Raw genomic sequence first — 72089 nt, 5'->3', positions numbered from 1 at the left:
CAGTATGTTGCACTATGACAGTTGTCAACTTAACCATCAAAAAAGGGGCATTGTAAAAGGGCAGTATGTGAGATTAGTGAGGAAGATATCAGAGGATGAGACATACCACAATGATGCCCTTAAGTTGGCAAGCATGTTTAAAAGTCAAGTTTATCCTGAAACTTTAATTGGAGAAATCAAACTAGAAGTTGGTGCCAAAAGAAAGACAGGTGATCTTAAACCATTGTTAAGGGACTCTGAGAATACAAGTATAGACACCAGTGACAAAAATTAATGAAAAGAATATATGAGTGCTTTTATCACTAATTTCAGCAGTGATGTGAAAGAAATTGGGGAGATTCTCAACAGGAATTGGAGACTTTTCTCATGTTTGAAGACACTAAGGCCCTTGCCCAGAAAAAGCCCCAACTAATTTACGGGAAAGGGATGATCTTTAAGGAATACTTTAAACATGTAAGGTCCAAAGTGACACTTTCCACTGCAAAAAAGTGAGGAAATGTGGGATTTGTTCCCAATGTTGTTTCATCTATGAGGGTGATACTGCATTAGTCAATAAAAAGAAAATTAGGTCTACCTTTCACTGCACATGTAACACAGTTGCTAGATGTTTACAATGTGAAGGATTTTATGTGGGGAAGACCCAAAGACATTTGATGGAAATGATCTATGAGCATGGGCTCTATATAAAAAACAAAAAGAAGAACAATGCTATCTTTAGACATTGTTCAGAATTTCCGAATCATGAGTGCTCTTTCTTTGGTTTGGATACTGTACAAAAGAAGCCGGGGGGACCATGGGAAGATCTTTTACATCTGAGAGAGTTGTGTTGGCAGATTAGATTGAATTCTTTACTCCCACCTGGTTTAAATGACAGACTCTCTATTCAGAGTGTATTACAACTACAATTGTACTATGCTTAAAAATTTTAATGCCTGATTATTATGTTTTGGTGTTCTTGTTTGGTTTTAGAGTCATAACATGTACATAATTTTACTGGCACTTTCTTTACTTTGATAAGGTGCACCTCCTTTAAATATGTAAAAAGGGTTAATATATTGAGGAGGTGTATAGTTGTTTATTGATTTTTATTGGCTGAGGGAACCAACATGTGACTATTGAGTGGGTTTAAAACAGTGCATTATTGTTAGTGTTAACAGATTCCGAAAAAGTCTCTTGTTATAGTCTGACAAAAGCACTTAATCTGTGTTTGTAATAAAAAAAATTTGGAATTACACCAAGTGGCTCTGGCCTGCATCTTTCCATGTCTTAAGCTTTATTGTAGGTTTTTCTGGGGTTCCTGGTTTGTATGATGTCTCCAACATGTCCTATTTATATCACAAGCGCGGTTTATGTCACTTGATCTGATAGTTCTGATGCTATTTGTTTTGCAGATATGCAAGACATCCATTAGAGTAGGATCCTGGGATGCCTTGTATGTCCGATATAGATCATACCTTAACAGCCTGTAGGAGATGATGTGCAGGGATAAGTGCTTGAGGTGATCTGCATATGGCATGTTTTTAATGCCTTGTATTCTTTTAGTGAGTAACATCTGTGGAAATTCCAGTTGTTGCATGTGCCTACTCATGTGCATACTGAAGGGGGGGAGGGTTGCACTCTACAGTGGAAGAAATAACCCTGGACCTGTATTCCATATCCTTGCTTATAAGTTGCGCACCATAGAATGATTTCTTTACTACCATAGACACATAATGGTTAAAGGTCAGTTTACTCCCTGACCACTGAGTCTACTCTTAGGTGGTGTATTATCGGGTCTATATTAGAACATCGAAGTTTCAAAACTTCAAATGTTCTAATATTGAACCCTATTCAGCGAAAGCTGAAAATATCGAAGCAACAGAAAACCGATTTTTTTCCTAGGGAAAGAATTCAGTTGCCCGTTTTTGTTGCTTCAGTATTTTCAGCTATGTGGTGGAAAGTTATGGGTCAGGTTCAGGTAAGTGTGCGATTGTGTGGACATGAGGGTTAGGGTGGGTTAGGTGAGTTAGGGTTAGGGCGTGGGTTAGGTATGTGTGCGACTGTGTGGACGTGAGGGTTAGGGTGGGTTAGGTGAGTTACGGTAGAGAGCGGGTGAGGTGAGTGTGCGATAGTGACGGACCTTAGGGTTAGGGTTTGGGTTAAGGTAAGTGGATAGTTAGTGATGTGTGTATAGTTTAGTGTAGGGTTAGGCATAAGATTTTAGGTGTATGTGTGTGGATTGCTGTTTGTTTGGTGTGCTTGTGTTGTGTGTATGTGTTTTGGAACAGCGAATGTTTTCCCTAGGAAAAAATTCGCTGTTCGGTATGTTCGATGTTTTCAGCTTTCGCTGAATAGGGTTCGATATTAGAACATTCAAAGTTATGAAACTTCGATGTTCTAATATAGACCTGTATTATCAGTGTGGTAGTTTCTAGGAGTAGCTGTCTTCCCATAGGATACTATTATGCATTCCATGGCAACAAGTTTTAAACTGTGGCTCTGGCATCAGTTATTAGTCTGTGTCAGGGGTTCTCAGAGGATATTTGTGTCTTTGGCAAATTCAATGACTATGCCTAACTTGCAATCACCTGCCAACTTGGTTAGCCAGAGGCCACTAATGATGGACTTGACTCCAGAGAAATATATGCCAAAAAGGAGTTGTCTCAACACTGAGCCTTGAGGGATTCTGCCAGAGACTAGCCTCTTTGTGAAAGTAAATTCCCATATCCTAACTTCATGGATCTTATCTGTGAGCCAAATGGCTATCCAGTGGGTGACATAGGGGTTAATACCTAATTTCATAAGTTTGTCAACAATGCCTGAGTGAGATATTGTGTCAAATGCTTTGGCCAGGTCAAAGTAGGCAGTTTGTACCATTTTGCCCTCATCAATTGCTTTGGTGACCTTCTCAAAGAAGTCCAGCAAGTTTTGTAGGCATAACCTGATATTGATGAAACAAACTGAGTTGGATCCAGTGTCTGAAGTTTTCCTGTACCACTGTTTATTATTTCCATGATAATTCTTTCCACAGCTTTGCAAATGAGACTAGTCAGACTTATGGTTCTGGGGTAATGCAGGTCCATAAATGACCTCCTCTTATGTAGAGGGATGACAACTGTACTCCTCAATTCCCTTGGTATAAAGCTGGTCTGAAGGCTATAGTTAAATAGTGATTCTAGTGATACTCAGAGGTCATGTTTCTTGCTATTAAGGAAGCATTCTTTGATCTTGGATATTATTTGGGTCCATTGATACAGTGTTCTTGGCCTTGGAGACTGCATTGAGGACCTGCTGCCTAGTGATAGTTGGGGGAGTAATGGTTGAGGATATTTCTTGAGGGGTTTTAATGGGAGAGAGGGAGTAAAATATCCAGAGGCCACTAATGATGGACTTGACTCTAGAGAAATAGATGCCAAAAAAGAGTTGTCCCAACACTGAGCCTTGAGGGATTCTGCCAGAGACTAGCCTCTTTGTGAAAGTAAATTCCCGTATCCTAACTTCATGGATCTTATCTGTGAGCCAGATGGCTATCCAGTGGGTGACCTAATTTCATAAGTTTGCCAACAATGCCTGAGTGAGATATTGTGTCAAATACTTTAGCCAGGTCAAAGTAGGCAGTTTGTACAATTTTGCCCTCATCAATTGCTTTGGTGACCTTCTCAAAGAAGTCCAGCAAGTTTTGTAGGCATAACCTGATATTGATGAAACAAACTGAGTTGGATCCAGTGTCTGAAGTTTTCCTGTACCACTGTTTATTATTTCCATGATAATTATTTCCACAGCTTTGCAAATGAGACTAGTCAGACTTATGGTTCCGGGGTAATGCAGGCCCATAAATGACCTTCTCTTGTGTAGAGGGATGACAACTGTACTCCTCAATTCCCTTGGTATAAAGCTGGTCTGAAGGCTATAGTTAAATAGTGATTCCATTGTAACTCAGAGGTCATGTTTCTTGCTATTAAGGAAGCATTCTTGGATATTATTTGGGTCCATTGATACAGTGTTCTTGGCCTTGGGGACTGCATTGAGGACCTGTTGCCTAGTGATAGTTGGGAGAGTAATGGTTGAGGATATTTCTTGAGGGGTGTCTGTGGGAGAGAGCGAGTAAAATTGAAGTTAAATTTGCTGGCCAGTAGATTTACTAAATGTTCTGATTCAATACAGGTGACTCTTCCTACAGTTACTTTGGCACACTGTTGTGTATTGCCTTTGAGGTTGCTGACATAGCTAAAGAATGTTTTGTGATTGTCATTGGCCACCTGGGAGGGTATTTTGAGCTCAAATTTGAATTTAATAGACTTGATTAGCCCCCGAGTTGCTTATTTAGATTGATCAGAGAGCTTTTTTCCTTTCTGGATACTGAACTTGCTAATTTTGATGCTTATTAATGTTGGGATTCTACAAGAGTGAATTGTTTTTTGAGTTTGCCCTGTGCCTATTCTGGGTAGGAATAGCTGTCTCTATGGCACCATTAACATGACTGTACATAGTTTCCGTGAACTATTCAACATAGGCAGTGATATTCTCAGGGTTTAGAGGGGCATGACATTTTGCCAGGATGTTACTTAAAAGTAAGACGTTTGCCCTAGAAAAAAAAATTCCAGGATTAGCAAGGGTCCTATAATTTAATTTTACTTCAAAGGAGACAGCTTTATGATCCAAACTGACCAGTGAGGACATTACACTGGGGAGGGGACAACAATCTCCCATATTTGTGAGTACCTGGTCAATGATGATAGTGCCAGTTCTGGTCATACAGACTAGCTGCTCCACTGTGTTTGTCTTTACAAAGTCCAGGAACCTCAGGGCCTGCATGTTTGGGGTTGTGTATGATTCCCATTTAATAGTGAGGCAGTTAAAGTCGCACATGAATATGGTGTTGGATTGACTGAGGACTGTCTTCAGTACATTTAAGTATGTGTTATAGGTTTCCTGGAGAACAGAGGGGGACCTATAGCTTGCAAAGACTTGGTATGGAAATTTGCCTATAGTAATTTGAAGGTGGAGAAGCTGAAGTGTGTCATACTGCTTGACCAGCCTTGAGGTGTTTTTGTTTTTGGTATGAAATGAGACATCCACTTTTGCTAGTTGTTGTGCCATTGCACAACACATCACAAAACACCTGGAATCTTAACTTACAGATTTACTTTCTTTCATTCCATTCATAATTGCTAAGTTCACAGATTAATCCACCCTGCAAAACTATTCTCAAATAATATTTCTCTCCTCCTCTTCCTTGAACAGAGCATAGCAAGTGAGTTTGGCTCCCCAGGCAACACAGCCATTTAGGTTACTTGTGATGTCTATAAGTGGTGACAGCTGTGATCACTATAAGAGCTTGTAAACCCTGACATTGTAAATACTTAGGTCAGTACAGTATTAACTATTTTTTATACATTTTCTGTGCTGTCTTTAAGCACAGCAACTGTATAGAAAGAATGTTTAAGTAAGACTATTTAACAATGTAATGACCTAATAACTTCTTTCTACCTTTGAGAAGAAGATGTTTGACAGTTTACAAGTTGAATAAAGTGATCATGGTCATGACTTCTTTCAGACAGCATAGTGGACAGTCTATGGTTACCTTACAAAAACAGAAGTTGGAAAGGTTACAGGCTGTCTATAACTGATTGCTTAACAACAGCATGCAATTGTCATATATTTTTTTCTAATCAGAGTGCCATACAATTTATTGCTTTTTTTGATTAACTAATGTTAGCTGTGTGTTTTTGGTGTTGATTTAAGTAGGAGTAGTGGATTTGGTGGTGGGTTACTTACTTACTTTATTGATTGATTGACTAAGTGATTATTTTTAGAAGACACAGTTTTTTTTTTTCTTAGCATAACTAAAGAAGAAGTGATGTTTTATACCAGCGTTTCTGCTAATGTGCATAGGTGTAAATAAATCTGCTGATGCTGTCCATATAATGCAATTAAATAAAAATATACACATGCAGAAACTGGCTACATGGATGGATTTATTACAGATTCATAGAAGGTTACTAGGCTAATGGCCTAGAGCCCTTACAAACCTAGCCATATTTATCCCAAGTTGCCACATTGTAAGTGGTTAGGTGAGTGAATTTTGCAGAGTTAAGGGTCTATGGTAGTTAATACTGACTTCTATCCAGGAGCGACATGGGTGCCACCCCAGAAGTGAATTTGTGGTCACCCATCCATTGATCTAGGTTGCATTTGAAGAGGGCCAGGGAGGGGCTCTGTTTCATGTGAAATGGAAGTTTGTTCCAGAGAAGTGGCAGTCTCTGGGAGATGTATCTATCTCTCCAGCATGACCTGTTCATATCAGAGGCTAGGATAAGATCCCTGGAGTGAGTGACCCTCGTGCAGTTTGATTTATAAATGAGTAGCATTTCCATCAGGGCCAGGTCAAAGACTGCCCTGTAACCCAGGCACAGGTCACCCCTTAGCAATCTGTAGGAGAGAGAGAGAGAATACAGTGACGGGACTTTCAGTCTTTCAGCGTAAGGCTTGTTTTGTGTACCCTGTAATTTTTTGGTGAGAAACCTCCATGGTTTCTCCAACTGTTTTATGAGTCTGGTGAGGTACATGCAAAAGGGAGCATTGTACTCAATTATTGGTCTGATGAGGGCCGAGTATAATGGAATTATAACATCCTTTGATGTAGATGCGATGCCTTTACTTATGAGATGTGGCACATAGAAGGATGTCCTTACTACTATGGATATGTGATGGTCAAATTTCAGATTGCTATCAACCTGAGTACCCAGATCATGTACTACTGGGTGCTGTTTATAATGTAACTAGAAGAGATGTCAGCTTTCCCAAAGGGAATAATAATGCATTTTTTTTTCATTTAGCTTTAACACATGGCTTTGGCACCAATCATCTGTCTGTGCTAACCCTGTCTGCAGTATATTAACAAAGTTGGGGGGGGGGCTCAGTGATTGCTTCCCATTTGCAACCATCAGGGAACTTGGTTAGCCACAGGCCATCCAAGTTTGCCTGGCCTTCTGAGAAATAAATTCTGAACAGTAATGGGTTCAGCACAGAACCCTGTGGCACACCACTGGTGACTGATCTTTTGTTAAGGTGAAGTCATTCACTTTGACAGTATATGTTCAGTTGGTGAGCAAGTTGTCTTCCCAGCTGGCAATGTAGGGGTTAATTCCCAATTGGGAGTGTTTCTCAATAATGCCTGTGAGCAAGATTGTGTTAAATCCATTGGCTTGCTCAAGATAGGCAGCATGCACTGTCTTTCTGTAGTCCAGGCCTTGATGACTTTGTCAAAGAGGTAAACCATGTTTAACAGTCATGATCTATCTTTAATGAATCTGAATTGGGTTGGGTCCAGAGTCTGGAGATTACCTATGTCCTTGTTAATAAAGTCCATAATGATTCTTTCCATGGCTTGCAGATGAGGCTAGTTAAGCTTATTGGCCTATAATTCCCAGGGTCGGATGATGGTCCCCCTTTGTGCAGAGGGATTACTGTTGCTGTCCTCCATTCCACTGGAACATAGCTAGTCCGCAGGCTGTGGTTAAAGAGGGGTGCAAGTGGGTCTGCTAGGTCATGTTTTAAGTTGTTTAAAAGGTAACCTGTGATGTTGTCTTGTCACATTCATGCCCATGTTTTTGGCCTTGGAGAGTGACAAGATGATCTGCTCTCTTGAGATAACAGGCTGAGGAATGCTGACAGGTATACTTTGAGGGATGACTGGATGGGACAGGGTGATGAAGTTTGCTCCAAATCTGTCAGCTAGCAGGTTGGCTATTACCTCTGATTGAGTATAGGTGGTGCCATCCACAACCGATTTAACACATAGCTGGGTATTCCATTTTAGATTTTGCATGTAGTTAAAGAATGCCTTGTGATTATCCTTTGCTAGAGAGGATATTTTTACTTTGTAATTAGCTTTGACGGACGAGATGAGACTGGAAATTTGTTTGTTTAAACTAGAGATGGACTTCTTCATCTGCTAAGCCACTTCCCTCTTGTTCTTGGACATTAGTTTCTTTCTGTTGTTGTTTTTGCAGCAAGACCTGATTTTAATCCAGTCAGGTACAGCCAATTCTATACAACTGCTTAAGTGGGTATACAGGGCATTGGTGTATACCTCTGCATAGGTGTCTGTGATATCTGCATTTGAGGGGGCTTTGAAAGTTCTTATACAATCACTTAGAAGGAAGTAATTTGACTTTGAAAAATTCTTAAGTGTTTTTGAGCTTGATGGGGTATCTAGTCTTATAATTACATCAAACGTGACTGATTTTGGGTCCAATCTTACCAGGGAGGACATAACATTGGGGGGGGGGGTGCTCTACCATGTTAACAAGCATTATGCCCAGTCCATCTGAACCTCTTGTGGGTGTGCTGACTAGCTGTTCCAAAGCATTTGCACTGACAATGTCCTAGAACCTCTAAGCCAGTATGTTTGTGGTCATGTATGTTTCCCATTCAATGGTAGGATAATTAAAATCACCCATGAGTAAGGTGTTGGGCTGTATGGCAACTGATTCCAGTAAGTCCAGGTATGCAGTATGCTTTTCCTGTTTCATGATGAGGAACCTATAGCTTGCTATGATGTGGTAGGGGGCTTTGTCTATAGTTAGTTGGACATGGAGTAGCTTAACAGAATCATACTGAATGACCAGTCTAGAGGTGTACTTATCCTTAATAAAGATGGCGACACCTCCTCCTTTGGTACTTTCATGTTGATTTTGTGGTCTCAATGCATGGAAGGCATTGTAGCCCTGCACAGCTGGGGTGCTTTCCGCATCTTTGAATCATGTCTCGGTGACTGCTCAAATGTCAGCATCTTCCAAAGTAAGGAATGCTTCCAGGGAGTGCAGTTTCTTGTTTGGACTCCTAGATGAGAAGGTAGTGATTCCAATGACTTGGGTCTGAAGTACATAAAAATATGATTAATGCAGTTGTAGTTTGCTCTGGGTGTGAAATGTTGGAGGGAGTGGGTTGATTGTCCTTGGTATCTAAGATCGTAGGAGGATGTTTTTGGAATGAGCATACCTCTTAACTGTCTGAATTTTTGCAGAATGTCCATATTTTTCCCTCACATTTTTGGTTTGTTCATTATAAAATTTGTGGTTTTCTGGCAAATCACTGAGGATTGAAGTCACTAAATATTGATATACATTTAAGATTCAGACTTCATATCTTTCAGAAAAATGCATGTTAACACAAATCCTGTTATGTGTGTCTGCAAACTGCTATCAGGAGGACCTGCCATTCCAGTATGCTAAAGTTAAGTTTATCTCACCATTTACTATTCTATAACTAGAGCTCTCCAAACTTCAAAAGATTTGTGAACAATCTGGAAAATGTTTCATCCGAATATATTACATACATATGTTTATATTTATTAGGAAAACTTAGCCAAGCTAGAGTTTTCACTGTGTAATACCTTAGACCTCCTACAATAGAGGCCCGTTGGATATATGCAAATGACCCCTAAAGGATATCAAGTGTTTCAGCTATATGGCTTCTGAATGTCTGCAACTTTTTACATTTTCTTTTTAACTCTAGTTTGGCTGGGTTTTTCTTGCAATTTTTACTAATTGCTTTGTCTGCGTGACTTTTTACTTTTTGAGTTAAATGTTTATATTTATGAGTCTATGTCCAAAGTTCAAACTAAGAAAAGTTTATAATCTTGAGACATAGAAGAAAATAGTCTGAATCACAAAGATATGAACACACAAGTCTTTGAATCAAAAAGATTTGAAGCAAAAAAAAAAAAAATAAGAGTTGGTGCCATAGAAAGGAACCCACAGTTATACAGTTATGTATTGCATTTTCTGTTATTAATTCACATAACTTCAGTTCCTTATCTGACCCTAATTTCCTTATACAACTGCGTCAGGAGAGAATGCATAAACATTCAGATACAAACACATGTGTGCATGTGTGTGTGTGGGGGGGTATGGGTGTGTTTCCTATCTGTGTATGAGTATGTGCTCTTACTGTATATATATATATATATATATATATATATATACACACACAAAAAACTAACTGTATATCCAAACACAATTTACCTCAATAGTGCTACTGTTAGGAACTTGTTGTTACATTAGGAAAAGAGTTTTTGAAAAGGTTAGTGGCAGAGGCAGGTTTAGGTTATTATTAGCATACTTGGTGAATCACCACTGTACATCCTTACTTATATGTGCTAACTCAAACCTTGCTACTGTTCTTAACTCCAACCATATTAATTCCTTTACAAAAATACTTTCCCTAACACTACCGCTATACAAGACAATCAGACACACACACCTTGCACATACACTAACAATATCACCTTATTTAACCCTAATGTAGAAATACTCGCAGACACACTTGAAAACTTTCAAATCTATGCTTCCTCCCTGCTTTTATTCTTACCAACAAATGATTGCATAAACACACCCCCATACCTAATGCCAAAACATGCAGTATATTCAAAAGGATAATAACAAAACCCCACTTATTTTCACACTAGCACAGATCAAACATCAGAGAAACAGGTGAAGAGTCGATGTTCAAAATGTCCTGCAATTGACAAGCTGGGTGTTTGACAAAATGAGAATGCAATAAACTGCTGAGAAAGCTGTATCGTGGGGAAAGGGCAAACTGCTGGATCCCTAATGTTCATGATCTTCCATCAAAACAAATACCACAATGCATGATCAGCTGTAAGTACCATAAATATTGAGAAATTATAATCAAAATCAAAGCCTACTATTACAAGGAAGAAGTAGTCATTTATTCTCAATACACAGACAATAATGCAGCTAGACACCAGTATTTCACCACAATATGCAAACGCAGTGTAGAACCACTCTTGTTTTACAAATGGTACAAATATGCCCATTCTGTTCATCAGACTAAAATGTTCTTACGCTAAAGCCTGCATAACTAAGAACAATTAAATAATGTCACACTCTTTGCTATATGGCAAATGCAGCTTTACTACCTCAGCATTTTGGTGCTACGATGAACACTAATCTAAATCTAAATATACATCATATAATCTAAATACACATCACACAGGAAGACGTGCCACTTACAAACCCAACAACTCTGACAAAGATATGATTCCCATCATGAACAGTCATAAGTAAATACAATTACAGACAACAGAGCAACTACTGGGTTGAGGGCTTTACTTCTCTGTCCATGTAGAAACTGTTGCATATTTATGTCCTGTATAATTTTAACCACTGCAATTCTCAACAAAACGGAGTTTTTGTATTGGTATATACATAGCAGCTTGCTGACAATGCAAGCAGTTGATAAAAAATGGAAATGTATGCACATTTCTGTATTGCTTTTCTGCTCTTTATAATGCGTTGATAAATGGATGCCGGTAAATATCTTCATACATTTCCTTACTAAAGCCATTTTCCCTGATCTATGTTACTCTTGTGCCCCATTGGGTCATCCTTTTCTCCCATGTTCTTTGCAAGAAATATAGGAACTCTCTTTCTCGCCCACCCTCAGTCTCTCCTAACCTTGCAGTACCAGCAATTTGCTCATTGAGTATAAATTTGCAATGGACAGTCTATGTCCACCCAGCTGTTTGAACTCATCAGTATCACAATGTATACCTAAGCTGTGACAAAAAGGCTATATTCTTAAAAAGAACTTTATGACAGCATAAGGTAGATTAGTATTGTGAATTCTATATTTTTGTTTTGCAGAAGTCATCATGACAACAGCTGTAGAATGGCAGTAAATTATCAGTGGTAGGAACATGCTGCTTACAACAGGACAGAGTCATCTGACATTACTCACATCACCTTCACCAGATTACATTAAGGGCCATAGTGATATTCATGTACCTTTAATGAGTACTTAATTTAACAATGGTCCAGCAGATTAAGTAGCATCTCCTTTTGATAAAAAAAACTAGCTCTGTAGAACAAGAAATAGAAACATCTGACTAAAATTAAAATATAGAAATGAATGCAGATTACATTTTGTGCTTGTCTCATGTAAGTGTATTACAATTTTATTTCCCACTTAAGTAGTAACACAAAAATGGACAGCTCCATGGAACTAGTAAGCCTCCTGCACCCCACAGGGAGAACAAGTCTCCATATCCCCAGACAATATATATATATATATATATATATATATATATATATATTATAATATTAGATATTTATATATATATATATATATATATATATATATATATATATATATATATATATATATAATATATATCCATGTAATCTATATATATCTATATATCTATAGATAGATATAGATGTATAGATATAGATATTGAGATGCATAATATATATATATATATATATATATATATATATATATATATATATATAAAACATATATTTACACACACACACACACACACACACACACACACACACACACACACACACGTGTGTGTGTGTGTGTGTGTGTGTGTATTATACAAATACAAACATGCAAACATAAATATAAATATAAATATATATATATATATATATATATATATATATATATATATATATATACATAAGTCTTAGTGACAGAGTTATAAATATATGAAAATAAAAGCTCACTCTTGTAGAATTTCATTTCTGTCTGTTCTTTCCTAAAATATTATCTTTTTCAGATACAGGCTAATTATTTTTAGCAAATATTTGAGCAAACTTTTAAAATTTTATTTATTTATTTTATTTTAATTTTGTTTACCAGGATGGTCCGACTGGACGAGGTCCGTTTACAGCGGAGGCCCGGGGAGAAAAGCTCCAGTTACATTAGAACAACACATTACAGAAAATAAACATATAATGCAATGCGTAGGAAGTAGTATCTATTGAACTAGAAATTTCTAGAAAGAAGTCAAAAAGAGATAAAAAAAATACAGTAGACATTTGCAATAAAAAAATTTACATATATAGGTTTAGTTTGCAAAGAGCAACAGTCAGATTTTAACAGGTACATGTTTTCCATGTAAAATATTTTGAGGAAACATATTTATTGGGGCATGAAAAGAGAGAAAGAAGATGGTTGTAGAGGTAACAGATTGTGGTCTATGTAATACATGGACAGAGCCAAGAACTTGTAAGATGGGCGTTAAGGGAGTTTTTGAATAGAGTGGTGTTAGCTGCAGAAGTCACAGATGGGGGGAGATTATTCCAAGTTTTTGGCTATAGTGTGTGAAAAGAGAGATTTTCCGGCTGTATTATTTGCTGAGGTAATAGTGAGTAGTGATTTGTTGGCTGAGCGGAGTGGACGATTTGGAGTGTGGCAGGTCAGTAGATGCCTTAGAGCAGGAATTGTGTCAGGTTGTTTTAGGATGTTGTATGATAGAACAAGTTGGTGATATAGTAGCAACTGTGGCAGTTCGAGCCATTGAAGTTGTCTGAGAGGTATGCAGTGATGGGTTCTAAATGGGGAGTTTTTGGCAAGCTTGGCAATTCTGTTATAACAGGACCCAAGTTTGTCTAGGTCAGATTTCCTAATGTAAGTGAGAATTGGGGCTGCATATAGTAGTGTAGATAGGAGATGGGTTTGAGCTAGGGTGACTTTAGCTCGATTAGTTAGAAAGTTCTTTTGCCTGTATGAGGAACCCATTTTTTTGTGCACCTTATTTATAGTTTGAGAGATATGGATGTTAAAGTGGAGGTTGTTGTCTATTTCGATGCCAAGGAGCTTGGTGTGGAGAGAGGGAGAGATAATATTATCATTACTGGAGTAGATGGAGAAGAAGACTGGAGTTGTTTTTGATTTGTTTGGGGTAAAAAGTAGTAGTTTGGTTTTGTTAGGATTTAGGATAAGTTGAATGTTAGTTATCCATCTTTCTACTGAGGTGAAGGACTCTTGGGTGAGGTGCTGTAGGGAGGTCAGGGATGGAGCTGAGCATATAAGGGTGGAATCATCTGCATACTGGATTAGTGAGGCATGCAGGGTACATTTTTTTGTCCTAAAATCTCAGGATATTTGACATTTTTCTTACTTTTTTTCACAGGACACAACTGCCCAAACAGGGACTGTTTTACATAAAGAGGGGCAGGTAGTAACTTCTAGCATGAAATAGCCCTGGGAAGTCAATACAGCATGATGTACGTCATAACATAAGAAACTGGAGGGAGCTTAACTACCTCCTAGTATGTTAAGCTGTTGGGACATTTATGATAGTATGGGATCTGCAAAACTTTTATTTCCTTGTATCTTAACTCACTCCCTCCAATGGAACTCAAGAAATTGGCACTGTAATTTTCAATGAGTGAAGCCTAAGCTTTTTGACAGAATCAAATTATGCCCTCACATTTCAAATCAAACAAACATTTGTATCTGTGAAACTATAGGGGTTACTAAGGAAGTTTAAATGGCAAACTCTTCAGCACAAACTATTTTTATAGTGGTAGTACTCTTTAGGTTCTAGGACTTAAACTGAAATATATAAGTTACAGTAGACACAGTGACTATTATACTTGTAAGATTTTGTAAATAACTTGAAATATCTTAGCAATCATTGAAGTTACACACATACCATCAGCAGCATTTTCTTCTTCCAGCTAAAAGCTTTCATACAAGGCTAAGCAGTACTATCTTGTGTTACTTAGTTGTTAAATATATATTTATATAGAGTTAAATTTCATGTTTTTTTAACTCTATATAAATAGATGTTACATGAACAATTATGATTTCTTTACCTGCACCAGACAGATTTAAACTATCCATGCAATTGAGATTTTCATTATGCAGGCTTTAAGATGACATCTTTTAATACCTAGTATGTAGCATGGTTTTAGAATTATTGATGCAAATATCAACAAGGAGTAGTTGATGCCTAGAGACATCAATGGCATGTAACTGCAGATTTACCTGGAGACATCACTCAGCTGTAATGAGTCAGATACTCCTTGATAATCTGTTTTTGTATCACATGAAAAAACTGATAAAAGTGAACTGTCCTATTCCATTTCATTACCAGAAAAACAAAATAGTAAAGCGTTTATTTATTCAAATCCTCTAAATGATCATGCATTAACAATGACACATAAAAATGAACAGAAACTGAAAAGTGAAACTATACAATTCAAAGCAGTCTTTATTATGATATAAAGGCTGCTTTGGATTTTATAGTTTCCATTTTGAACTTTGTTTATTTTCAGTGTGACGTTGTTAAAACTGAGAATGTGGACACTCCCTGCACTGTATTTACTGTATTTATTGGCATGATCTGCTGTGCTGAGGCACCAGTGACTTCATTCACACATTCGTAGTATTAGTGATAGGACACTGCTGCAAGTTCAAACACCATGAGGTATGAAATATTTCTGTAAATATTTATCTTTTTTTAACAGACATACATTTATGAATGTATTGCTTATCAATCTAATGATGAGTTTAGAAGCCACATTATATATATTTAAAAGATAAAATTGTTTCACAAAGCATTTAACTTTTTCATTTCTAATATTCCACTATGTCATTAGAAAGTGGCTAGAAGCAATGTTTACAAGTGGTGCTGGGCCTAGAGTAGCATTTTAGAGATATTTGTACTAATAAGTCAACACCTGGCTTATTGTTTTAATGATAAACATGCTCACTATTTTTTGCTTAGTAATAAATGACACAATGCTATAGCGCTATGTTGGAATCATGTTACCTCACCAAATGTAGTTTCAGAGATGGTAAAACGTTCAAAAACTTCTTGTCAATATTATATTTAGCAAACATAAGATAACATATCATTTTGCAGGTGCAATGAGCCCCCCCCCCAAAAAAAAAAAAATTATAGATATATCAAATTCATGGTCATATAACTGAAGAAAGAAGCAAACTCCATTGTTGGTGAAGTTAGTTTCAATGAACAGCACCAGACATTTTACATTTGCCAAAACTAACTTTGCTAATATGACTCATTCACATTATGTTATAAAACAAAGGCACTGCTACATCAATAAGTAGATAAATCAATATCATGTAGATAGACTGATCCACTGCACCCTCCATGGATAGGAATTTGCCTTGTATACCTCCCTTACTTAGACATACTAAATCCCCAGACACACATGTGTGCACAAAAGTGTTATCACAAAAACAAAAGAAAAATAAAGAAAGAAAATCACAAATCAAGGACCTACAAACAGCTTTAGCAATCATTTCTATGAGAAATATGAGATGGATAAAGTGCAGCTCCCCAGTTGTGATTGATCAGCTACATTCTTATCTGCTTTACACTTAACACTAGCAGGACAGCTGAATGTCAAATACCCATTTATATTAACATCTATACATGTGCACATTCAGTACACTGATATACTTTTTTAAGATTCAAGGCAGTGAGGTGGTGGTAGTATTTATGTGCTGTCACATATCAGTATCATACACGTTTTCTTAGTTGAATATAACTTTTCATTCGGTTTGTCCCTATGTAGGAAACCATATGTGTCTGTATGTGTGTATGCTGATGTGGCCATGCCCATTTGTTTTTCTATGGATTGTGGATCAAGGTTTATTAAAATGAGACAATAAGACTTGCCTAGTACTAGTAAAAGTAACAGTAGGAGGCTTTTATACTGTAGTCAGTGCTTTTTTATTTTACTTCGAAGCATCACTAGTTTGTGTGTGTGTGTGTGTGTGTGTGTGTGTGTGTGTGTGTGTGTGTGTGTGTGTGTGTGTGTGTGTGTGTGTGTGTGTGTGTGTGTGTGTGTGTGTGTGTGCGTGTGCGTGTGCGTGTGCGTGTGTGTGTGTGTCTGTGTGTGTGTGTGTGTGTGTCTGTGTGTGTGTCTGTGTACTTTATATGCATATGAAGTGTTTTTTTTTTAATCTATAATATAAGGTTTGCCAGAAAATAATGAAGGAGATGAGGTATGGTTCTGGCAAGGTGCACTTTGCCACTTGTGAAACTTGTGAATGTCCTATGATCCTGTTACATTTGCCATGGGGTAATATAGCTACATGTATGAAAATATACACACACAAAACTATGCTTCTCTTCATGGTGTTTAAGCCCGATTCCAAAAGACTTGTTCTCAGTGTAAGTGACCACTTAACTTTGAGCAGGTTTGGAATCTGGCTGCATGTGTAAGCCTGTTTATAGATAGGCTTTACACTGAAGTAAGTCCGTTAAACTGAGAGCAGGCCTTTCAGAATCAGGCAGACTTACACTGAGAGTAACATTTTTGGAATCTGGCCCCGATTCTCCTTTTCTAATGGCTTATTTTGTATTGCAGTGAAATGCTTGTTATAAACATACAGTAACTCAGTTACACCTACTTTGTAGGTATTTCAGATTTGCCAAAGAGATAATCAACACTTTGCCTATCAATAGCATAGCCGACAATAACATTCGATATGTTCATTAATTCTGAATGTAGTATCATTCGGTTTTATTACAAATAACAGTTTAGGTTAAGCATCCTTTCCCAATGTAGAAAATGAACAGTAAATGGATTTCATATGTTCACAGGTTTGTTGTGTATTATGATGTAATCAATAACTTATTCAACATACTCCAGTTAAGTATTTCAGTTAAGCAAAAACTATGTTTATTCTATAAAGTATGTTTGTTAGTATGCAAAGGAAGTTAACAGAAGCAACTTATTCAGGCTGTACAGTTTGGGGTGGTATTAGAGATTAATAAGTTGTACTAACTGGTAAATGTTTGATTTCCCTTCTTTCTACATATTCAGTTCCTCAAATTAATGCTTCAGAGTGCATTTTGGAAGTACTCATTCTTCCACAGGGTTTGACATACTGCACTCTTTAAGAGTCGTTATGCATAGTAATGACATGTAGTACATGATTTAAGGGTTCACAGCATTTGTTATTAAAAGGCATTCCCAATAAAGCACTTATCATGTAAAAAAACAAACCTTAAGATTTTCTGTAGTGCAACACCCTAAACAAAGATTTGGAATGAAGTACTCCTTATAATGAAAACTATGGTGTCTTAAAACAAATCTGCCTGGAATGAACAGAGGTCTGCAACAGCTATCTGGAATCATATTTATTTGACACAAGTGATAAGTCATAAGTAATCCATGCTGATAACATTTCTCTGTTTACAGAGCCAGCATGTGAGTAATAAATATACCGCTATACCCAAGCCAGTGTGCCAAACAAGTGAATAAAGCTAAATGTGGCTAAAATATCATCTTATTTGTGGCATATAATGCTTTGGACATTGTAGCAAATTGGCATTTCTTCTTCACAATTAGATATTTGCATTTGATATTGACCTTCATTTGCAATCTCTCTGGAGCAGCATATATTTTCTTCACTTGTCAGTGTGGGTTTAAACTAGGCACCATTTTTTTGTCACTTCCTAAAGATACTATTTCTCTGAAATAGTCATACTTATAATCTTTATTTTTCCCTAGAATTTTTAAACTGTAGTGTGGTTTAAAAGAGTCTGTAAAGGTAAGTCCACATAGCACCTTAACAAATGAATAAAATAAGGATTTAGAGGGGAGAGGTGTTTACTGATGTCAGAATGAGCACTGTACACATGCACCTTATTGCTCAACACATTTTTCTGCAGCTTATTCACAACTCCTGACCGGAAAAGAAGAGAAACAGTTTGCAAAATGGAAAACTGCAACATGTTCTGTATAAAATATAAATTATATAACCTGAACAACCATGGTGTAGGTCTTACCTGCTATACAGCGAATATTATTTCATGCAGACACATCCAATAAGATTACTTTCTTTATGCCACATGGTTTGACTTCATGCCCTGATATTGCATAGTCTATTAAAAGATCAATAACAAACTTAATCTACATGTCCTGGCCTTTTTTGATGTGTTACATGAGGTAAAATGCAGTGGTATGAAAAATGTTCTAAAACAAATAATAATCATTCTTCAACCAGGTTCAATTAGCAAGGGGCACCACCAACAAAGGCAGGACTATGGCTCAGTGTTAATGAAGATAAAGGATCAACTTCATAAAGAATTGCAAAGTTGCATGACTAGCGGGGATGAGCAGGGTGTATGTGATTCAGGAAAACCATTAGCATGATGAAGCTAGCTGGAAAATAAGGCTCAGCCGAGATATATGCCAATGACCTTATAATGAGCTGTGCTGTATGCTAATGAAGCAAAAAAAGATGGCAGAGTGATATGTATAAATGTTGCACATCCATGCAGTGCATGCATTATGAATGCACATAATCATATGCTTGCGTTCAAGCAGAGAAGAAATTAAAAATATGTTAAGGATTGCCACAGCAATAGTAAACTTATATCTAGAATTAGCTCTAATAGCAGCTGCTTTTGCAGAGGGGAGCATGATGTTGTCCATTGTCCATTTCCCATAATGGTACTGGGTCTTCTGACTATGCTTAACATTTCATGTCCTCCATAACACTAATACGTGGGCTGAGACACCATGCAACAAATAGTAGACATGTGTCAGCCTCATCTGCAGCCCTGTGGGAGTCATGGAGCACCCATTCCAAGAGCTACCAAGGTATGTTGTCTTTACATATATTAGCTACAGGGTCCTTTCAGTGACCAACTGGGGACACTGTGGGTGGGGTATCTCAGGCATCTGTCTTGAGAATACTCTATCAATTCCTTGATGCTGTGCTTCAGCATGTGGGGAAGTATATGTGGTTCACATGTACTCCAGAAGATAGAGCCAACACCATATGGGATTTCTAAGCTAACCTATTTCCCTTATGTACTGGGGGCCATAGACAGTTTCGACATTGAAATAAAAGCCAAACATGCTGAACTGGGAAGGAGGTATATGAACCACAAAGTGTATCTGTCCATAAACTGCCAGGATGTCTGTAATGTACAGAATATCATTTAAAATGTGTGGGCAGGACAGCCAGGCAGCTCCCATGACTCACACATTTAGCACATATGAAACCCTTTCCAACAGTTTATGAGAAGTGACTTCCCATGTGAAAGTCTAGTGGGTGATACTGGATACACCCTAGAATCTTGACTTATGACTCCAATGAGAAATCCATGTATCACAACAGAACAAGGTCACTTCCATACCCTGTCATGAACGAGAAACATCATAAAACATGTGTTTCAGCTGCTGAAGTTACAGTTCTGCTTCCTGGATACATACTGTCAGTGTGAAGAGGCTGTTGGAGGGCTGCTGTGTTGATGAGCATAGCTCACTTTGTGTGTGGGGGATGTGTTACGGGCTGTGGTGGTGTGTGTGTCTGTCTGCCCATGGGTCAGCATTGTGCTGTGATCTACTGAAGAGGTCCAAGGTATGCATGGCAGAAGGTTCGGTATCCTGTGCATGCCTTCGCCAATGAGAGCTGTCTCTTTCAGAAGTTGCACAGGCTGTCTTTTGACCCTGGCTAAATGTTGGTGTGCTACCTGATCATGACCAGTGTCTGTAGAAGAACTGTCAGCATGACCAGAATGGTGGCCTAGGTATTGATACATTCACAACTAAAGTAGCTCTGGAAGTGGTACACTACTGGAGCAGGAACTTGTGTGGCTATGGTCAAGTTGGCTAACATCCAAGGATGTACCAGATGACAGGACTTGAAAATAGCCCCTCACCCGTCACAGACAATCCAGAATGGACACTGCATGGTCCTCTGCATCATTCATCCTGTCTAATGATTCACATGTACAGTTCATGCAGTCCTATACGTCAGCATGGGCTGCCTGGATGACCCTCAAACTCTTGGTTGAGGACCTGTGGGCGTGCTGCTCAACTGTCGATATCTTTGCAGAATGCACAGATTTTTGCCTCAATTTTTGATCTACTCCTCACAACATTTGTGTTTTTCTAGCAACTCACTAAGGATTAAAGTCACTAAATAATAACATACGCTTGAGTTTCAGACTTCATATCCTTCAGAAAATGCATACTACACCAAATCCTGTTTCTCTAAAACTTTTTCTGTCCCTATTTTTGGGCCTTTGCCCCCCCCCCCATTATATTTGGCTATACCCAGATTTCTTATGCTAAAAGGTTGAGTGGTATGCTGGTGGAACTCACCTGTTCTTGCCCGATAGCTCTGCACATTTGTTGGGTGGCAGTTGTGACATAGCCTTGGCGGAAGGCAGTAACTATACCTCTTGTAAGCATGGATACCAACCCCCCTATACTGTTTCTCCAGCTCACAGTGGATAGGTAAAGATCATCATATGTGTGTACTTGGGGCTACCACACTTCCCTGATATACAGTATCCCTATGAACTTGTCCATACTCAGATAGTAGTGTATCACAGGTATGCTTAAGTATATAGACTATGTCCACAGTCTGAGTAGGGGATGTGTGTGTCACATTTCCTTTATCTGACACATGCTTTGAGGCCCAAGACTGTGCCTGTTGTTTCCTGCCATCATCATCAAAGGAAAAAACAGGAACCCAATGTCCAATAAATTTATTTTAAAACAGCAGCAAAAGCAGTAAACAGAAAAGGCAAAGGTTTAGAATTAGACTCTTTTTAGTCCTTCATAAATAATAGCTGCAAGCTAAGTCTATAAATACACATACGATTTAATTATCTAGCCTGCCAGAACCTAAATGTAAGTCAGATGATCATAAGCAATTAAGACTTAAAGGATCATCCTATAAGATGTAAATAAATACTCAAATACTAACATACAAATACAAATATAACACACATCCTGAATATATAACAAAATATCTATAAAAATAATTACTCTGGTACACATCATCTACCATTTAATAATATGTTGTTAAATAGCATCTTTAAAAAAGCATCTTAAAAATGCATTCTACATTGTATCTACAAACATTCATGTCTAACTTTTAATACTGGTTTAATACTACATTGGTTGTTCAAACCTGGTGATGCATCAGCTCTAAAGTAGTTTAAATAAAGAACACCTAATTGTATTAATTACCCTGGCTAAAGTGCATAAGTGCATGCTATAGCTGTACAACACTGTTTCCACTGTTTCACTTATGCCCTATAACCTGTGGACTGTCAGCGTAACCTAGTTTCAGTTTGTATTTTTGTTATGCATATTTCTTCATTTAATTATAACTGTATTACTGCAAGTTAGAGCTAATATTCCAAACTTAGTAACTGTATATAGCTTCATTGACTTTACAGAATGATAACTGATAACTTTTTGTGATGACTTGATATTCTGCCTTCAGCTTTTTCCTATCCATTCAATTAAACTTTGCTTTTGTTTCATATAACTCTCTCAAGTCTTACTAATTGTCTTCTTTTCTCCATTATCTACTGTCTTCCTAACACTAACCTTCTCTCACCCCTCCTAATAACCCATTACATTTCTAATTTCTCCTTCCCTTAATACTCCAAGGTGGTTCTTTCTCTCTCTATGTATAACAAACAATTCATTTTCGCTATTCCCTACTCTCTCACTGCTCCTCATCAATATTTTTCTCTCTGACTCTCACTGATATCCTAAAGATTTCCCTTTCATAGTTGGTCACCCTTAACAAATTCCCTTCTTTCTTCTTTCTCCTAGGCTATACACCTGACTCAGTGATCGGAGCAGTTCTCCCCTATAGCCAGTCTAAAGAAAAACAGCTCCAGCCCTAACCAGTTTAGTGCACAATATTACTCCATTATAAATGTATGTTTAAAATTTGTATCAATTTCCTGCAGGTAAACTCTTTTGTGAATGGCCACTAGCACACCACTGAACCGAATCTTCCTGCTACACTCCTGCTCAAGTTTAATCTCATAAATACAATGTTTTAGTCAGCCATATCTCCTTTTTTCATATACTCACATCTCCAGTGATTGACAGTTTTTTCTTTCTGCATGTTCCAGTGATCTGGTCTGGCCCAGTCTGTTCGTCCTTGCTGTGCTCGGGCTCTCTCTGCTCCCCTACCCTGCCCCCAAATTCCATCCACCCCCAGTACTCCTAAACTTATACCATTAAACCACACCCATAATTAGCAACTCACATTTCACCTTTTTCTTACATACCCTCTTCCTCTCCCCTTTATCCAAAACTTAACTCCTCCCTCTCTACCTCTCCCATTAACTGCTCTCTCTTTCTTTACCTATTTAATTTTCTACATTACCACTCTTTCCCAACCTAACTGCATCCCTATACCATATCTTATATCCCTTTTTTACAATGTCTTCATCTCTAATCTATGTTTCACTCCTCCTCCATAACTGCCTATTTCTTACTCAGCTAACTACATTCAATCCTACCACCATAACCCCTAAACTTACAACAGTCCCATCCATTCCTTTAACACGCTCAAACTGCTACTGTAATATATCATCCAATCTGTATCCATTGCACCCCCTACTTTTCCCCAAACTAAAACTTCTACCCATAACAATACCCACACCCATCTCATACATGCACATCAGTAGACCTAGAAAAGAACTACAGAGCTCAGTCCACACAAATAAATTCTCTACAATTCTTCTCAGTGGAGACATTCAACCCAATCCAGGCCCCACCTTACCTACAATCCCAACTCAACCCACCTACATCATAACCCTAAAGCTCATCACACTTAATTTGTAAAGCATTTGTAATAAAGTTGCTGACTTTCATGTCTGAACTTCCCTCTGCCATCCTGACATTATTGCTGCCACCAAAACTCAAAACAACTATAAAAGACTCAGAATTCCTCCCCCAGGTTCCAATACCATTAAACTTGATAGACACCACAAAAAAGGAGGAGGAGTTGCCCTCTTCTACCATAGTATATATTACATAACCCCCTTCACCAACTCCATCCCAAAATGTGTCACTGCAGAAATTCTAATGTCCTTTCTAAAAATAAAAAACTCCAAAATATGCATCATAGATATTTACATTCGCCCAGGCAATAATATACCTATCCTTGAGGACATCCTTGCCTGGATCTCTAGCACTATCAAAAATGAAACCATTATTCTATGAGACATAAATATAAACTTGGCCAACATCTGCTCAAAACATCCCTCCACTAATTTAAACTTATTTCATTTTACCCAACTAATTACATCACCTATTAGATTTAACAAAACCCACTCTGAAGGTTCCATCCTAGATTGGATACTGGTCACTGATTCTAACAAAATGTCCTCAGCAGGCATTATTCCAAATACTCTAAGTGATCATCTCCCTGATTTCATCCTCAGAATTTCCCCACCCATCCAAATAGAACACCACGACAATCAATCCAGAAACCTAATCAACTTTGACCCCCAACTATTCATCAACCTACTAAACAAATAAATTGGAATATCCTAAAGAAAATCTCCCAGACAAAGCTGTTAACTGCTTCAATAACTTATTCCTTGATACCCTAAATAAATTTGCACCTCTCTACATAAAAAAGGTAACATTTAATTTAGCCCCCTGGCTAACAAGGTCAACAAAACAACTAGCACAAAACAGAGCTAAAGTATGGAAGCTCTGGCAAAAACACAAAAATCCTTCCAACTTACAACATTATAGGCAACTCCATAACTATGTAAAAAAACAAATAAAGACAAAAAGAGTACTACCTAAAATTCCAGTCCAACACAAGAACAATCCCAAAAAATTCTAGACAAGCATTTCTTCACTCCTAAATCCAGGTACTAGGGCCAATCCCACACTAATTTCCTAAGACAAATAATTCAGATATAGCCACTGTCTTCAACAACCATTTTACTAACACTATATCCAGCAATGCATCCAGCTTTACCCAGCTGTATACTAATTCAAACTTCTCTGCCACTAGTTTTTCAGATTCTTCTCTCCCCCTCCCACACACCTCCCTCTCCATCCTACCAAGAGTCTACTGATATCTACAAATCCTCCAAAACTTTCTTCTCCTTAAAACCTATTCCCACTGCAACCATAAAACATTTACTACTCAGACTTAAACCGTGCTCTAATGCAGCAGACTATCTCCCTACAACCTAAGACTTGCCACAGAGACAATTTCCTACCCAATTACATTCTTATAAATCCATACTTGAATCCTACGTTCCAAAGACCTGGAAACTGGCATTTATTCCACCCCTCCATAAAGGAGGTGACCCCACAAATCTCTCCAACTACTGTACAACTGCTATTCTCTCTCCAATTTCCAGGATTTTTAAAAATTTTGTACGGTCTCAACTTATTGACTTTCTCATCACAAATCAAAGTCTGTCTCCTACTCAGCATGGTTCAGGCCAGGTAACAGTACAATGACTGCTAACATTTCCTTCATGGGCACAATTAATAAATCTAAGGACTCTGGTAAATTTGCCTCATCCCTCTTCCTAGACCTTTCCAAAGCCTTTACTTGTCTCACTCCCTTCTTCTGTGGCAACTCTCTCTAACTGGACTGTACTCTCCGTCACTTAATTGGTTTTCAAGCTATTTAACAAATAGGCAACAAGCTGTTAAATGGAACTCCTCCCTTTCTTCCTATTACCCTAACCCCACAGGGGTGCCCCAATGTTCCATATCAGGGCCCCTACTTTTCAGTATCTTCATTAATAGGCTCCACTTATCTCTTACTCATGATTCTGTTATTCAATATACTGATGATTCTACAATAATTTGCTCTGCTAATTCCATTCCCAAGTTCCAAAACATTACTCAACTAGCATTTTATTCCATTGAAAACTAGCTTACCAAAAAAAAAAACACTTGCTTCTCAAACCTAACAAAACCAAATTTCTATTTTTTAACCCTAAGTTGTATACCACACTAAACAAAGACCAATTTACTATACTCTCTCACAATAAAACAACTATTGAAATTGTCTCCCATACTAGGTGTTATAAAAGATGAACACCGCAAATGTGTTCTTCCATGTCCAATACATCAAAAAATCTCATCAAAAACTGGGCTTACTATACAGACACAAATAATTTCTCACCTCCACTACAAAAAAGACCCTAGCCATCACGTATCTTCTAGCTTCTCTGACCTATGGTGCTACACTACTCACAAACCTATCCTCTAACTTAAAATCCAAACTAGAAACCTGCTACAATGAATGTGCCTGATTTGCAACAAACATCTCCTATCCCCCACCACTGTGCAGCTTTACATTCTTTAAACTGGCTAGAACTACAGTACCACACTCTCTCCTACTTTCAAATAATGACAGCACATACAATTATATACAAACCTTCACTATGTCCTGCCCTTTCCTCTCTTTTTGCCAGCTACCTACCCAAAAGATTTCTAAGGTCTTAAAATCTACATCTACTACAGATTAATAAACCAGAACCTCCAGATGTTCAACTCCTATGCTATTGCCGAAAAGTGAAACTCTCTCCCTATAACTCTCAGATCTAACCCAAACATTGCTGCTTTCAAACTCTATTTACACAACTACCTATCTTCCATTTGGAGATGTAACACTGCTCCACATTCCTTTCCTTCAAGGCCTGACCTCTTCCAATTTCTTCATTTCCTTTCTACAACCTCTACTCCTTCCTCCATTCTGTCACTTAGACTCTTTGTCAAAAGTGAACATGCTAACTGCTTATATTCATATTTTCTTATGAATGATTTTGTCAGTATTGTAAACTTCTTTATATATGTGCATTTGTGATATTTTTATCTGTTATAAGTATGGGAATTGTGATGCTTACCTATCCCTTTACTTATATTTCAATTGTTTAAATTGTTTAAGCTTGTATTATATGTTTGGAGCTTTTCTCCTCAGGCCTCCACTGAAAATGGACTCTTCATCTCAGTGTACTTTCCCAGTAATCAAATGCCAATAAATAAATAAATAAAAATTATTTACCAGATTTTGGGTTCCTAGTTTTTACTTTGTACTCAGCACTTTCTACCCTGGAATGCTTTGGCATCCAGGAAAATTTGTTTTATTTATCATCATCAAAGGCTAAGGACCCTCCAACATCAGAAATGGGTAGTTAAGGCTAAGGACCCTCCAACATTAAACAAGGGTAGTTCCATAGTTCAGGTGCCAGGCAATCATTCACCTGTGAATATATAAAAACAAATCAAATCCACAGTAAGTATTCCAAAGCAACCAAACTGTACATGTAAGTGATATTGTTACAACTATTAACAACATGCGACCATGGGCATACCCTGTGCAGATAGCTGCCACACCTTAATGCTAGATATGCTTATATGCAGCAGGTGAGATAGGTATGATAAATGCTAATTGACTAACAGTGACAAATAGGGCACATTGTAAGGGTAGGCTACTTACATGGGGCATCACCCACAGAAATCCTCTGGGGCCTATCCATATCTACCTTGACATCCAGCACTACTCTGTGGATCTCTGAGGAAATGTTAATACCTTCAAGTGAGGCCAGGAACCCTGTGTCTCTGGGTACAGTAGAAAGCCCACCACCTTAGTCCTCTGCTTCCATGCAAAGTCTCTAGTCTGAGGGAGGCATTATGAGTCATATCACTGACTCTTCATCAGACAATTTCATGGTTCCAGTCTTGGCCACCCACAGCACTAACATTATTCACAACCTCTCACCAGACATAATCACAGAAGGGCTTGGTGGCAATGTGTAATGCAATGAGCCATCTACTCAGGAGGTGGATGGTCTATAATACCATCTCATTCTCAGCATCAGTAAACTGAGGTTTTTAGCTGCTGCACCTTTAGTTGCCAGTGCCGTAGGCATATCTCTGTTAGTATGGGAAATACTGAAGCAAAAGGATCCGAAAATACAGAAAACAAGCGTAAAGACCTGAACGCAATTTATTTAATATAACAGTAGAACAGCGTTTTCGCCACACACACTAGGTGGCTTCTTCAGAGGTAACAAGCAAACAATAAAGCACTCCTTAAATACACAGTTAATTGGAAGCAATAACTGGTGAACAGTAATTAAAGAGGAAGCATCCTCTTGCAGAGTTCAACCGGTGAATCTAGTGCCAGATCCAAAGGATCATTTTCTTGTGGAGCTTGCAATTTTTGCACTTATATTAAAACTGGTAGCTCTTTTTCTATAGCAGGTAGGAAGTACATGCTGCGCCACCGGATTAAGTGTGATACCAAATCCGTGATTTACATTGCCTTTTGCACTTGTTGTCCAGTTTTCTATGTCGGCAAGACCGATAGGAAATTTAAGGACAGAATTTACCAGCATTTATATGCAGTCAGAAACAAGAAGTGTGAAAATGCATTGGCTAAGCACACTTGTTCGTGTTCAGGGCATTCTTTTACCTTTATGGGTATCGATCACCTTCCACCACCACCCAGGGGTGGTCCTACTTCTTTAATGCTCGAAACTTGTGAACTTCTTTGGCAACTTAGGCTTGATGCATTTAACCCATCTGGGTTAAACGAGAGTTGTAATATCGCCCCTTTCCTTAAGTTGAAATCATATATGAGATAAATGATTAGATTGTTATTCTACATTTGTTGATTTTGATTATGTTGTTTTTGTATCTAACATTTAATATCTCTACAGTCATGGTGTATATGTTAGGATTGGCAACTGGGCATCTATTTCCCTGTAAAACCTTTAATACATTTTATATTTATTTTTAATGAATGGTGGTTGTTACTCTAGTATGTAAACCCCCTTTTTTATAGAGTTATGCTCTCTACATTGTACAGGTTGTTGTGAAAACAACAACAATAATGTATACTGAACAAAATATATTTATACATTCTATATATTTTGTAGTTGCAAGTTAGTTCCCTAATAGATGACTTCTATCATGAGTCTTTGTTTTTTTACTTTATGTACAGGGCTTGTTTATGTGTAACCATCGCCCTATATTGTTTTTAGATCCTCTATTTAGTGGAACACAAAGAGCTTGCTTAAAAACGTCATATGGGCATATCTTAATTGTGTTTGTCAAAGTCCTTTTAAAGAGTTTTACTGCATTTTTATTCAATGAAAATTAGAGGATGCTTCCCCTTTAATTACTGTTCACCAGTTATTGCTTCCAATTAACTGTGTATTTAAGGAGTGCTTTATTGTTTGCTTGTTACCTCTGAAGAAGCCACCTAGTGTGTGTGGCGAAAACGCTGTTCTACTGTTATATTAAATAAATTGCGTTCAGGTCTTTACGCTTGTTTTCTGCATTTTCGGATCCTTTTGCTTCAGTTTGTCTGTGGATTTTACCTAGTATGGGAAATACTGAAATTAACAGCCATGGTCCTACATGGGTATTACACATTGGAAAACTGAGAATTATAATAATAGGCCATCTACCATGGTTTACTATGGTCTGAAAGCAATGTACATGTATTCACATAAAACAGCATCACAATCTTAGCCATTTTTCCTGAAATCACTGAAGGAGAGATACCTATGTCTGGCAAAGGTGAAGGTAGTTCACCTTTCAGATCACAGAAGTGGTGTGAGGAGGAAGCAAAGATATTAGTGAATATCCTTGCAAAACAATACAGTCACAAGTTCCTGTAGGAGGAGCTAAACTGGGTTTCAGTACCAGATTGAGGCTTGTAGTAGTTTAGCCAAGGCTGTTAATCATTCTATTGGCATCCCACACAGTTCTGTCACATCTACAGTGACAAAAGTTACAGAAAGCCTGAGCTCCTTGGCTGATGGTAAGCTGAAGCTTGAGCACACTCTCCAGCTCCATACCGTAAATACAATGTAAATTACTTTTTTATTATGCTCTTTTTTTCTTTCCAGCTCCTTAAGAGATTGCAAGGAATTGGGAAACATATAGAGAGTGACTGTAGAGCCTAAGCGAGCTCCAGGGTAAGTACTGGTTATGTTGTGAAAGATGTGCATGTTTCAGTAGTAAAGGGTAACAATTAAAATACTGAAAATATATATGTATACAGCAAGACAACATCTGTGATTGCTAGTATCCCATACTAGTACTGTTATTATGAATTTGCAAAGGTTGAATGTTGATTTTACATTCCACCATCTGCATAGTTGAAGAAGTGGCTGAACATCTATAATTACTTGCAAAGTGTATCATATTGATCACTGCTGCAGTAGCCTTAGCTATACGGGGTTATATACTAAAAAGAATATAACAGCCACCCAGCTCCCAAATCTTCAGGGCACCTTTCACACTCCCAAACTTTCAGGCAGCTCAAGCTGAGCTGACTAAAAGACAAGTTTGGGTGCAAAGCCCTTCAGAGCTTTACTGCCCAAACAATGTGCTCTTCGAAGGATTTCAAAGACTGACAGTCACATGTTCTATTCCTTTGCTGGGCAGATAAGTATCCTTTGAAGAGAAAAACTTCCATTTTTTTATTTGTGTTATTGTTTTATCCCTTTCTTCTTCAGGAAAGTTATTTGAAAGCTAGAAATGCTGTGTCTTAATGGACTGCCACAAGACTGCAATATTCTTATAAATGGAGTGGTCTTTTTTTCCAGTCTGTTTAAAAGTGGTATAAACTAATTGAATTTTTTTTCTGTGGAGAAATTTATTTTACTTTTGTGATGCCAGCATAAACTGCCTTTTACTGTGTTTTCATGTAAAAAAAAAAAAAAGTAACTTTTACAGACCGGCAATGTTTACTGGCATTTGTTGCTTGTCTTCCCTGAGCAGACTATAGCTACCATGGTCAGTCCTTCTTACAGCCAAAAAAAAATTCAAACATTCTTTGCCATCACAGCAGGCTATCAATGTGCCTCAGCCCCAGGTGGGTTATTCTGCTGTGGCTATTTTTTTAACAAGAAACATCTTTATTAAATTATCACTTAGGACGTAAGCAATCTTACATTTATAAAAATGCTAATAAAACCATACTGACGTAATTTTAGTTGCAAACATTATATATCACTTATAATAGGTTCATAGGTAGGTACTAGGCTATCAGCCTTAGGGTCTACACAAGCCTAGCCAAAAAGGTACCCTGGCTTTCGTGACCCAAGAAAATTATTTTCCTGTGCCCCTGTTGAGCAGAGCCACAGAAGTGATCCCCAGGGTGAATTTCCTATTTCCCATCCAATCATCAAGATTTTTCTTGAAGAGTGCTAATGAGGAGCTTTGTTTGATATAGATAAGTAATTTGTTCCAGAGTATGGGAAGTCTCTGGGACAGGAATCTATCCCTCCAGCACGTTCTGTTTATTGTGGTGATAAGGTTTAGGTCCCTAAAGCATGTAGCTCGGAGGGATAGGGATTTCTTTAAGTGGAGCATATCCAACAGCTCTGGGTTTGACATAGCTTTGTATGTTAGGCAGATATCGCCACTGAGTAGGCGATATGCAACGGAGTAAAGCTGGAGTTTTTTGAGACAGTCTGCATAGGGCATCTGTTTGAGGCCAGTAATCCTCTTTGTGAGGTATTTCTGTGGCCTTTCCAGTTGTTGCAGATGTCTTGTGAGGTACATACCAAAAGGGGCATTGTACTCCATAATGGGTCTAATGAATGACGAGTAGAGGAGAACAATGAACTCTTTTTTCCTGGACGAGAAACCTTTTGTGATGAGGTGTGCCATGTAGAAGGATTTCCTGACTACTGTGGCAATGTGATTATCAAAGGAGAGACTACTGTCTACCTGTGTCCCACTGTCTCTTATCACACTTTCAGTGGTAAGTAGACTACCACCTATGTGGTAGCTCATAGGTACAGAGTTTTTACCAAAGGAGATGACAATGCACTTTTTGGCATTGAACTTGAGGCCATGGCTTTGACACCACGCATCTGTCTCAGTGAGGCCCTTTTGTAGGACGTCTACATCATTAGGAGCTTCAATTATGGCTCCTAGTTTGCAGTCATCTGTGAACTTCGTTAGCCTGTACTTCAGAAAAGTAGATACCAAACAGGAGAGGACCCAGGACTGAACCCTGTGGTACTCCACTTGTCACTGGTCTGAAGTCAGATTTGGAGTCTGCTACTTTCACAGTGTGGGTTCTGTCAGTGAGCCAGTTGGCAATCTATCTTGTGACATAGGGATTTATACCTAGTTTATTGAGTTTATCTATAATTCCAGAGTGGGGGATGGTGTCAAAAGCCTTAGTGAGATCTAGATAGCCTGTGTGAACCACCTTACCCTCGTTTACGGCTTTGGTGACTGCTTCATAGAAGTTAATCAGGTTTAGGAGACATGATCTGCCTTTTAAAAACCTGAACTGGGTGGGGTCTAGAGTTTGAAGATTACCAGTGTCTTTGTTTATAAGTTCCATGATGATATATTCCATGGCCTTGCAGACCAGGCTTGTTAGGCTAATGGGGCAGTAGTTCCCGAGGTCCATGGTGGCTCCCCCTTTGTGGAGTGTGATAACCATTACTGTGCACCATTCAGTGGGCACAGAGCCTGAGGTGGGGCTATGATTGAACATGGTGCTTAGTTGGGGTGCCAGTTCATTCTGTAGTTCATGTAGAATGCAGCCTGGGATGTTGTCAGGTCCCATGGGTGCTGTGTTCTTGCTTTGGAGAGTGTGGTTTTTACCTGTGCAGCCATGATTACAGGAACTTTGCATTCTTCCGGTATAGAGATGAGCCCTTTAGTTTTAGTTTAATATTGTATTAGCGCAATGGGAGGACTTGTATGTATTTAATTCTGAATACAGGACTTCATGGGTACTGTATGGGCGGTACCTGGATGATATTGTCCTGTTCTGGAAAGGGAGTGAAAACGACCTGAACAGGTTTTTCACTTTTATTAATGAAACAACTACTTTCTTGAGATAAACTATTAATAAAGAATTGGATTTTGTGAACTATTTGGATGTCACCATTGTGAAAGATTATGAAAGGAAACGCTTTACCTCCCGATTGTTTAGGAAACCGACATATTCAAATTCTTTATTGCATTTCACGAGCTGGCACCCATTGCACCAAAAGAAGGCACTGGTAAAAGGTCAATATGTAAGATTGGCCAGGATGGTGTCTGACCCTGATGAATTTAAAAGGGAATGTGACACTATGAAAGACATGTTAGTAAAGAGAGGGTACCCTGAGGTGTTTCTTAATGATATTGTTGTTGAGGTCAAAAATAAAAGGACAAGTGAGCATTTTTTCCCTCTTTACCTAAAAAAAATATGGATGGAAGGGTTGATGGGGAAATTAGGCCTCATAGTTTTGGACGTGCATTAACACTGACTTTTACTTCTAATTTTTATGACATTAAGAATATTATTAATAAATATTGGAAAACATTCCACACTGATCTTGATGCGGAAGAAAAAACAGGGAATAAACCTATTGTGGTTTATAAAAAAGACACCTCATTAGAAGGAATATTAGAAAGGAAAAACAATAATTTTGAGCAGCAAGCTGGTAGTTTTAGGTGTGGAAGATGCCCCCAATGCCCTTATATGATGGAAGCTGTGAGCATCAGGATCAAAAAGTTTGGGAGTATAAAAACTGCAAAAAAACATTATTGTTATAGTAAAGGGGTCGTATATGTGGCAACATGTGACTCATGTGAGTGTTACTACGTGGGAAAAACAAAAAATGCACTTAGATTAAGAATCTATCAACACCTTTATGATATTAAAGATAAAAATGAAAAAAAAATGCTCTGTATAAACATATTAGTAGTCACCCTCAACATGGATTTAGGTTTTTTGTTGTGGAACAGGTTGATTTGGGGCCACGTGGGGGGGACCTGTAGATTATTTTTTTCTGGAGCTGAAGTGGCAAATAAAACTAAATGCTTACCAAGCCCCAGGGCTGAATGACAAGATTTCCTTGTCCCCTTTGTTGAGACTTAAGTCTATGTTCATGATATGAACTATGTATACATTTTACAGATGGTGTATTAATAATTATAATAATGTTTTAACAATTTTAGATTTCTTGTTTTTACTTTATACATTTTCATGCTGTTTGATATGAATATATGCATATATAAATGTAATTTTAACATGTATTATTACTAATGGCACTAAATGCTGAGGAAATGATGTAATGTCTGTTGCAGTCATTGGTCAGGGGGTACTATTTAAACTGGGATGTTTTAATATGCTGTATTCTGAAGAAGTCATATACCTGACAAATGCGCTAAATTAAAGATCAATTGGATTATCTTGGTGTCATTGCTGCCTGGTGAAGTGTTTGCCTTGGTTTTATCAATTTTTATAACTTTAATAGAGCTTTTCTACCAGGCCCCTGCTGAAAATGAGCGTAGGTGCCCAGTTGGACCATCCTGATAAACAAAAAACAATAAATAAATATATCCATGCATTGCCAGGGGCAGTGGTATAGTAGGCATCATTAGAGGGAGTTCATGAGCAAGGGCATGAGGGCTAACTTTGTCAGGACTGGCTACAATGTTCAGATAGATGTAATACATTATTATTTTCTGTTTATCATAATCATATGCTCATAAATCATTCTTTATTGTCCACAACCATAATGTATTATCCCATCCTACATTAGCAGCACTTTATTTATTTATAGATTTATGACTTGTTGCATTTTTTTACTAATGCCACTTAACAGACTGATTGATAGATATCCAATGCCACTGAGTCTCATGAACATTCATGTCTTGCCAGTAGTCTCCCCCAGGCCACACATCTTTTCTCCAGGAGGGACACACCAGTCAGTTGTGTAGTAAATGCTTGATTACCCATTCAGTCGTATAGACTGTTTATTTATTTATTGCTGTTTGTTTACCGGGTTCATAGGTGCTTACTAGGCTAATGACCACAAGGGCCTTTTTAAGCCTAGCCATGCATCCCAAATCTCTGGAGAGTTCTGATACTCTTGATAAGCACGGGCCTGGGAGATTAACCATTTACAAGTTACCTGCTTGCATCAGAGACATAAATGCCAAAGTAGAGATGAATTTCTGGTTTTTCATCCAATTGTCTAAGTTGCACTTGAATTGGATTAGGGATGGGGAGCCTGTTCCATAGACGGGGTAGTCTCTGGAACACATACCTATCTTTCCAGCAGGTCCTATTTATATCACAGGCAAGGTTTAAGTCTTTAGAATGGGTAATTCTGGTACTGTTTGTTTTGTGGCTATGCAGGAGGTCCATCAGAGTGGGCTCTGACAATGCCCTGTATGCCAGGCATAGATCTCCCCTTAAAAGCCTGTAGTAGACAGTGTACAGAGATAGGGCCTTGAGGTGGTCTGCATAGGACATATTACTTATGCCCTGTATTCGTTTAGTAAGGAACCTCTGTGGATGGTCCAGTTATTGGATATGCCTGGTTAGGTACATACCAAAGGGGGCATTGTACTCAAAGATAGGTCTGATGAATGCCAAATACAGTGGAACAATGACTTCCTTGGCCTTAGATGCCATACCTTTGTTTATAAGTTGTGCAACATAGAATGATTTCCTCACCACTGTAGACAGGTGATGATCAAAGGCTACATTACTATCTATGTGTGTTCCTAAGTTCCTGACTACTAGGTCAACTCTAAGGGGTGTGTTGTCAATATGCTAGTTACCAGGGATGGATGACTTGCCAAAGGATACTATAATGCATTTCTTGATATTTAGTTTTAGTCCATGACTCTGACACCAGTTGTTTGTCTGTGTCAGCCCCTCCTGGAGAACATTTGTGTCAGTGTGAGATTCAGTGACAGCTCTTAATTTGCAATCATCTGCAAATTTAGTCAGCCAAAGACCACTGACATTGGCCTTGACTTCAGAGAAGTAAATGCCAAAAATGAGCGGTCCATGGACTGATCCCTGAGGGACTCCACATGTGGCTGGCCTCTTTGTAGAGGTGGACTCCCCAATTCTAATTTCCTGAGTTCTGTCTGTGAGCCAGTTGGCTATCCACTGGGTGACATACAGGTTTGCACCTAACCTCGAGTTTGTCAACAATTCCCGAGTGGGGTATTGTGTCAAGTGCCTGGGCCAGGTCAAGGTAGACAGTGTGAATGATTTTCCCCTCATCCATTGCTTTGGTGACCTTCTGAAAGAAGTCCACCAGGTTGAGTAGGCATGATCTGCCCTTTATGTAACCAAACTTGGCTGGGTCCAGTGTCTGGATGTTTACTATATCTCTATTGATCATCTCCATGATAATTCTTTCCTTGGCTTTACATGTAAGACTAGTGAGACTTATGAGTCTGTAGTTTCCAGGGCCTATAGATGACCCTCCTTTGTGCAGAGGGATGACTGTTGCCTTTCTCCATTCATGAGGCATGAAGCCTGTTTGGAGGCTACAGTTAAATAGTAATTCCAGAGGCCCTGCTAGGTCATGTTTCATGCTATTTAGGGTAAATTAACTGGTCTGTTGACTCTTTTTAGCCATGGCCTGTGCTCATAGAGCAGTAAAAGACATCAATTTTCAATAAAATATTTAGGGTGGTCAAGTAACAGAGATGTTATAAAAGCAGATAAACAAATACTAAGACCTGATGATAAACTATTGGAAACAGTATAGAGAACAACTGCTTTTGAGTACATACATACATACATATATTGAGTGCATGCGTATAACATTTGCAAATGCTTTATACAGAAATGTAAATATATAAAAATGCAGCATGCAAAACGGAACAGCAATGAATAGATAAATATTAATACAGACCAGCAGTGTATAACATTTGAACATGATAAGAACAGTAGTGTCAGCCACTGTTCTGACAGCAATTGCAAGTAGATTCTTTTATGAGGTTATCTTTAAGTTGGTCTTTAAAGTTTTTGACTATTTTTTGTCTTTTTTTTTATTTCAGTAGGTAGATGACTCCAGGTTGCAGGTCACAATCTTGAGAAGGATCTTTCTCCTCTTGCTGTTTTGATTTTTATCGGGGCACAAGGAAGAAGCAGTTATAGTCTAAACTACAAAGTTCATAAGAGTTAGGTTGAAATGTAAGGTTGACTTTTTGAGGGAGCAGTATTTTTGTTTAAAGATCTTGAAAATCAAGGTGTTTAGGAAAATGGCTACCCTATTAATCACAGTAAGCCAGTTTGTATTTCAAGTTTTTATTGTGTCTTAAGGAAGATACAGAGAGTTGGTATGTTTAACACACAGGAGAAGTTTAAATCAGAGTTTTATAAGGCACTGGGTTAGAAACCTGTTCATCTACCATGTTTTATGTATTTTTTGGTTTAGATATAGGTTCTTTGTACTAATAATTGTGGAGATCTTGGACTTGCAGAAACACAGAAGGTCATGGACAACTGAGTTTTTAATGATGCATTACATGTGAAAGAGGTTCCTCCCAAAAGTGTATAAAACACTGAATAAAGGGATAGAGCATCCAGCTTCTATTGGCAGCTCATGGACTTTAGGTGTGCTTTCTTTTTGCTTGGATAACTTTGGGGTATTTCTAATTGCATGATGTGTTTAGTGAGATACACCTGAAAAGAACATTGTACTTGATAACTAGCCTGACCAATGAGGAGTTTAAGAGAATGATTGCTTCTTCAGACTTTGAAGATATTCCTTTTATAATTAGCTATGCTACGTAAAATTATTTCCTGACAATCAACTGACAAGTGAAGGTCAAAACTGAAGGAATTATCAACTCAAGTTCTCAGGTCCCTGACTACATTTTCCTGTTGGGTGGTGTGTGTTATCTACACAGTATGAATAGGAAAGGGATTGTTTGTCAACAATTATAATACTACAGTTCTTAATATTTAATCTGGACCAATTTTGTCCACCAAGAATTTATGAGAGAGTTCACGTTGGAGCATTTGGGTTTCTTAACAACAGCCACCAGTCTACAGTCATCTGTGTACTTTTGTAGCTAGAAGTCCTGCCTCTTTGCTTAGTGATCTCAGAAGGAAAGGCTAAAAATGAAAGGTTCCAACACTGAGTTTCAAGGGATGCGGCTGGATACTTTTATACATCCTGATAAGGCTCCTGCTACTTACACCATGTGGGTTCTGTCTTTCAGTCAGTTTGTTACCCATTTTACCTCAAATGGGCTGACTATTACTTCATTTAGCTTTTGTATGACACCATCATGGGGAATAGTAATCATTTTTAGGGTTGTTCTTATTATTCTCATTCAGTGTAATAATACTGCTCAACATTATTCTGTGTATTAATATTTCTTTGTATGTAAATATTGTGGAGCTTTTCTCCCCGGGCCTCCACTGAAAATGGACTCATTCTACGCCCAGTGGACTTTCCTAGTTGTTAACAAATGCAACAACTAAATAAATAAATAATAGTTTTGAAGGCCATGACCAAGTCAAAATGTATCATGTGAACCATGTGGTCACCCTCTACATACTTCCTAACCTTTGTAAAGAAGTTTACTAGATTCTGTAGACAGGAATCACCTTTCAGAAAGCCAAATTTTTGGTAGTCAAATCAAATAAGATACCTGATATTGTAGTTTAAGAGGTCAGCTATAATACAGTCAATGGTTTTCCAGATGAGGCTTATATGACTGTTATATCTGTAATTACTTGGGTCAGTTGAAAGGCCACATTTATGGAGGGGCAATACGATACTCATCAGGGATGAAACCAGTAGCTAAAGGTAGGTTAAACAGTGCAGCGGTTAACATTGGTGCCTCACAGCAAGAGGTTCTCTGATTTAATTCTCAGCTGAGGTGCCTTCTGTGCAGAGTCTGCATGTCCTCCTTGTGTCCGCATGGGTTTTCTCTGGGTACTCCAGTTTCCTCCCACATTTGAAAGCCATACGTCTGGAGCATTTTGCCCTGGGCCTCTGCTGAAAATAGGCTCTGTCCTAGTCAGACTTTCCTAGTCAACAAATGTTAAATAAATAAATAAACAAACAAACAATCAGATATATTGTTAAGTCCCATGTAGGAACTATTTCTGGTCTTAGCATTTTCAGTAAATGATTTTCAGAGACGATTAATGGAGTAAGAGATAAATACATTTCAGCACTTTAGAAAGAGAGATGACTCAGGGTGAAGTTGGCTCAGTATCTGCTTGCAAGGATATTGGCAATGTCTATTGGGTTAGAATAGGAGGTGTCATTTTGGATAAGTTCACAGCAATATAGGATATTATTTTCTAGTTTTCTAATATAACTTAAGAAGGCTTTACAATTATCTTTGTTTTCAGTAACCAGCATACGTTCATTGGCTCCTTTAGTGAACCTAATGGTGTTTTTCAGTTGTTTTTGCAATGCTTTTGACATTTTCCTAAAGAAGTGTAGTTTTATATTTGCTATAAAATTTAAGGAGTTTCTTTCTTTTGTTGTAGAATTTATTTATGGTAACCAACCAGAGTTGTTGATTTCTAAATCTTCATTGATACTTCTTTCTAGAAAGGACTGCTAGCTCTTTACATTTTTCTTTTTGTAAATGGGTTTAGAATTCATTAGTGAAGGTTACAGCTATATCAGGGTCAAGAGTGGTGCAGTTAAAAGCAAATTTTAATCTTTCATCAGAGTACATTTCAGTAGACACATTATTGTTTGTAACTTCAGTGGGGATTGTTGTAGTGGCTTTTGGTATTTTAAAAAATGAGGTCACTAATCTGTGGTCAGATATCACTTGGGAAGGAGATATCTCAGGAGGGGGAGGCGTGCAAGTGGCAGACATATTTGTAACAGTAAGGTATAGAATGCTGTGTCCTCTAGTAAGTTTGCTTACCAGTTTCTGAAGCAATGTTTTTTGTTTTGTAAGTGTAGGAATCTTTGGACATATCCTACATTGGAAGTATAGGTGTCCCAGTTTACTGAAAGGTAGTTAAAGTTGCACACAATATTGGAGTTTCTGCTAATAGGGAGATCATATAGAACACTGAGAAATATTGTTTAGTCATCAGGGGGCAAGGTGTTAACATAGCAAGCTTTTAATTATTAATTATTTCTAGTAAGAGTGATCTGTAATTCAGCTAGTTCATTGTGTAGGTCACTAGGGATCTACCTGGTGGTAGTATGTTCCTTGACAAATATGGTGACTATACCGCAGTTGCCATTGGGTCTGAAGAAATGAAAAGCACAAAACCCAGGTACAGATGTAGTGCTCTCAATAACTGTTTGAAGGTCTCGGGGACCCACTTTACCAAGTACCAAAATGTGGAAACTTAATGGCCAAAAATGCAGGCTTATACAAAACAAGTCTGGGACTTCCATTTCTCAAAATATTCCCTTTACTCTGAGGTATGATGATATTGGAATTGGTATATAAACGTTTGGAGGTATGGGACCAAGACCCCATCAATGAGGGTGCATGGGGGCTTGCTCTCTGCAAAAAAGAAGTTTAAAGGAGAAAAGCGATATTGATATTTGTTCTTCTCTTGCATTTTCAGTCTTTTTTTTTTTTTTGTTTTTGACACGTCAAGACTTGGCATTTTGAATCCCAATATTTAATAGACAACCAGTGCTCCCTTTAAATTCAAACCGGGTCTCAGCAAATATGCAAATATAAATGCTTTCCAAATGCAGGAATGCCTCAAGATCTGGAAATTTATTATTTAGATTTCTTGCAGTGAAGAGAGACACCTTAATGTGATTCAACTTTAAGTCTGAAATGCTAGACTGGATGGCCCATCAACTGGACTTTACCTATGAAAACTACTAAGGAACGCAACAAAGGGTTTAGTCATCACATGGAAGCCTTGGAATGACAGGTACAGGTCAGCTTTAGTGAAGCAAGTTGGACAGTCAGTACCTCATCCCATACTGGCACATAATAGACACCCCAAAATGACTCTAGCTACTTAACCAATTTTTGAAACAAAGTATACTTTTACTGATCTTGACATCACTCAAGGTTAAGGAAGAATTATTTTCAGACCTAATGTCTTATCTGCACTTGTAACATGCATGGAAAGTTCTGACATGTCTCAATGCATGTCTCTCAGGGTTGTATTTCTCAAGTTATTCACTCATATATGGACAACTACTATGCCATAGTCATATTTGTTGGGGATAGGATCCGTATAGCCCTTATAATGTCAGAAATTTTGATACATAGAAAACAGCTCTTCCTCTTAGTCATTCTTTCATTCATTGATTTATTCATGATGTGGACGTAGAACAATGATCCAGCTGGATGCTTTCAGCATCAGCCCAGGGAAAGACAGCAAAATGCATTCAATAACACTGAACAATCAGAGATACACACACACACACACACACACACACACACACACATATATATATATATATATATATATATATATAAAATGCAATATATCAATTTATCATGTCTAACAGCTATATCAGACGAACTGATTTAGTTAATTCACAAATGCTTTGGAAGTCAAGTTTAGATGGCACTTAAGCAAAAGCAGGCAGATTTCTTCTGCAGCCTGAATATGTGAACTGTACCTCTGTTTGTGTGATAGACATTTCTGACTGAGCCTGTAATTTGCTGCAAGGCTGACATATCACTGTTCTTCACTTCTAATAAACAATTAACAATGTTCCTGTATATCCAGTTATGTAAGGCATTCAACACACTCTGAATTTGAATAATATACTGAGATTGCATGTCTGTAGCATGGCAAGCAGAACAAAAGGGAGGACAACAGTTAGCTCCGAAAATATTACATTATGAGCTAATACACTGTCCAGCAATATATAAAGGCCATAATCTTCTATATACAACAAAGTACCTATTTCCATTTCTTTGTATGTAAAATATATTCTACACATTAGTGTACTGAACATTTTAGTCATGTCCGCTTGTTTATTGAACAACAACTTTCTTTGTAAGTACAGTCATCTGAAAAACACTATCCTAAAACTAAAATAGTCACTGTCGTTGTTACTGGTGAGCAGCATTTGCATGTATTATTGTTTCATATATGCCAACATAGTTACTAGTGAGTAATATTTTCTATATTACTGTCTTATCTATGTCAAAAGAAGAATTTGTGAATATTACTCTCATATATGCCAATATAGTTACTGGTCAGCAGGATTGATCTTTAGTACTGTCTCATATATCCCAATGTAGTTACTGGTGAGTAACATTTGTCTATATTACCATCTTGTACACGCCAATATAGTTACTAGTGAGTAGCATTTGTTTATATTACCATCTTGTACATGCCAGCATAGTTATCCACTTTTTAGGAGTAACAAATAGCATTTGTCTATATTATTGTCTTGTATGTGCCAAGAGTCACATTTGTCAATATTACCCTCTTGTAAATTCCAGCATAATTACTAGTGAGTAGCCTTTATCTATGCTACTGTGTCATGTATGCCAACACAGTTATTGGTGAGTACCATCTGCCTATATCACTGTCTCATACATGCAAGCATAGCTACTGGTGAGAAGCATTTGTATATAGTTCTGCCTCATTTATGCCAACATAGTTAGTGGGGAGTAGCATTTGTCTATATTACCATCTTGTACATGCCAGCATAGTTACTAGTGAGAAACAATTGCATACATTTTTATCTTGTATATGCCTAAAGTATCATTTGTCAATATTACTCTCTCATAAATGCCTTCATAACTACTGGTGAGTAGCATTTGTCTATGTTACCGTGTCATGTATGCCAACACAGTTACTGGTGAGTAGCCTTTGCCTATATTACTATATTGTGTATGGCAATGTAATCAAATGCAACTAGTTTAACTGATCACTTGAGCATCTTTCGTCTCTGTGTAACTATGTATTCTGCATTATGTGGTATACTTTTTTTGGAATTTTCATCTTCATGTCCACTGCAGTTTTGTGCTTGTACATGACTAGATAGCAACATTACATTCATTAATCAGTCAATTAATCAATTAATTAATTAAAATAAAATAAAAAAATAAATGACACAGAGAAAATGTCTTATCAATTTGCCTTTTGTTACATTCCACATAGGAAAGTTTTATTCATGCATTCTCAAAATGAAAACTCATTTTGAATGCTGTTCATCTCTATAACTTTGTAATATACTTATCTTATATCAAGCATTTTAGAAATCCCTTATTTTTATATTAAGCATGAGGAATCTGAGATCTTACTGGCTAGGCCTTTACACCCTTTACACAAATCTTTTCATTGTGATATGCATTCACTCAGAAGTATGTAGTGTGCACACACAACTTTGGTTCAGACATCTGATGTGTTCAAGATTTACAGTGAATAGCCTAATAACTTTAGGATCATAGTCACTAAACTTTATTACTCTTCAGTGGTAAGTTTCAGAATAAGTAAATTTGTTGAATGAAGTGAATGTTGGTGCTGAATACGTTCTTTTTTCTCTGAATATTTATATAAGCTTTATTAGCAGTAGTGACATTTGTTCAGGCATTTTCACTTCCTGTAGCATCATTGTGCAGTAATGATAAGGAAACAACTCTCATGAAAGAGCTAAATATATATACTTTATGTATACATTCACTGGACTGAATTACAGAAAGGACTACTGCAGCAAAACTGTCCACTAGGAGGAAGTTCTCCAACCTGCTTTACTAGTCTCATGCCATGCAGAGCAGAATGTAGTGGAAACAATATTATAGCTGTGAGTCTGAGTGTCAAAGAGTATCTTTACATGTGTACCATGGCTCAAACTCTGAACCCAAGTCACTGCTTCTATTTGTCACATTATGTACAACCATCATAATGTGATTCTAAACCTTCCATGCAATTGAATTGTATTATGTATACATGCCATAGTCTTATGTAGAGTGAGTAAATCCTTGTAAGTTCCAGTAGTGGTGGGTTGAAGTGGACTATGTGAACCGGTATGGAAACTGATAGTTCCTAACATCAGGTTGCACTTAGAAGTTATATTAGGTATACGGGAATGAATCCAATTGACAGCAACCATTGCTTAGCATGACAATACATTGTACATAAAGTAACTATGTTCATTCAACAAATATGCATAGTGCTGGGGGCATCCTGGTAATGTGTGCTTAGAACAGTGGGTGGATAGTCTGTTACATGCTTGTTGCAGATATGTGAATAACCCGATAAGCTATGTTAAATAGGTAATGTAAACAAGTTGAAATATATGAAAATAAATCCTACAAACAATAATATGAAACTCTTTTTTTTCATCTACATAGTGAAAAATAAAAAAAATATTTAAAGTACACATACATATATCTATATATATATATATATATATATATATATATATATATATATTTATACACACACACACACACACATGCATGCACACACACACACACACACACACACACACACACACACACACACACACACACACACACACACACACACACACACACACACACATACACACACACACACACACACACACACCATCTGACTTCAATTCAACTTCCAGTTTTTAACTATATTTTACAAGGGAGGTTTTCATTGTCTTTAGTATTGTGGAGCCACCAAGATTGTTTTTTTTTCAAGGATTTACAACATGGCGTGCCTGATTTTCAGATGCAGTCTACCAGTTTTCAGTTTTACTGAGTTTATGGTCACTGCATATACTGCTTCCCTTGAAATCAGGTGTAGGGATTGGATCCACTCATGAAGTGTTGCATGCTTCCCCATTTGCACATACTGTGCAGGGCGATGTGCTTGTCTTCATTGTGAAGTATGGCCACATTTGACATGTGGGCAGCATCTTCTCCAAAGAATACATTTTCTGGGAATTCAGGCAATGAACTCATACCTTGAAAATTCTGCATTACTAGAAAGACAGCTTATATTTATTATGGACAATACTCGCTAGAAAGACAGCTTACATTTATTATGGACAATACTCGCTAGAAAGAAAGCTTATATTTATTATGGACAATACTCGCTAGAAAGACAGCTTATATTTATTATGGACAATACTCTCTAGAAAGAAATCTTACATATATTATGGACAATACTCGCTAGAAAGACAGCTTATATTTATTATGGACAATACTAGCTAGAAAGACAGCTTATATTTATTATGGACAATACTAGCTAGAAAGACAGCTTATATTTATTATGGACAATACTAGCTAGAAAGACAGCTTATATTTATTATGGACAATACGAGCTAGAAAGACAGCTTATATTTATTATGGACAATACGAGCTAGAAAGACAGCTTATATTTATTATGGACAATACGAGCTAGAAAGACAGCTTATATTTATTATGGACAACACTAGCTAGAAAGACAGCTTATATTTATTATGGACAACACTAGCTAGAAAGACAGCTTATATTTATTATGGACAATTCTCACTAGAAAGACAGCTTATATTTATTATGGACAACACTAGCTAGAAAGACAGCTTATATTTATTATGGACAATACTAGCTAGAAAGACAGCTTATATTTATTATGGACAATACTAGCTAGAAAGACAGCTTATATTTATTATGGACAACACTAGCTAGAAAGACAGCTTATATTTATTATGGACAATATTAGCTAGAAAGGCAGCTTATATTTATTATGGACAATTCTCACTAGAAAGACAGCTTATATTTATTATGGACAATTCTTGCTAGAAAAACAGCTTATATTTATTATGGACAATACTAGCTAGAAAGACAGCTTACATTTATTATGGACAATACTAGCTAGAAAGACAGCTTACATTTATTATGGACAATACTAGCTAGAAAAACAGCTTATATTTATTATGGACAATACTAGCTAGAAAAACAGCTTATATTTATTATGGACATTACTAGCTAGAAAGACAGCTTACATTTATTATGGACAATACTAGCTAGAAAAACAGCTTACATTTATTATGGACAATACTAGCTAGAAAGACAGCTTATATTTATTATGGACAATACTAGCTAGAAAGACAGCTTATATTTATTATGGACAACACTAGCTAGAAAGACAGCTTACATTTATTATGGACAATACTAGCGAGAAAGACAGCTTATATTTATTATGGACAATAATAGCTAGAAAAACAGCTTATATTTATTATGGACAACACTAGCTAGAAAGACAGCTTATATTTATTATGGACAATACTAGCGATTGCTAGAAAATGGAATTCCAGTATTGCACCTCCTTTGAAGACTTTTCATCCCTACAAAAAAAAACAGCAATGAAGGAGATCAAAACCAAAGAACTCAAATTTACACCAAGCCATTATTTAATAATCCTTGAAGAAAAATCCTATCTCTCATTGATGCTTTACCAACAAACTCTATCTCTCTAATAATTGTGCAATCTTCACCTGTCTGTCTGTTAGCCTATATATAATGAATCATACTAGTTTTCTTGAGTCTATATTATGTCATCGAACATGTTTTCATCGACCACTATACAGGGAAAATAATAAAACCGAATGGCCACTTCAGCTAATTTTTTCCCAGGGGAAAAAAATGTTTGGCTGTCATCAGGGATTTGCCCTTTTCCCCACTGTAGTGCGATCTCAGAGTTGGTATATTTTGTTAGGGGGTATGGGGGGTGAAGCCCCCCCCCCCAATGTGTAGGGTTTGAAAGTTGGTTTTGTTTTTGTTTGGCCAAGTGACTTTTTCCCCTTGGAAAAAAAATTCATTGAAATGGCCACTCTGGGTTTAGTGTTTTCGTTGTATAGTGGTCAATGAAAACGTTTTCGATTAACACATTTTTCGATGACATAATATAGACCCATTTTCTTACATTGTTCACCTTTCAGGCCATATGTAAATACTGTATACAGTTATTTACATAGTAGAGTTTACATTGTGAGGTAATGGTTCAACTAATCTATTTGTTTATGAAAATAAAAACTTTTTGAGAAAAAAAATTCTGCATTACTATTTTTGTGAAAAATTGTCAAAAATAAAGTTGCAGGGCTGTATTGAACTTTTGTTGACTTGGATTTTTAAATGTAACAGTTTTCTATGAAACAATCTGACAGTTTTGTCATCATGTACTTGCAGCACATAATCACTATATAAATTATATTTTACAAATTATTGGTAAACTTATACATTACCCGCGGTGGTGGTGCTGCAGTAGCATTGTCGCCTCACAGTAAGACGCTGTCCGGTTCAATTCTCAGCTAGAGCGTCTTCTGCATGGAGACATGCGTGAATGGGCGTACCTTCATTGAAGGTTGTGCGTCAGGGCTGGTAACTCGGCACGTAAAAATATCAACTACCTATCATTAGTGGACCGGAGTTCCGCTGTGGCGACCCCTAACCGGGAAAAGCCGAAAGACACAACAATAACATTGGTAAAGATTCTTAATAGTGCACTGATATAGTAATTTCAAAAAAATCACATATTATGTTAAGAACCAAGTACTCTTTCTACATTTATCATTGGAATAGGCTAATATAAATTATATGATGAAAATAGCCAGAGTATGTATTAAAAGGAAAATACTTACATTGGTGGCTGAATCCAAATATATATATATATATATATATATATATATATATATATATATATATATATATATATATATATATATTAGACCCAGGTTAAGATAGTGCTGTCAGATTATGAAACAGCTTTATACTTAAGCAGTTCTGAGAGAAAGCCAAGTCCTTTTTATTATTCTGAATGCAAATGTGGAGCATCACATGCCCTCACAGAAATCTCAAGTGTTACACCTGATTTTATAAAACTAAGAATAATTCCTTTTGTCCAATTCAAGAATAAGAAGACTAAATGTAACTTGGAAGAGCATGCAAGAAAAGATAGACCTATTTTATTTGTATATTTCCCTTTTATTTTGTTTTTATTTATTTGAAATATGACAACTAAGTAGAATGGTAAGTTGACCCTTTTCAGCCATAATCCAGATTCCATAGGAGCACAGGACATAAAATGCAATAAAAAATAAAAACAAAAGGGATAATGCATCATATATCACAATAACAAATATGTAGATTAAAAGTAAATACACATACAAATGGTAGCAAGAAACAGCAAGCAATGAACACATATGTGCAATATTTAAAGTATTTAGAGGATGGAGTTCTCTTAGCAGAGTGATACCTATATTTAGTGCTAGTATATAATGCAGTTACAGTAAGTGTACAAACCTGCAGCAACTTACCCAGTATTTTGAAAGCAATTAGATGTAGTTTCTTCAAGTAGGTGTTCCTTCAGTTTAGCCCTGAACTCATACAATGTTATTTGAGAACATAGTTCTCTGAGCATTTGATTCCATGATGCTGGCCTGTGTTCACTGAAGGCCCTTTCACCCAAGGTAGTGGCAAATACCTGATCTCATCAAAGTAATGCCATCATCCTGACATCTTCTCAATAAGTGCGATGGTTCACTTATTTATAAGGTTGACTTTAGTGGGGGACATTTTTTATCTGACATGATAATTTTAAACAATGGATTGTTCTCTGTCATAATAGGTCAGCTCATAACTGGTAGCCACTTAAATCTTTTTAACAGATCACAGTAGTTGATATACTAATAGAAGTACAAAATGGCAGATGTTTTCATATACATATAATTTTTGTATTGGTGCAATACTGGAGTATTAATAATGGTAGGGACTATTCAATTTTTGAATTAGGACATTTGTAGATATAGACTGCCTTGCATTTGAGGATAATAGGTGTGAAATTTTGTAGTAAAGTTTCAGTTGTGAAAGTCTTTTGTTAACTATAATGTCTGTATGCCTTGAGAATGTTAAAGAGGACTCATAGATAGTTTTGCTTTGTGAATTAGTTATTGGATTATTTGAGTTATTCCTTACCTTAATTGAGGGGAGATTATACAGTTTTTAGGAGTAACAAATAGCTTAATGCTAGATTTTTTGGGATTAATTGTTAATCTGTTGTGAGTTAGCCAATTACAAAGATTACTGAAATTATGCAGTAATATATGTTCAAGTCCAGAAAGGATTTTATTTGCCAGTGAGACTAGTAGATCATATGCATATCTAATCATGATGGTATGGAGTAGTTCATAAAGTCATTTATAAATAATGAGAACAGTAAGGGGCCAAGAGCTGATTCATGGAGCACTCTACTATTGAATGCACCTGTATCAGACAGGATGTTGTTTGAATAGTATATCTGAAAAATTCTGTTTCCCAGATAAATTTTAAACCACTGGACAGTATGTCATCTAAAACAAAGTTTGTGTAGTTTGTTGAACAGATGGCTATGATCTACAGTTTCAAATGCTGTTATCAGGCCTTCAAAGAGAATCACAGTAAGCAGGCCATTATTCATAAAGTCTTATTTCCTCCATAGCATGTTACAGGCCACCCTCACAAACTCAGGAACCTCACATGGCCTTCCTGAAAACACTAGAGGGGATAAATGTATCACCAAACACCATCATACTAGGTGACTTCAATTACCCTAATATAGACTGGGAACACTACTCAAGCCCAAACACCCTAGCCCAAAAGTTCCTGGAATTCATAAACTCAAATGCCATGGAACAACTAGTCACCATCCCCACAAGAGGAGATAACATACTTGATCTCATCATCACGAACATGGGAGCACAATGTTCAACACCGGAAGTATACCCCTCACTGGTGAGATCAGATCACAAACTAATCTCGCTGGAGGTCCTCATCCCACCCCACCTGAAATAAAAAAGACCACAGTAAAGAGCTTCTCAAAAGCTGACTTCACACTTCTAAAGACTAGTGTGGTCTCCTTTAAGGCCCCCGAGCCGGCGGAAAACAGTACTCAAGCCGCTGAATCACTTACAAATGCCTTCTACCAGCACCTGCAGGACTGCATGGATAAGGCAATCCCAAGCAAAACAAAGACTCTTTGTACCAAAGGCAAGCGTCCAGTCTGGTGGACCCCAGCCATAAACAAACTCTACAACAAAAGGAGGAAGCTACTACAAGATAGAGCAAAATCCTTAAAAGATAAGACACCCTTGATCACTATAAGTAAAAAACTAAGAGCTCTCATAAAATCATCCAAAGCAAATTTCGAGAGAAAAATAGCTAAAGACTCAAAAGACAATCATAAGGCCTTCTTTAGCTATGTTAGAAACCTAGGAGGAAACTCCCAGATATGCTCAGAACTAGTTCAAAATGATGTGAAGATTACTGATCCTACAGACATTGCCAACATACTGGCTGACAGGTTCAGTGCAAACTTCTCCCCACCCCCCAAAAGGAGAGATATCTATACCAAACGATTGCAGCACCCCAAACATCTCCAGCGCCCAAGTGAGAACTGCTCTCTCCAAAGCAAAAACACAGCATCCATGGGACCTGATGGTGTCCCCGGCTGTGTGCTCCACAAACTCAATGAGGAATTAAACCCACAGCTAGGACAGCTGTTTAATCAAAGTCTTACCTCTGGATACGTACCCAGGGAGTGGCGCACTGCAACTGTGGTCCCACTTCACAAAGGCGGTGCCTCCACCGACCCTGGAAATTACCGGCCCATTAGCTTGACAAGCCTTATCTGCAAAGCCATGGAGAGGATCATAATGGACCTCATAAATAAAGACATAGGGAATTTGCAGACTTTGGATCCAACCCAGTTTGGCTTTGTCAAAGGCAGATCATGCCTTTTAAACTTGGTTAACTTTTTCGAAACAGTCACCAAAGCCATCGATGAGGGAAAGGCAGTCCATACAGCCTACCTCGATCTGGCTAAGGCCTTTGATACAATACCCCACTCGGGTATCATTGAAAAACTCATCAGCTTAAATGTTAACCCATACATCACAAGATGGGTTGCAAACTGGCTGAGTGACAGAACCCACAGGGTCAGAGTTGCTGGCGCCATGTCAGACTCAAAGCCTGTCACAAGTGGTGTCCCACAGGGCTCAGTCCTGGGCCCACTCTTGTTTGGCATCTACTTTTCCGAAGTACAAGCAAACACAGGAGGGTTATGGCTGACAAAGTTTGCAGATGACTGCAAACTGGGCGTCATAGTAGAAAACACATCTGACACAGATATCCTTCAGAAGGGTCTCACAGAAACGGATAACTGGTGCCAGAGCCACGGCCTAAAGTTAAATGCCAAAAATGCATAGTCATACCCTTCGGGAAAAACAAGGTTACCCCTAGCTACCAAATAGGTGGCAATCCACTGAGCACAGAAGAAGTTATCAGGGACCTGGGGACCCAGGTTGATAGTAGTCTGTCATTCGACACCCATGTAGCTAAAGTAGTTAGGAAGACCTTCTACATTGCCCACCTTATCATGAAGGGATTCTCATCTAGATCAAGGGAGGTCATAGTCTCCCTTTACTCATCACTCATCAGACCAATGATTGAGTACAATGCCCCATTCCGAATGTATCTGACCCGACACTTGCAGCAGCTGGAGAGGCCACAAAAGTTCCTCACCAAAAGGATAAAGGGTCTCAAAAATCTGTCCTATGCTGCCCGACTGAAAGAACTCCAGCTCTATTCAGTCGCTTACCGCTTGCTCAGAGGTGACCTTTGCCTAACATACAAGGCCATGTCAAACCCAGATTTGATGAATATGCTTCACCTCAAAAAATCATCAGAGCCACAAGGGCGGGAGACTTAAACCTCGACACGGCTATTAATAGGACGTGCTGGAGGGATAGATTCATCACCCAAAGACTCCCTATGCTGTGGAACAAAATCCCGGTACATGTGAGGCAGAGCACCTCGCTGGCCTTGTTCAAGAGAAATCTTGACCAATGGATGGGAGATCGCAGATATACCCCAGGGATTACCTCAGTGTCACTGCTCGACAGAGGCACAGCAAAATAATGGGTATAGTTCCCCATACTAAAGGGGTGGCGTAAGCCACAAAACGATGGGCTAGGCTTGTAAATGCCCTCGGGCAGATAGCCTAGTATGAACCTATGAACCTATAACGTTAATGATGACCAGAAAACTTTATTGTCATTTAGCCTACACAAGTGCAGTCTAAATGAAACTGCATGCAACAGGCTCAAATTGAGAAGACATATACATACATACATACATACAATAAAACATAAATGGATATATATTCATCATTTCACATTAGGCAGGTTAATCTGCTACATATTACCACAGTTTACCTTATCTATAATAAGGCAAGGCACTACCTTTGGTTGTTAAATTATATAGGAACACAGGTATAAGTTCATGGTACTGAGTTTGATTCATTTTACCTTAATTTACCAACAGTGTGTCTCAGAGCAAATTACTTAACCACACACTGTTCTTGGGTCACTCACTGAAAAGAAACAACAGTTTTCAGTATGCTTTCCTTGTCAGCAAATAGGTAATATTTAAAATATTTTAAATAAAGATAGATAGATAGATAGATAGATAGATAGATAGATAGATAGATAGATAGGCAGATAGATAGATAAAATGTGTGTCTGTGTGTCAATGTATGTGGTATGACTTTTTATGAATATTGTTCTGATTTGTATGTCTATGTTTTCTTCCTTTGGTAGTAAAACAAAATTGGGTAGAAAAAATGGATAGCTTCTTCCTTTTTGTCAGTTGTTACTACATGTGTGTTTGATTAGAACTGTATGGTGACATCAAAGACGTATAGCAAGGGTCCTCCTGCATTTTTTTATTCCTATATGTTCATAGGTTACCCTGGGGAAGGGAGGGGGGGGTTTATGTCTAGCCTTGCTTCCTGAATGCATCAGGCTGGTTGGTAATCTAGGCTTGTTTATGAGACATATGTAGACTTGGGCATGGGTAGTCAAGTATTTACAGGCTGCCTCTATCTATTATAGACCTAGAAGCTAGACCGCAGTAAATTTCTAATTCCCCATTCATTGGTCCAAGTGATGTTTGAACTGGGTTAGGGAAGAGCTCTGCTTGACAAGGATGGAAGAGAATGGACAGCCTCTGAGACACAAACCTGTCTCTCCGGTGTGTCCTATTTATGTTGCTGGAGAGGTTTAGATCCCTAGACTAGGTAATGCTGATGTTATTTGTTTTGTGGATGTGCAACAGGTCCATCACAGTGGGATCAGAGGGTGCTATGCAGGTCACGCATAGATCATTTCTCAGCTGCACTGACATGGCTTTGAGATGGTCCACATAGGACATGTTTATTTCCTGTGTTCTTTTTCTAGGGACCCTCTGTGGATGCTCCAATTGCAGAAGATGCCTGTGCATGTAGATAATGAAAGGAGCACTGTATTCAGTGACTGGTCTGATCAGGTCCAAGTACAGTTGAACATTGACATCCTTGGACTTAGATATCATATCCTTGCTTATAATTTGTGCAATATAGAATGATTTGCTTACTACTGTTGACATATGATGGTCAAAGGCCAGATTGCTGTCTACATGCATTCCCAGTTCTCAGACCACTAGGTTTTCTCCTAGGGATACATTATCAATGTGGTATTTTCCAACAGTAGGCGTCTTCCCAAAGTATACTATTATGCATTTCTTGACAGTGAGTTTTAGACTGTGGCTCTGGCCCCAGTTATTTGTTTGAGTCAGGCCTTCTTGGAAGGTATTTGTGTCACTGGCAGACCCTATGATTGCACTAAATTTGCAACCATCTGCAAAATTTTTCAGCCAGAGGTCCCTGATATTGGCCTTGACCTCAGAGAAATAGATGCCAAAAAGAAGTGACCCCAATATCAAGCCTTGGGGGCATCTGTTAGTGATTGGCCTCTTTCTGATGATAGTTTCCCCTATCCTAACTTCTTGGGTCCTATCTGTGAGCCAGTTGGCTAACAGCAGATGATATGGAGGTTTGTACTGAGCTGCATGAGTTTGTCAACAATGCAGGAGTGGGGTACTGCTTTAAAAGTTTTAGAAAGGTCATGGTAGGCAATATGAACTGTTTTTCCCAAATCCATTGCTTTTGTGACATTCTGGAAGAAGTCAAATGAGTTACATAGGCATGACTTGCCCTTGATAAAAAAAAACACACAAATTGGATTGTATCCCCTTGGGTCTATAAATGGCCTGCTCTTTTACAGAGGGATAACAGTTACAGTCATCTATTCACTTGGCACAAAGACAACCTGCAGACTATGGTTAAATAGTAATTCTGGTGTTCCTGATAGGTTATGCTTTATGATATTAAGAAGGCATAAAGAGATATTATCGGGATGCATCAATGCTGTGTTCTTGGCCTTAGTGTATTGAGGATTTGTTCGCTAGTGATAGCTGAGGGAGTTATGGTAAAGGGTACTTAGAGAAGAGTGTTTTGGGGGGAGGACGGTAAAACTGGAGTAAAATTTGTCAGACAATAGATTTGCTATATTTTCCAGCTCTGTATACATGGCTCTATTTGCAATAAGTTTAGCACATTGCTGAGTATTGCCTTTGATGTCGTGGACATAACTGAAGAAAACCTTCATTGTAATGTCGTAATGCATATGAAAGGTACTTGACAATTCATTATTTTAGGGTCTGGTTAGTCATTACTTCTCTGCTGCTACAGAGGCAGTTTTTTCTATGCATTTCACATCTAGCTATTGCCTGAGTCCTAGCAGCAACATTGTCTGCTTGGTACTGTCACCACACCAGGAAGTATGCTGTCAAGATCAGCAGCAGACACCATTTTAGCAGCACAGCATATAGTGAGTTTAGGACTCACATACCCAATTCTTCTCCTCTGCATCATATATTTTGGAATATCATAAAGTGGCAATGGAGGTTTATATATATATATATATATATATATATATATATATATATATATATATATATATAAAAAATTTGTCTGAACGAGCTCAACTGTTTAAATTTCAGCAATTTTATTTTCTCCATTCCGTGATTCTGGGGGTATTTATTATAATATTTTGTTGATTACCTTGTGGCAGTTTCTAATATTTTATTTTGGCAATAAGTTGAGATACCATAACCTAGCTTATTAGTACATACCGGATGGGTTAGAAAAGTCCAAAAATATGTTTTTGCAGAGGAATAAGCCACCATTCACCCCCAGCATCCATACTGCCTGCTACACACATATACCTTGACATATCCATCACTGTATCTATATCTGTATGCATATATGTTATGTTGGCACATGTACATGCATATACACATAACTGAATGTGTGTGTGTCTGTGTGTGTGTGTGTGTGTGTGTGTGTGTGTGTGTATCTATATATATATATATATATATATATATATATATATATATATATATATATATATATATATAAAATTTCCCTAACATTGATTGATTTGAGCTGTAGTCAACATCTGCAATGTCAACACAACTTGGTCGACAATGCAGATGGTCAACAGTTGTGCAAGAATGGACAATCCCCCATGTTTGGTAATTTGCCCTTTTTTTAGGGATTGTATGATCTCTGAGTTAGTGTACATAATTAGAAGGGGGTGTAGTGGTGCAGTCCCCCCACCCCCCAAGCAGGTGGTGCAGGAGGGCTTGCCCCCTTGCAAAAATGTTGTTTTTTTTTTCTGCATGTTTCCAAGGAGTAGCTTCAGAGCATGAGCAGAAGCATGTTGACATTCATCTTGTGACATTATTATGTCAATGTTAGCCACATCGACATTATGTCAATGCAGTGAATTCTAGCAGATCCATATATATAAATATATATATATATATATATATATATATATATATATATATATATATATATATAGGTGTGTGCGTGTGTGTGTGTGTGTATTCTTATGAATGAGATTGCACTATTTTCACTATCATGGAGATAGCAGGACAGTTTAATCCCTGTATGGAGAACTCTGATTTCCATATAGGGAACTATTATCCCTTATGTGTGGTAGTGCTTTATAAAGTAGGACTTAACAAGTTTTTTGAGTGATTGACTTCAAAACTTAATGAGGGAAACTTGATTTACTATATGCTGCTACACAACTAAAAGGACTACAGCCAATATTCTCTGCAGAAATGTACATGCCAAGGCCACTTGTCTGCTCAAATACTGTTTGAATGCAATGAATATGAAAAAAAATCAAAGTGGAGTTCGCATAATAAATAAAACATTTTTTTTTATGTTTAACACCTGACATCCCTGTTTTCCCTCCATATTATCAACTTCAAGTTCAATTCACTTTGAGGAAATATGGATTTTTATCCAAAGAGACCTCATTTAATCAAATCACAAGTTATCACACAAATATGTTCATGGGACACACAAGCTAAGCTTTTAAAAACCATGTCACTGAAGTCCCACTGGCTCACCCAACTGTTTACTCATCATGTACCTAAGAGGCAGAAGGGCTTTGCTGGGGATAAATATGAGGTTTCCCATCCATAAATCCATGTTAGATTTGAAATAATGAGGGATGTGCTTTGCTATACAGAAAGAAGGAGTTGATTTCAGAGTTGGGAGATGATCTGCCATAGCAACAAGTCCTATTTATGTCACACTCACAGTATATATTTAGGGCCCTTCATTTTGTTTTTGCTCTACTACCAGACTTATTGATATGCAGTAGATTAGCCAGGATGGATCATTTACAAATTATTTAGGCCAGGTATAGATATCACCTTTAGCAATGTGAAGGAAAAAACAGCCTAATACATTATATATATATATATATATATATATATATATATATATATATATATATATATATGTTAAATGTTCGAACATCCAAAATGTCGAACATTACATGGTCAAGACCAAATGTTTGATATTTGGATGTTCAAACATCAAATAAAAAAAAAACACTTTAACAGTGTAGGCAGGGGAGCAAGCCCCCTGCGCCACCCACACCCCTCTACTTACATATGCCAACTCCAAGACCACACTATAGTGCAGAAAAGGGAAATTCTCCCTATCTGCACCATACGGCGCCATTGAAAGTCAATCTTTGAACACTTAAAATTTCGAACATTTGGTTTCGACCATGTAACGTTCGAAATTTTGAGCGGTCGAAGATTTGTCAGGTACCGATATATATATATATATATATATATATATATATATATATATATATATATATATATATATAGATATATATATATATATATATATATAGATATATATATATATATATATATATATATATATGGGTATACTTCTTTTTATCGAATTTACGGTTCACCAAACTGCAGATAAGCGAACTTAACCAGCCAAAAACTTACTTGTGTGAAAGTATGGAATTGTACATTTTGTATCAGGAAGCTTGGAGGTAATAGAGAGGAGAAACTAGAGCTGAATTTATCTGTAAGGGTGCTAACAAATTCCACAGGGCCTGAGTGGATGATGTCAACAGAGATAAGCTCAGTGCAATGCTAGGAATTACTTCTGAGGTAAGGAATATCTTGTGATTATCCTTTGCTGATACAGGAATTTCTATTTCATAATTAGCTCTGCAGAACTTGTTCTTGTTCCTAAAGCTTTATGGTATTATGGTATAGAAGTGATTTTAATATACTGAGTTTTTGTTTTAATGGGTATAATCATTTTCCTTTTACTGCAGAGTTTATTTACAGTTGAGGTCTACCAGAAGAATTTGTTTTTAAATGTGCCCTGTATTTGTGACAAATAGGGTACAATCTTCTGTTCAAGAACTGAAATGAAAGTATAGACTTTGGGTATATGTGCTGATATTTGTTACAGGTCATTGAGGAGGGGGTCTGCTGAATCATTTCAAGTCCTCGTCAACAGCAAGTATATTGGCTTAAAGAAGTCTCTGAAGAAGGAAGTGCTGCTTGTATTAAGACTTTATGATGATATACCTCAGGTGATCTGATTTGACCTAAGAGGATATGACAATAGAGAAAGAGCAGATACAAGTTGTTCTTGGACAAGATCAAAAGTATTGCTTCCCCTAGTGGGGAGGGTAGTTTTCCATTAAGGAAACATTGCACATATCTATTTATAATAAGCAGTTTCTGTGAATGGCTCCAATCTAGATATAACAGATTTTTCCACCTTGGATATGTGAGCTCAATCTTTGATAATAACAAATGGTTGTAAGTGAGCATGTGGCAGTTAGTACACTGTTTCAGGGTGCCTACTGCTGGGAAGCTGGTAATGGAAGCAGCAAACTGAAGCTGTGGAACTATGGTTAATCTAGATGTGTCAGGTGGTATACATTGCAAAGTGTGACAGGAAGAAAGGGAAGCTGCATGTTATATAATGGGTCATCGAAGCAGTGCAAGTAATTCAAAAACAAATGTAACACAGTATAACGTATGATATATAAAAGAAGGGTGAGTACAGTTTAAGGATAGTGCAAAAATATTGCAAGCTCTGTGCACTGTATCACAATATAGTACAATATGATCCCATACAATGCAGTACTACTCATTGTCAATACAGGCAACCCACTACCATACAGTTCACTACTACACTTCACTAGTAGTATATTTCAATGAAATAAAGTATTATAGGGATCACACGTACAGTAGGCATGGATGCCACAGTATAACAAACTAACAGTGCCACAGGCAGGAATATATTACACTGTGGTGACCAATGCAATATTAATTATTAGTGTACAAACTGTCAGTAAGCATGGACATGACAGCACAGTAATACAAACATTGTAGATACAGCTCTCAACAAGGCTTCATGTTGTGCATACAGTAGAAAAAATGTTTCATGATTCTCTAAGGTGCGCAGTACATTAAGTAAAATGTTACAATGAAGAGTGAGTGATATGGCACAAGTGCTAAAAACAGAGCGCTCAAGGTGTCCAGAGCAGGTTCAGAGACCACAGTAAGAAATATAACAGAGAAGGCTAGAGGAAATGCAACAAGGTGTGTAATGCTATCATATACAGCAAAGCTGCAAGTATGTCAAGGCAGTAAACAACCACAGCATGTACACAGTATACCAGGATGAGATAATACTAAAACAGCAAGACTGCGGCCTAGCAGGTCAGTAAACAATCAGCACACATGCAATACAGACGGAAAATAATCACCTACACTTTAGTAATACTAAGCAGGGAGCAACAAGTAAGAAAACTAAACTCAGCATCAGCAGTTGACAGAATGCACCACAAACTGCTGCCACTGGAGACAGGCACAGGTACTTAATAGGGGTACTAGTGCAGGTATTAGTGGATAGAAAGAATAAAATGGTTACCAGGAAGGTGCTGCAACCTGTTGCCACATGAACGCAGATACAACCATATGCAGCTGATCATTGGAGTGCATAATTCTTGTAATAATGACAGGGAACAAAAGTACATTTACCAAGATGACCACATATTATTGTGGTATCCATGCCAGTCCTGTGTTGTGTATTCCATAAAACCACTGCAAAACCATCGTAAACCACTATAAAACAGCTCTAAAAAACATTGAGCTGAGTGTAGCAATTAAGAAAATGTAAAGCTACCACACTCAACCTGACCAGGCACAACAGTGTACGAAGGTAGTTCCACACAGGTACTGTAAATACTTACTACACTAGTACTGAAAACAAGTAGTTCTGAAAGTAATGTGAATAAGAAGATATGACACCACAAGGAAAAGAAGCGCACAGAAGTAATAAAGTAACTGGGCAGGTGATGGTATTTTTCTTATAAAGATTTAAGCTCAAGAGGAGAAAAGGTAAAGAATGATATGTGAACACACTGATGGAAGAATTTATAACATTCATTGTAGGCGACCATGAAAACAATATGCTTTGAGATAGGTTATCACTAATTATTTGACATGAATGTTGACAGTCAGCAATATGAATATTAGTGATATGGCCAAACATACCAAGAATACTGAAAGAGGAAGCAAGAAAACTTGCACTGTATATTAGTATAATCAGAAGAGAAGAATTTATATAGAATCTAAAAGCACAGTAAATATGTAGGGAGTCTACAATACAAATAAACAGATCCACAGTATGTCAAAATCTTAAGGTATAACTTTCTGCCAGATTTACATTCTTGACTTATGAAAATAACCATAAAAAATAATTTTTCTTAAATGTGTCAGACTTTAGGAACAACTATTTCTTCCAGTCAAGCATTACACCTCAGTCCATTATGAGAGTGCATGTATCTGTATCCATTTTTGCTGCCACAGCACTGAAGAAAACATCTCGAAGCAGTTTTCTCTTCAGTATTCCTTCTTGCTTTGCAGACAATTCTTCCTCAATTACTGATATTTAATTTACTGTTTTTTTTTTTGTTTAGTTCATCTACAACATATTTTTTTTCTATCAGTTTATGATCACTGCCATTTTCAGCTTCATTTGAACCCTCTCTTCTTGTGCCCCCTTCTCTGTTCCCAAGTCCCATCTTATTCATCCATGCTCCTCTTTTATATGTTTCCACTATGTCCCCTTCTTGCCATGTTCTCTTTTTCTCTAAAATCATTTACACACTGCTATGTGGAATTTCAAACTTTCTTTGTTGACCACTTCCAGCTTGTGATCTCAACTGCAAACAGACAGAACTGCCATGAACCTAGAATCTCCCTACTAAATATCATATTCCACATTCTCCTAGTTATTCCCTATAAGAGCTTGACTTCCTCATATGTCCAACACATATGTAATTGGTTTAAATTTTGCCACATCACACCATCAGTGGCTTATTGTCTGAGTTCATCTCTTGTTCTGTACCTTTAACACAGTTTTCTACTACCTAAATCCTAATCTAGCAGAACTATCCTCAACTGCTTAAATCCTAATCTGGCATAACTATCTCCAACTGTATAAATCCTTATCTGTCATAACTATCTCCAACTGCCTAAATTCTAATCTGACATAACCATCTCCAACTGCCTACGTCCTAATCTCGTATAACCATCTCCATCTGGACCCAGTTTGTTGATGAAATTTATTGTGCCCAGCACATCTTCCCAGAGAGATTATTGCTCCCACAGTCTTGGTTCTTTCATCCATGCTTTTTTCAATCTTTCTATTACTGCCTGGGTTGTTTGTTTCCTCCCAAACTCATGTCTATCCTCCTTATCTTACCTCTCTGTGTTTTTCTAATATTTTAATATTTTTCCTATTTCCTTTGGTTTCTCCCTTTATAATTCCTTTCACCTTTCATCCTACATCCTCCCCTTTCCACTTTTGCCTGCATCTCCTCCATGATATTTCACAATGACCCTTCTGTAAAATAACCACTCCCCTTCCCCTATTTTATATTTTGATGAATTTCTTCGAAGGAGGCTCAGCTTTTCCCTACCTCTCCCTTCCAATAATTCACTACATAATATATCTGTTTTGTCAGTTCCAGTGCTTCATCTTTATTCTTCAGGCCTCACTTTCTTGGTACACTCCAGTATAATTTCCCTTATATCATTCTTCCCACCAAATGCAGTTTCTTCCTTTCAGTTCTCACCTTCTTAACCTCTGAGACAGATTTATTGCAGTTATATATTTTTGAAATCCTGCGCTCCCCATCCTACTAACTTTCTTTGTGGTTCCAATGTATCCTTTGTTATTCATGCTCTTTTCCCTCTCCATATAAAACTGTCACATGCTGGCTGAAAATCTTCTATCCATTTCTCTCTAGATTTTATTTGAATATGTCTCCCCTTATAAATTACATGGGGTCAGATCATGCATCCCACCAGCATAATCCTTTCTTCCACTGTCTGAACTTTTCCTACTTAACTTATTCAACATTTTGCCTGCCTTCTCCCAAAGGTCCTGACAGTTTCCACTCCCGCCTTTCTCTATGTCTTGGAAAACCTCCAAGCCCCAACACTTCTCTCCTTCTTATGTTTCCATCATTTCCGCAGCTCCTTCTTTCTTCTTCCCTGCTCTTATTACTAATGACCTTCCTGGATGACATTCAAATTCTGGTTCACATCCAAATTCTCTGAAACAGAACTCTCAACTGTATTTATTTTTGAGATGCATACCTATTTTTAGGCTTGATTTACCCCTTCACGTGATATAAATACTTTTGAGGTGCATAGTTATTTCCTGGATTGATTTATCATTTTACCTGAATTTTCAGAACCCAGTCCCATCACGTATGATTTTAAAGCTGTTTAGTATGCAGGAAACTGGACTACATCTTACATACTGATGACACCAACAAATTAAACAAAAAGGGCCAGTATGTTACACTTCCCTTTCTCAGATGCAAAAATAAATGATTGGTGAGGCAGAGTGTTGCAATATCATTCATTAAATGTCTCATATTTTACACATCTTTGATAATATGCTTATATTTTTACATCATTTTTATCACCTGTTTTTTCAAACTTGTGTTTATAAGCAGTACTGCACAATCCTCCTGGAAGTGAGGAGAATTCTTTGCAATTTAGTATTAAAATTTTATGCTAATTTGGTGTACAGATTTTAGCTTGATGTACTTAGTTTTCAAGAAGAGCCTTTGTAGCTATTTTTAATGTCTGCAGGTTGAGGGCATGCTCTGAAAATTTGAGACATCTGTGGGAGTTGTTTTTCTACATCTTATAGTGTTAATATATACTCCTCTGCAAGACATTAGCTTTATTACCCTTGACTTCATGTTTCCCCCATACATCTGTAATTCATACCAAGCATTTAATTACCATTAGGAATAATCCTAGCAATTACAGGGCAGTCCTTTTGAGGACTCATCCCCATTTCTGTTTCGTCCATTAACTCCAATTAATAAATAATTTCATCCAAGGGGTCCTCTGTACAGTAGCTACTCCATGTGTCTATCTCCCATTACCTCTACCTGTTCTATTACCTTATGCATATATTTCCAGGACACATAGTCAAAACGTTTTTTGTATATCCATAAGATCTATTCCATCCTTTCCTTTACCTTCCATTAATGCCCACCCTAAAATGTTTAGTAATGTGTGTCAGTGATCTATTGAGGACCTCCCTGTTACAAAGCCTACCTGCTTTTCTATTATTCCTGGTAACATGTTTTCTAATCTTGCTATTAATTTTTTTTTGCAAAATGTTTCACACCCACGTAACACAGAGATGTCAGATTAGAATTCTATGCATCTTCCAGGATGCCTTTCGGATGACACCCCACCCCAGGTCATTATCCACACATATATTCAGTTTGCTTCTTATCTCATTCGCTGCAAGGCATTCTCACTTTTATTATATATTTTATATTGCAGACATGTGTATTCATTTATCATATTACACTATTTTATCAACATATTATAGTTATAGTAATAACTCTTCTGACCTCCTGTTTCAATATTCTATAAATCCTTTTCATCCTCTTTTGACCCTTCCCCTTCCGATATTCTAGATTTCTTGTATTTTTCTTTTATATTTTCTGCACCAAAACTGTTTTCAAGAGGTTTAAATCCCTTATCTATACCTGCAAGCATTTATTTTGTGAGAAACATATGTTGCATATATATATATATATATATATATATATATATATATATATATATATATATATACTAGATTCTCATTATTACAGACATCTTTTCTTTACCATGGATCTGTAGTCCCCCTTATCCTTTTTTCTCTAGTCATATTTAAAGAGTTACATACTTGATTAAGTCTGACAAAATTTTCAATCTACCATGTCTGTTATTAAAAACTAATAAAATATTTGCACCTCAGTCATTTAAGTAACAACTGCAGCTCAATATTTCAGTCATTTTGTTCATTAGATTGTACAGATATATCAAGGCAAATGTTCATTTCTCTTCCTGGTCATATACCTGTACAACCAGTCTTAGATGCACCTCAAATCTTTGCAGCTAAGCATTTTACATCTAGAAGCAGCTATAAAATCTGGTGCGTATAGAAATCATAACGGAGAAAAGAAAAGAAGGAAAAAAAATACATTGCAATTGCTGAGCTTTTTAACCAAGCTGTTGTACACTCTTCCCTTTCTGCACTTCTCATTGCTTATCTTATTACCATAGGCACTTTTGTATCTTTCTTTCTTATTTGGTGTCCACACCAAAGATGTCTTGTCCCAACAGTCTACAGGCCCATTCTTTGACTCCATCCATTTCTCAACCTTCTCTTTTTCATTTGATCCCGATGTTCACCACTGTACCTTGACCTCGCCTTGAACAGGAACATTGCTGCTCATCACTGTTTCATTCATATCACTCTCTCTCCCATTCATACCTGTATTTCCTTCTGTCTTTTATGGAGGGGATCTGTCTCTTCTCTCCAGATGCATATTCATTCTTCACCCAGTCTTTGTAATCTGGTGTGCTCATTCTCACATTACTTACTATGTCATTCCTCTTCTCTGCTTTGGTCAACTGCTCTCAGTTCCTTCCTCTCCATCAGTAATGCAGAGTCTGGATCCTTCACTGTTATTTGCATTAAGCTTCTCTGCCCCATTCTTTAATCAGAATTCCCTTTTTATATCTCTATTTGTTCTACTACAGCTGGGGGGTTGCCCAGCCTGTTGTTTTGCTCCATAGACCACCATTTGGCTTTCCCATGCAAAACCTTCCTGTAAGTATGAACAGCTTCCACTATGTCCTGACCCACAAAATAGTGCATTTCTATATTATCTTTAATGCTGTTGACATACAGGATGGGTAGCTGATCATAGCTGCCTCATGTGCCAAGCAGGAGGCACTAATTTTTACCTCCTACCATATACTTGAGCGGCATAATATTTACTACTTTCACCTTATATCATCCCATTAACATCCATCTCCTGACTACTGATGTTTTTATTAACCATTCCTTTAGTCTGTAACTGTGACATTTTACTGTCACATGTCTGGGTCTCCCTTCTCTCACTATTGAATGGCCTACATGATGTGCTTGATCAGTTTGGTGGTCTAACCAGTCCATACTCCAAGTTATATGAGCAATCCATTAATTTACATACTTTAAGGCATCTTTTCTCCTATTCTCTCTTTCAGTCCTATTATGCTGATAGTTTCTCTTTTAGAAAAAAACATCATATATCAATTTTATCTCATAATCCCCCTATAGTACTTTGCAGCATTTTATTTCCCCTGCTTGCTTCTGCATTGTTTCTTGCATCTCTCCCAGAGTGTTTTGCAAACTTCGTTAATTTTTGAAGCTCAAATGTTGTGGGTATTAAATTTCTCTATCTCTAGTCATAGGGCAGCCATTTCAGCTTTCTATCTCTTTATGAAATGTGTAGAACTAACAGTTTTCAAGGGAAAGCTATAGAATGTTTCTTTCTCAAGGCAAAGAAATGTGTACTTGCAATGGAAAACTAAATAAAGAATAGACAATAGGCTGCTACAAGACAAGGCCTTGGAATCAAGGTTGAGGGGCTGAATACAGCTACCAGAGAAAAGTTACTAAACTGAAGTAATGTAATATGTATGTTTAGGAGGGAGAAGTCAGTTGAAGTCTGGTACAAGACTTGTTCAGATATTGTTGTTAAACTACTTTCATGTTTTCAGTTATTTATTATATTATGCTGCTATATAACATGTATATCTGCTGCTATTATATGTTACTCACTACAATAAAATGTTATTAAGAAATCAGTGGCAACAGAACATTGATTTCTGACACAGACTCTAAAGATGACAGTTCCTTAGGAGAAAAAATGTAGTTGTAACATCTTTGAGCTAGACTTTAATGAAACAATACTCATAATATGTTATGCTGGGAATGACTCTAGACTAGCAAGTTAGCAAATTCCTTTTGTGGAAGAGGTAATAAATATAGCAGTGTTTTGACAAAGACCTTAGTAATTGATCAGCATAATTTGTCATACATTTCACATTGAAGAACGTAGTGAAAAGGGTAATGAAAAAAGAACTGGATAGCTAGAGGTTAAGTCAACTCTATCAGGGATTGTTAGCTACTATGGAAGCTGACAGCTTTGGTACGTTTCTTGGTTTTCTGTATACAACAAAAGCACAGTTCCTTACATTGACTTGTACTCTAGCTTCCTGATGGGCTCCTCACTGAAGGAGGATGATTGGCCAGTTTTCCTGCAGGGTTTGTATTCAAACTAGTAGGCTTCTTCCTCATTTACAAAGGCAGGCAGATGAGACTACAATAGTTACTATGTACCTAAATACTGTTAAATCATAAAAAAGTTTTCTCCACATAAGAATAGCTGAAGACATCTTTGAATATTAGTTATTGTTTGCAAATAGTGTTGACTTTAAAACAACTAGTGTTTTTCACTCATGAAGAATAAGGAAGGACATCCTTTATACACGCCACAGGAATGCTAGAAAGCTACAGATTAATGGAATCTACTTCTTTAGCTATGGGACTGAACATGAGGTGCAAAACACACTGTCAAAAGGTTGTACCATATTCAAAGGACTCAAAAACTTGTAAGAAAGACTGCCCTACAGTGTCAACTCTCTTTTCAAAGTTGGTTAGTATTAAACTCATGACAAATTGGTATAGAGGGAGGCACGGAGCTGGACAAGTCATACTTCATCAAATATGTGAATTGCCCAGCTGAAACTATGAAATGTAACCCATCTACTTTGGGAACACTAAATGGACATGACATCACCACCACCTCCACAGGACCAATGTTAGTACTCACTTCCTTGTAGGCCAACCGGGAGGTTCAATGTGTTTTCAATGAGTTGCAATTCAGTGTAACTTGATAAAATCATACAGATTCATAAAAATGATGGAATGCTTGGCCAGCCAAGATATCAGTAACTTGGGTAGAATTGCAGGTGTAAAATGAAGAATATAGTCATTAAGATTACCCTACAAGCTGTATCCCTAACTATAATTATACCTTCTCCCTAAAGACTGTACTTCTCTTCTTAATCTGTCACTTAGTAAAGCTCTCTATTCCTCCTGTGTTACCTACATTTAATACTCCAGTACTAGCTAACTCATGTTTTTTAACTTAATTTTTTTCCTTTACCTGTGGCCAGAACTCATAATACTTTACCATCTCAACGTGTTTCTGCCCAGAATAACCTTGTGTGTACTAGTATTTCTCACCTACCTCACCTGTTAACATAGTCTACAAATTCAAAATATTGTCTCACCAACTAAATTTGTACAAGTCAATACCATTTCACCTACAAATGCCTCCACTATAATACCTAGCATCTACCATGATGCTCCATACTTTTTTCCAACTTTAAATCATTTAACTTACTCTCAAGTCAGCCAAAAATAATACCCTTCAGTTAAACATCTACAAAACAAGTATCTAAAAAAGCTACTTTTATCTTAAATCAGTCCTTGTCAGTGATGACATTCACCCTAACCCTGGTTGAAATAGCCACCATTCAGATAAAAACAATACTACAAATCACACCAATCAAACCCCACACTCCCAATCACCAAATAACTCTCATTACAATTAATGCTAGATGTATAAGAAATAAAATCACAGAGCTCCATGCTTGGATTGTCCTTCAAAAACTAGATATCCTAGTTATAATCAAAACTAGGTTAAATTCAAACATTAGTGATACTGAGGTACTACCACCTGGCTGTAATATGATTTGCATTTATTGCTCCAAACAAAAAGGTGGTCATGCCACTATAATATACTCAAACTACTATAACTTAACTCCAGATGATGCTCCCATAACACGATTTAATAAAGAAGAACTCCTTATTACTTTCCAGAAGCTAAACAAATATAAGCAAATATGTATTACTACTTGTATATTCCCCCAAATGATAATATTAGTGCACTAGAAGAAATTATACACTGGGCCTCGATTTCCACAACACATGAAGCAATACTATCACAGGATGACAACACAGATTGGCTTGATCTCACATCAGCTTCCACCAAATCCAGTATAAAACTATCCAGCTTTAAACAAATGATAGAAAGTCCAACATACTTTAGCAAATATTCAAACTGTCTACTGGACTAAATTTTAGTATCAGATCTTACTCAATCTATCTCATTAGGTATTCTACCAAACTCCCTAAGTGGTTATCTTCCTTCCTTTTGCAAGCATTACATACAAAACCTCCTAAAAGAACAACTATCTATAACTATTCATAACCTAAATTCAACCCACATGTATTCAATGCCTTGCCCTCCTCAATTAGCTGGAATATATTACAAATCTTCCCCTAAGATGATACAATAACAAAATGTAACTAGTCTTCCTTATTAGCCTAAACAAAATTAGCAGCCCCTACAAATAAATAAATGAAAGTAAATGATGTGCCCCGGTTAACCAATAATAAAACAAATCTTATGCAGGTTAGATACAAAGCCTGGAAAAGCTGGCAGACAAAGAAACAAACTCCACAAAACCTCCAACACCTTTGCAATCAGACAAAAAAGTCTCTAATAAAAAAATACCACAATAAATTCTAGAATAGTAGCAAAACTGATCAAAAGGAGTTCTGATCAGCTAGCTATTAGAGAAATAATGGAACCAGGACAAAAATACAATCCCAACCCATTCCCAAACAGTCCATCACTAGACATTGCTATACAGTCCAATACTTACCATATAGACAGCATAGCATTTATTACAAAGGATTTCAGTCTTACCAATCCATATTTCTCACAACAGCCACAAGCTACATCTTTGCTCAGCTTACAACCAGTGCCTACAGTTACTATAACACATCTCTTAAGCAAACTAAAAAAAACTGCCCTATATCTCCAAATAACTTAGCTGGCAGATTTCTTAAAATGGCAGCAAATATCATAGCCTATCCCAAATCCATTCTAATAAAACAGACACATACAGTAATCATACTTCACCAGTCTTTAGAAATAAATCACATATTAACCCCTCCACAAAGGCGGAAATATAACAGATATGACAAATTGTAAACTAATAACAATCCTTTTCCCTCTTTCAAAAATATTGAAAGAGTGCATCCAAAAACAGCTGGTAAATTATCTCAGTCAGGAACAAGTTCTAACTCCTACACAGTATGGTTTTTGGTCTTCCCAGAGTACCATTACAGCTCTGCTAGCATTTACTGCGACAGGTAACAAAGCTAGGGGTAGAGGGAAATTATTGTCTGCCCAATTTCTTGACCTCCATACTGATAAAGGCAACCAGAACTGAAAAAGACCAGCAATAGACTCCAAGGAAGCAACCAGCTTACAAAAAATACCACGAGTTTACCTAGGTTTCGTCTTTAATCAGACTTCTTCAGAACACAACTGATACAAGCAGTAAAAACCAACCTTTTATACATACTTAAAGATGACATCATCAGATGATCAATTAATCAATTAAATAATTATTATGAAGGCCAGCATTCAAAATAAAAGCAGCAATACAAACATTACTAAAAAGACTGTATACAATTACATAAGTTAGAAGCAGCCCATAAGGAAACGTCTAACACAGAAACAGACATCTAATCATTAAAAAATAATATAAAAAATAAAAAATAAACATTAGAAACTTGAATGAACATCCCAATGAATCAGCTATTACATAATCATGTGCTTTAAATATTGTAATTATTACCCCTTGATAACATTCAACCTAAAATATTCTTTAATCTTAAAATGGGCATAATGCTAATGCAGTCATTAATGCCTGGAAATTCCAGTGCATTAAGTTTCAGCTGCCATTTCATCTCACATATATCTAAGTGAACCTCCAGCTTTTTCCCATGATTGTCTACCAATATCTGTTGAATAACACTAAATTTGAAAGTGTGCCCACTATTGAGCATCAGTCAGATATTAGATTGAAGAAAAAGACGAACGCTTTGTATAGGCATATGGATACCAACAGTGGGCACACTTTCAAATTTAGTGTTATTCAACAGATATTGGTAGACAATCATGGAAAAAAGCTGGAGGTTCACTTAGATATATGTGAGATGAAATGGCAGCTGAAACTTAATGCACTGGAATTTCCAGGCATTAATGATTGCATTAGCATTATGCCCATTTTAAGATTAAAGAATATTTTAGTTTGAATGTTATCAAGGGGTAACAACTACAATATTCAAAGCACATGATTATGTAATAGCTGATTCATTGGGATGTTCATTCAAGTTTCTAATGTTTATTTTTTATATTATTTTTTAATGATTAGATGTCTGTTTCTGTGTTAGATGTTTCCTTTTGGGCTGCTTCTAATTTATGCATTTGTATACAGTCTTTTTAGTAATGTTTGTATTGCTGCTTTTATTTTGAATGCTGGCCTTCATAATAATTATTTAATTGATTAATTGATCATCTGATGATGTCATCTTTAAGTATGTATAAAAGGTTGGTTTTTACTGCTTGTATCAGTTGTGTTCTGAAGAAGTCTGATTAAAGACGAAACCTAGGTAAACTCGTGGTATTTTTTGTAAGCTGGTTGCTTCCTTGGAGTCTATTGCTGGTCTTTTTCAGTTCTATTTCTTGACCTATCAAAGGCCTTGTATACAGCCTGTCATACTAAACTCTTCACACAGATGTCCTCATTTGGCTTAACACCAGCTACTCTAAATTGATTAAAAGGCTACCGCAACATCAGACACCAATCAGTGATATGTTAGTCCACACAATCACCCTACCTCCCTGTAAAATACTGATGTCCCACAAGGATCGATCATTGGTCCTCTCCTCTAATATTCTTACTAACTCACTCCATACATGCACACAACATGCTTCTGTCATGTGTATGCTGATGATTTGACACCTATATGTTCAACTATGACCAGGAACATCTTCAACAAATTTCTCTGAATCTTTCACTGCTACTAAAAAATGGCTACACAAATCTAAACTGAAACTTAACCGCAAAAAGACCATATCATTACTTTTCTTCCCCAAATATCTGTCTCATGAGAAATAATTATCTTAATAGTAACAATAATGAACTGGCCTTCACGCTTAACTCTTAGGTATGATGACAGATGACAACCTCAGATTCGATTTCCATATACAAAATGCCATTACGAAAACTGATCAAAAACAAGGTTTGCTCTATAGATCCAGAAACTTCCTTACTCCTGCATCTAGAATCACCTTAGCCAATAATTATCTCCTGCCTTCCCTTCTCTATTGCTCTCCCATCCTCACAGACCTCCAGTCCTCACCTATACAAAAACTTGAACAATGCTATAATAAAGTTGCCAAATTTGCACCAATACTTATTACCAAAACCATCACTATACTGTACTAAATACTCATAACTGGCTTGAACTACCCCACTGCTTAAAATACACAGTCGTTCTTACATACAAAACAACTAATTTCCCTGCTGTTTGCCCTGCCCTAAATGCAACCCTATAAATATACTCCCCCAAGTGGTCAATATGATCTAATGACCAAACGCAACTCACTGTCCAGAAATCATCCAAATCTATAGGCTACTGTCTGTATTCTAGCTGTATCACAAAAACTTGTTATACTATCCTGAGCCTTCTTTTCAATCATTCAAACTGCCTTTAAAAGACTACTTATCCAATATGTGGCTTTACTCATGTTGAACACCAGGATAGATATATAACTTACCTTCATATTTAACCTCACTTCCCATCTTCTATAGTATCTATTGTATAGAGTAACATTTACTAAAAGTATCTTTTCACATTTCCAGTAAACTTGAAAAAATTCTGTCCAACAACACCAAGAAAGCATGGACACCAAACCTAGCACTTTCATTCACTTTATTTGTCATGAACTTCTTCAGAAAACTCAAACACACAGTGTCTCTCATGTCCTAGTTATTATGTTGGAATGACAACTAGATGTTTTAAAAGAAGAAATTGTGAACATCTTTTAGCCATTAGGAAGAAAGAACAAACCAACGCTCTAGCTAGACATTCCATTGCATGTGTTGACTTTAAGAAATTTACTTTTTCTGTTATAGATAGTGTTGGTCAAAAGGTATTTATGGTTGATTGTAAGACACTTTTAGAATGTAAAGAATCCCTCTGGCAAATTCATCTTAGGGCAGATAGTGCACCTGGTTTGAATGACACTATAAACATTAAGTGTTTCTTGCAGATTAAGCATTGACATTTAAATAATGTAGTCTTTTACATATATATATATATATATATATATATTTTTTTTTTTTTTTTTTTAAAGTAGTACATTTATATGTATTTTTTATACATTTGTAACCAAAAGTTTATTGCTTTTATGACATCATTCATCATGTGATAGGGTATTTTGTTATATAAATGCTTGTGAGGGTGGAGTTTGAGTTTTCTGAAGAAGTTCACGACAAATAAAGTGAATGAAAGCGTTAGTTTTTGGTGTCAGTGCTTCCTTGATGTTGTTGGACAGATTTTTCCAAGTTTACTGGTTTAGTGGTTTGATTTTTAAGTTTTACATTTGTGTTATCTCTTCACATTTCACTTCACTCTACTTCTTATACTATAGTATCCCCACTGTTACCTTTACTACCAAGCCTATTACTCTGTTTCTTACACTACCCTATAGTATTTTTACTGCTAACTCCACTAGTAGCAGGGAATATAAGAGGGAAATAGAATACAAACTGACCTTTCCAGTAGTCAGGAATGTTATTTTCCAGACGCTATGCATGCATTTCTAAGTACAGCTATGATAATGTCTGTCTTGTTCTTTAATTCAGAGAGACAAAACTGGGACTGGGACCCACATAATCTGAATTTAAATATCATATCTAGATCACAAAAGAACCAAATGGAGAAGGGTGGGAGTGAGTGGCTGGTGCCAAAAGACCTTTCCTGCTGGGATGGTGACGTTTTTTCTTTCAGGTAATTTGCTCCCTTGCAACCAGAGGCTTAAGGGTTGTAAAAGTATATTGACTGAGTTAAGCAGGTCTGATTCTTTTAAACTGGTGAAAGTTTGCCAACATAGATATGCATGTCACAGTACAAAATGTGGAAAATTACTGGAATAATTGAAACAGTACTGCAAAATTAAAATAGAAAATCAAATGAATGCAGAGAAATTACACACAATTTTTTTTTTACAAATGCAG

This window comes from Protopterus annectens, chromosome 14.part0 (assembly GCF_019279795.1).
Source record: "Protopterus annectens isolate FY-2018-M chromosome 14.part0, PAN1.0, whole genome shotgun sequence".
NCBI lineage: Eukaryota > Metazoa > Chordata > Ceratodontiformes > Protopteridae > Protopterus > Protopterus annectens.
This window is presented reverse-complemented; position numbering follows the sequence as displayed.